Below are 72089 nucleotides of genomic sequence, written 5' to 3'. Positions count from 1 at the left end.
CTTAAACAATTTTTCAATCAATTAGTTTGATTTTCGTTTTTAATAATCAAACGATATTAGAAAATGAAAGATTGGAACTTAAACCTTCAAACATATGAATAGACTTCAACTAGAGTTGCAAAACCTACGTATAGTTGTACAATATGTACTAGTTAGATTAATTTCTCATAGTACGATTCACCCATGCATGCTATGCAAGTCCCATCCACCATGTAAAATGGTGCATGCGGTATGGGGTAATTTTGCCAACTGGTTAAGTTCCTGCACGAACTTAATTAAAGCTATAGGCAAATTTTCACTGAGTTTTAGTTTTAATACTTTGCAACTTTTAAGCACTATATATAATCGATCAATTAAGTGAGGTTTGGGGAATTCCAGCACTTTGTAATCCATGTAATTATTTGTTGAATTGACAAGTGTATATGTATGGTTCACATTTTATCCATTTGTTATTTACATAATGCGTTACGAATTTTGGTATATTATCTATTCGGCTCATTTGATGCTCACAATTTCTTAATTATTAGTACAATTGTTGTGGAACACGTTTGACATCCACAAGTTAAATTAAGAAAAAGTAACGAGAAGAAATATGAGACAGACAAGATCAAATCAATGCAAAAATTTCTGGAAATAAAACTAAAAATGTGCATATCAATTTTATGGACTTTTCTGCCTTCTTTATCTCTAAAATCAAGCATAGTTCGATCTCTTTGATTAAATTACTACACATGTTTTTAGTTTTAATTCTGTAACGAATTGTGCTTAATTTTCTGAAATTGGTGATGTTCTTTCCTAAACCCATTGTTTAATTGTGCTTAATTTTCTGAAATTGGTGGTGTTCTTTCCTGAACCCATTGTTTTCTCCATGTGATTTTCTTCGGAAAAGTTTAGTGAGACCCTAGCCCTTTTTCTTGGAATAAGTTAATGGAATTATCATTTGTTCTCAAGAAAAACATTAGTGATCAAATTGAAAATCCTAAGAACCTGGTTTTATGATTCTTAAACCTAGTGAAGCTAAAGATAATAGCAAGATATATGGAAGCTCTTTTACCACAATACGGAAGGAAATTGGGGTAATGAGCACAAAAACTAGTGATGACTCTCATGATTTATGATTGCGGCAGGTAAGGATTCCCCAAACCTTTGCCACCAACAGCTCCATCATAACTTCTATGTTTCAAAAGTGCACGAGATAGTAACACAATGATGAAACAGTGTGTGTTAGCAGATTCCAACGGTAAGAATTAGTTAGTAATAAAAGGTTACTAACAAAGCCAGCTAAAAGGAAAGAAACGTACAAAAACCCATAACTCGCTCAGCAAACAATCAATTAGACATCATACATTAAACCTATTCACTTAATATTCATAGACAAATAATCTAACATCGAGCTTGTAGCTTGTAATACGTAATATGTTTTAACTCAACGGCAGGAAAATCTCCAGGCAAATATCTCCCATCCGTCCATCCGCAGAGCATCGACTTTTCTAATTATTCTTATACTGTCTGTTTATTTTTATTCCATATGTGTATATATTCTCTTTGCAGTAGTAACCAAAGCACATTTTTTTAAGACTTAAAAAGTGATTATCAATGGCGAAAATACGATAGGAATGAATATATACTTTGTAAGTTGTAATACAATAAAAGAAAGAAAGAAAAAACTGGTACTGTAAATACATACCCTACAAATAAATCCCAGCTACATATAATAAATTAAGAAGGTATGGTACCTAGCTAGCTATATACAACTGTATATAATTGAACTACCGTTGATGCGTCATATTAAGTATTGTCACGGTATCATAATTGGTTAAGTCATTTTTCGTCACTTACCTCGATTTTTTTCTCACTGCAAAATGATTGAATGGTGAATGATAAAAAGAACAGCAGCTATCTATGTAGGTTCTTCGTTATCACCACCACCACCACCGCGACCAATGGCTCTCTTTCAAGCAGTAGTACTAGTACCAGCAGCTAGATTTAACATTATCTAGTGATCTGAATTAGGAGAAATCCACGAGTCCACCGCACCTTCACCTCTAGTAGTAGAATTAACATTGCCCATCTCCAAACACTTGTCCAAACTAGGCCTCAAATGGTGATCATGTGATGATAATCCCCCATCCCTTGATCCAAGTACTCCATGATCCCTCCAGCCGCCATTCCCATCTGAAGCTGCTACATGACTGTCGTCTATTGATCCAACACCATCACCACCGAGCTGGTTTGTGTTAACATATGGTGATGATCCATGACGGTTCGGACCCAATTGGTCCTCAAGTGATGAATGCATGGCCAAATTATCAATTACTCCCCGGGGGGTAGGTCTTGACCCAAAATTAGGCACATTGATTGAAGAATGGAATGGAGGAGGCTGCTGTGGTAGGGATTGGAATGTGAGAATAGGGTTTTGCATGCTTTGGAAGAGGCCTTGATTTTGATGATGATCAGATAGTAATTGGTAATTAGTTGAACTGAAATTAACATTGCTATTATTACTAGTAGTAGCAATATTAGTAGCATCAACCATAGTACTAATACTATTGCTCATCATCATCAACAATGAAGAATTAGAATTAGAAGAAGGAGAGAGAAATGGGGCTGGCTGATGGACCTTTTGAGCCGAAGGACGTAAAGGGTAGAGAGGTGACCTTATTCCGGAGCCAAACATTTCGAGTCTTCGAGCGTATGGTGATGAGGATGAAGCTGAAAATGGGGGTGCTGGGATACCAGTGAACTCCTGCACCATTGCCCGAAAATTAGACGTGTCGGTGGTGAGAACGGTGGTTGGTGCCCTTCTAGAAGCTCTTGTCCTCTTCTTCGTGTTTCGGGTGGCAACGGTGTTGGTCTGTCCTCCTCGTGCTTCGGTAGTAGTTGATGAAGGTTGTGGGTTGGGAATGGGGTTGGTGGAGTTGGGTTGATTGGTTCTTGGGCTGAGGATGAAATTTGGGTTTGATGAGTTTGATTGGGGATGAGACAATGTTGTGTGGAAATGATCATAAGTGTAATTACTAGATGAGAGATGATGATCAAAAAGTGTTGTGGTAGTGGGTGGGTGGTTTTGGTATTGAGAAAGGAGAGATGGGTGTACTGTTGGGTCGGAGGAAGCAAATAAGTGGCCGGTCGGAGAATTCAAGTAAACCGGGATCGAATCGGGTCTAGAGATTTCATGGTCTTGAGCTTCACCACCACTTGAAGATTGCATACTTCCACTATTACCAGAATCCATGGCTACTATGAACAAGAAGATGGAGATGGTCACAAATTATTTGGAGAGAGAGAGAGAGAGAGATTATGAGGGTAGTGGGAAAAAAGGCATGGTGAAGTGAATGGAAGACTGATACAAATATTTCATATCTCCTTGTCTAAGAACAGCTTTTTGAGAGAGGGAGAGAGAAAGAGGAACGTGTCTTTATCATGAAGCCCTGAGATCTGAAATTGGAAGCAAAATCTTTTCCTTGTCTTTCAGTTGGAGAGCCAAAAGTTTCTATTAAAAGAAGAGAGAATATAAAAACTGATGGATGGATGGATGGATCGGAGAGAAGGAGAGGGTCTCCTTTTCTTCTTTCTTTTTGTTTTTTGATTTCTTTGGGAACTACTTTTTTCTGTGATTCTTTTTTCCCTATATGTTTTGGAGGGCTGAACTGCTAGGGTTTCAGAGAAGCAAAAGAGAGATGAAAGAGGAACGAAAGGTTTATTTATTTAGTCTTTCTGCTCTTGAGACAAAGAGAGAGGGGGCTCAATTCTCAAGCCTTAGAAAGATCCTCTATCTCTAGAGAGAGAGAGAGTGCTGGGTGGGGTCGCCATTGGAGTAGGAAAAAGGAGGGTGCCGGTGGCTGGCAGCGGGTCAAATTCAAAGTGAGAGAGAGAGAGAGCGAGAGAGAGAGAGAGAGAGAGAGAGAGAGAGGATGACTGTGAATTGTGAAAGGAAGAAAGCGATATGAAAGTTAAAGGTTGGAAATTCACAAAATTAATTTACCAAAAAATAATTTTTTATAAAGGAATTTGGCAAAAATAATTGAATTATACTGTTTTCTTAAGAAATTAAATTGAATTAAAAGTGAAATGAAGAATTTGCTAGAAACTAGAAAGTAGAAACAAGGAAAGAGGCGGGCTGACAACTAAATTGGGCAGAAGGCTAGAAGGGAACGAAACTGCTACTTTCCCTAGGCTCAATCTATATCGCTATTACTGTTTGTTTGTTTTTTTTTTTTTTTTTTTTTTTTTTGGAAAACTATCGCTATTACTGTTTTGAAACTTCTCCTGTCTTATCTTTTTGCCTATGTCTTTCATGTTTACACTGAAAATAATTATCAAATGAACTAATTTAGGTAACAATGGCAAGCCTTGGGATAATATCATATTCTCTTTGTTCATCATCAAATTAAGTATATTATCCTTTTCTATAATATTTATTTACCAAATCCAAACTTAAAAACAAGAAGTTATCGTGAAGACACTCAAACACATAAGAATTATTTGACGAAGAGACGAGATTATATTATTGGATGAACTTTTGGAGGTCATGTGCAAAAATTATAAATATGGGTATCTTTAATATAGGGCTCTTTAAAAGTACTTTTAAAATGGATGAAAACACTTTTGATGAAAATGTTTTTAGAACTAATCCTTAGTAAAATGCAAGTGAATATTGGAAAAACACTTAAAGTGAACATAGTTGTGCTTTTGGAACCCAAAAACATCTTCTTTAAACGTGCTTTCAGTTATTTTAAAACACTTCTAAATGAACCCATTGTTGTACTTTCATGCGCAAATGGAAGCGAATTCTAACAAAGTATCAAACATTAACGTTGTAGGCCAAAACTAAAACTAACAATCTTAAAATAACACGAGATTTACGTAGTTCGATATAAAAGCCTACGTTCATGCACGAAGCACAACGATGAATTTCACCAAATGGAGATTACAAAAGAGAGTTTAAACTCTCACAACTTGTTGACCCTAAAAACTATTTAGCCAACGTGGCACGCGAGCTAAATAGCTAATGAGCTAACTACGTCATTTCGTTGAATACGGGGTGTGTCAACTCAACGAATGAGCTCAGTTGGTGAGTAAATGAATATGGTGGTGGTGGTGTCGAATGCACTGCTGACTTCTGTGTTTTGTGATTGCGACCGAGGAAGGAACTCATCTCGGCCTCTGGGTTTTAGAGCCTGAAGACAATGTTGCTAGTTTCTTCGAAGTTAACGAATCATCGACACTGGGCTCGATCGCTGTAATTATATTTGTGCAAATACAAGTGCACTAAATCAATACCAGACTATACAGACACAAATACTCAAAAGAGATAAGTATCTTGATGGTAAATGTGGTTCGGCCATCTGAATGCCAAACTCTGAAATGCACTTGTGAATATCCTCATAAAATAAATTCGACTTTCAATGTGCCAAACGATGTCACCTGGTAACACCTGACTTCGTTGAGAAAGCCAATGAAGTGACCTTTTCCAACAAGGGCTTAAAGACTTCTTACTGGCCGAGACTTGGATAAATAACCAGTCGGTCTTGAAACAGTGTTGTTAAGGCTGACTGAAGGTGCTCCTTGGTCGCTTGATTCTATGGCTCCAATGTTGTTATCACCGGTTGTCAACCACAGTGCTATTAAGACCAACTAAAGATGTGCTCGACAAAGTTAAAAAGGTTAGTATTTTCTTAGGATTGAGAGGGTTTCACGTAGAGAGAGAGTTGGCGCAAGACAGACTTGTTAATTTGTGTGTTTGAAAAGGCTTTGAATGTTGCACATCTTCTTCTATTTATAGTAGCAACTTTCCTTGGTGCCAAGGTAGAATCCTATTCGGACTAGTCTTCCTCGGCATATATCATTTTATATGAATTGGACTAGATCACTTTTACCAGACTTAGGATTGTGAACCTATCCATCTTCTAGTATCTAATATGTTTCCTTATTTTAACCAGACTCTTAGAATATTAAGAACACTCTCACACCATCCTAATCTTTGAGGACTCCTAGTTGAATTAAACCTTAGCCGAACCCACCCTTGCAATTCAAGTATCCTTCCTCAATTTGGACTCGTCGAGAGTATTCTGGGCTAGGCTAAGATGTCTAACCATGGGCTAAGCATATGACCATACGTGGCCTCACTATTAATTTGGGCCCAAACATAACCCAAATCCCACAATGACAAACCCTAAACCAAATGAGTAGAGAACCGAGTCTCTCCCAAATTGTTCTCTAACTCACAAATTGACTCTCACCAAATTTCCAAACGAGTATTCTGGGCTGGGTTGAGATGTCTAACCATGGGCTGAGCATATGACCTTACTCGCCCCTAATCTATTAATTTGGGCCCAAACACAACCCAAATCCCACACTGACAAACCCTAAATCAAACGAGTAGAGAACCGATAACAAATGGAGTAGTCTCTCCCAAATTATTCTCTAACACACAAATTAACTCTCACCAAATTTCCAAACGAATGAGCATAAGTTTACCACGCACTATGACTCCAAACGGTGACCTCCACCCAAAACCCAATTAGAGAACTTAGGTTACAATGAGAATCCTAATACTAATTGGAAGTAAATCCAAATCTTAATCAAATAGGTAATTAACAAAATCTCTCCATCAATCAAGGAATCCAACCAAGAAGTCAAATCCAAACCCAAATAAGACACCAAGAAAATAGGTAGCATAAACCTAATTTCTGAATCATCTTAAATTTGAGCTGTATATCCTAAAAACACCCATAGCCTTCCAAAGAAGATAAGTTAATATTCTTGGACAATATATTGATGCCAAAATGTAACTCTAACTAAATTCTGAATAAAACTTACAAATACAACTCATTATCAATTAACAAAGTTTATCAACCGTTGCAAATAATATTAAAGAAGCAAAGAGACCTACAAATGAAAACCATCAACAATCAATTCAATCGTCACTAACCACATCAGTGAAAACTTCAAAACATATGGGATAATCACTTGTGGCAACATATCAAAGTCTACTAAGAGAAAACTGGAAATTAACATATAATATATTTTTGTAGGTCCCTTTTTAATTAGAATATAGGGTAATGGGAGTTGTATGTGGAACCTTTTAAATTGGGAGCTATGTGTTAAACTTACAACACCTCGTGAAACCCTTCAACTATGGCCCTGCATCTAGATTTGAGACAAAATCGTCGGATCTGCAAAAAGGACAAATCCGGTTGAAACTCTATCGAACCGCAAGCTGATAAAACAAAACCTTAAAATAATAAGGCGAAACACGTTACCAAAAATATGATATTCGTACATTATCTCTTCTCCCACCCCAAAACTCCTCTAGCCCATTCCAATCCATTGGGCTCTTGGGGTGCCCAGTTGCTCACTCATGCCAAAATCGACTGGCCCAGCTTCTCGGCCATGTGACGACTGACATTAGCCACAATTAAAAAACTATAAATATGTAACCATGTTTTTCCACCTTATACCACATTTCAATATTTTCAAATACTTTCAACCAATCTTTTATTATTATCTGAAATTAAAAATAAAATTATCTTTTATTATTTTATATATAAAAAATAATAATGTTTCAATACCAATAGCCTGGGCTATTTAGTTTAGGGATGGAGATGCACTTGGGCAGTTATTGTTCACTAAAGGCAATTCCTATTCATTTAGGGAGAATGAATTCCCTACAGCCCAGGGAGCTTTTTAGGAGTGGAATTGTTCTCATAAAAGTCTAATATTTCAACAAGACTATTGTTACCCGTACTCATTCGGCACACCCTATACTAATTTCTGTCATTAATTCATTCAATATGACGACCGAAAACTTTAGAGGAGTGTGTGGATAGCATCACCCTTTCAATAATATTAATTGTATCTTGTGAAAAATTTGCGCCTTAACAATCCACTTTGTTCTAATTCCGTGAGGGAGTTTCTCTCCAATGTGTGAGTTTTTTCTCCAGTTTTCAAGCTTGGTTCTTCAATTTTTTTACACTTTTGCTGCCGTCGATCCTAGCTTTGGCTTGGGTCTGTGGCAGCCCCAATCCTTCCTTTTTCCTTGGCCTATCTTCTATAGCCCTTATAGATAGCTTGTATATCCAACTTGGATCCTTGTGTAGATCTATTCGATCTTCCAGTTTCAACTCTCGTTCTTAGTCATGTTCTCGATACCCAGTTCAAATATGAAATTTCCTCTGCTGAATTTTCAATTCTGCAAGGGAAGGTGCGCTGCCACAACCGTTCTAATGGGATTGTTCTCCTTGGTGACTGAACTTCAATCTAGAAGCTCCTTAGGTAATGATGCTTTGACTAGAAGTATGGAGTTCATCATGATGACTCGGATTGTGAACAAATTGGGGCGATTTAGGCAACCTTGGGTTTGGATGACTGATTTCCATGGGATTCCAACGGCAACTGTAGATTGTTTTCCAATTAGGATTTTTTTGTTTTTTCTGGCCTTTTGTTATAGGGTTTGTATGGGCCAAAGCTTATGCCTTTTCTTTGGGTCTTTGGAGCAGGAATCTATGTATATTATGGGCTTTGTGTATATTTTAGTTCTTTGAATGAACTTTGCTTTACCCAAAAAAAAAAAAAAAAAAAAAAAAAGTTTCTAAGTTTGAATGTTCCTTCAATATTCATCATATTTTCTCCCTCTATTCATACATATCCAGCAGTTTGAATTTTGAATTTTGCCACTATTTTTTTCATTAGCAGTACAAGGTTGCCCCAAACGTAGCTATAGTGACTTGCTATTTCATTTTTATTTATTTTTGTTTTAGTGTATGTTTTAGTTTTGCAACTTTGATCTTCTTTAATTTTTCTATTTTAGGATTATTATTTTTGTTATTGATGTTCTTTATGTCTTGTAAACATTTTTTTATAGAATATTAAAGTTTATGTAATGAGTAACAATTTTGGGGGTTTGATCGAAAATAAAAAATTTCCTAGGGTAAGAGTAATTTGATTCACCCATGAAATTGAAACTAAAGTAAAAAAATATTCACAGTTTGGTTTGGTTTTAAGTTTTAACCAAATATGCTCAGGAAATTTAAACCAATCCAGATTCCTGCAATTTCAATTCGGTTCGGCTGGCTCTTCATTTTGAAAGATTTAGTACATCGATGCAACGATGACTGGCAATAGAACAGAAACGGCCAACCATATCATATTTGGGCAAATTTGAGTTAGAAAGGAAGTTGGACAGACAGAAGAATGCATGGGGAGTACATTATGTAAGGTAAAAGGAATGGTGATGGACGAAGGAGAAAAGTCAAAAATGCTGGCTTTTAGGTAGAGTGGTGGTTGATGAGAGAGCAGAAGAAGGGAGAAGAAGGAACTCCATTAAAACAACCACCAAGGGGCAAAGGTATACATGCATGGAACATACATGCAAAGATGAAAAAAATCTTACCCAAATAAAAAGACCTAGAAAAAACTTTGGTGCAGAAAAAAAGGGGTAACACAACACATGCCAAATCACAACTTTACTCAACATAACATACTCATCGCTCATGCAATTCATAAGACAAAGTGGACCTGCATACATCTATCCACTTTGAAGACTTTGGTTAGTAAGATGATTAACAACAAAGGTGGCTGCAGCGGGACATAATTCATTGGGATATGATATGTTTGGGACATAATTCACCAGGATCTAATTTCTTTTAAAAAATAAGATTGCAATTGGTTTGAGTTCAAATTTTCTGCACCTAAAAAGGGTTGTAGCCTCTACGTGGCCTCCCTAATTTTGTGACACCTGTCCACTCACTTAGCGTAATTTAATAGTGTCCTCTCTCTCTGTTATCTTTTTTTTTTTTTTTTTGTAAAAACAGCCAAGCATCTTGCCTTCGTTATCACAGGAACTGACCAACACCCACATTTAAATCCTCAAATGCCTAGTCACACACTGAACAATCCTTTCCTTCCTCTCCATAGCTTTGCTGACATTGGGCACATAACCATTGTTCCACCATTCTCAATTGAAACTTGTCCACCATTCTCCATAGCTTTGCTGCTAGTGGGCACTCCAGGGAATGGATTGGGATGAACTGCTTTGCACAATTCTAAGTTCTTGTGGAACTTTGCCAAAATCTAGTCCTGGAGTTATGTTTTGTGCCTAAAGTAATAAGACAAGCTTGAACTATTCCATGTTATAGCTTAAAACTCCAGCAACACGCACATACCATACAAATATTTTACACAAAAATGATATATATATATATAGAAGATGCCGCGCACACTGTAGCAAAAACAAAATAGAATAGCACTCGTGTTTTTCTCATATATCACGTGTTCAAAGCTAAGAGTTGTAGGCCCAAAATTTATGGGTAGTACATAGGTAACATACTGCTCGCACGCGTGGAACACACACAGATAGGATAAGAGATGTAATGTATATGGCAACATGATTTTTTACTATTTGGACCTCTAATTGTCCATTAATTGAAGATTTTTTTAGTCAACTTTGTAGAAATATGACTTACATGTCAATCGAATTACGAGTTCCACGCTCACCATATCATTAATTTAATGAAGATTTAAATAAATCGTTAGATAATTCATAAATGGAACAGTTTTAAAATCTCATGGTGTTATGTGAAAAGTTAAACTTCATGACCTAATTTGAAAATCACCCTATACCTAAATAGTGTAAAATATAGTTAGCCTAAATATGTGTATGTGTGTGTGTGTGTAACGGCACAACATAAGCCGCCATACCTCCGGAGGCTCCGCTTTACCGCGAATCCACTCAGGTTTCATCCCGAACATCTCATTGACCTATCTTCTTTGATTTTGATTGTGAGGCATTCAATGTACTTGATGTAGACTAGAAATAAGAGGCCTCCCGTGGGCTGGGGGTAACCCATCATTGTTGGTGTGGAAGGTCGTAACTTAAGCATTCAGGTCCATCGCATGGATTTAGCTCGTTGATTTGATTGTCATTATGTAATTACAAGCTGTTAACTTAAGTTTGAGTGGTCATTCACATCAATTTCAGCATGCATGAAGGGCGCGGAAGCTACTATTTCTAGAATGTAAGCAAGGTAGTGAGTTGTGGTTGGTTGTTAACCAACGGAAAGCATGGGAGTCTTTGGACCCTAGTATGCCAATCCAAGTCAGAAGACTTAGATCAGCCCAACAAGGGCTGCAACTCAATAGAGTGAGTGGGAAACCTTGTAAATACGAGTAGGAGAATAGAGATCGATCTGTTTTGTCTTAAACCAGCCCTACTCCGCCCATCTTGACTATCTTAAGCTTATTCATAAGCTTAGGGCTACTTTTAATTTTATGCTTACAAAAAAGGCTTCCAGCACTAATTCCTACGCTTAATCGGATCTCATAGCCCCTGTGACCTTTACTTCACAGCCTGATTAATGCACTAAGCGCACACTTCTATGGCCCTTCGTCGAGCTAGAGTTTCTTTCTCAGGATGTGCCTTTATCTTCATCAGTGGATTGGCTAACTTATTATGAACTTTTGTATGCGATTCCTGCTATTCGTTACTAGTGAGTGTAGCATTGATTAGTTATATTGTCTTGAGAATGGTTGAGCATCTTGTATAATAATATTACACACACACACACACACACACACACACACACACACATACACACACACACACACACACACAAAATAATGGCAATAGATGTCAGAGTCGTCTAATCTTGTTTAAATTTGTAAATTGGAAGTGTGAAGTCTTGTTTTAGTTATTTGGCTTTCCTTGTCAAAAGTTGTAAATGACACCACACATGCTCTTAGATTGTCTTTTGTTTTACAACTCCAGTATTGGTTCATCTTGCTGGATATTGTGTCCAAATGTATTTGTTGAAGGCAATCATCATCACAAAAGGTTTGTTCATACATGTGCATTCATGCATAAACCTGAGTTCATTCTGACTAGTGACATTGTCTCATCAGAATTTCTCATTGCTGTCCAGCTAGCTGGGTACACAATTTAAGGTAGCCTATATGGGCTAATTGACACCTTTTATACGGGACTGAACTTTTCACCATTGAACTGCTCAGATTGCTTCTACATTTGACAAGTGTCCTTTATGTCTTTGGCTGTTGAAACAAACATTTTCCTTTATAAGGATTATGTGGGTTTCATTTATTTTTGGTTGAGTGAGATTAACTTTAGAGAGAGGCATTGTTTGTCATCTCCACCTTAAACCTCCTAGGAGCATCAAGCATTTTTCTGGGTAATATTCTTCATGAATATTCGTAAATCTATCTTTGAAATTGCTTGCTTAAATATTTTTATTTGCTCATTTGTTTTGGCTAGGAAGTTTACATTTTCTGAAAATAGGGTTTTTAGCTTTGAGCTACCTCTTGTGTTCTTCACTGAAACCCTAGCCACAAAACCATGTTCATGCATCAAACACCCAATAATTGCATTATGGTAGTATTGTCTTAATTTGGTGGTCAAGTTCTTTAAGTTTCAAATCTTTATACTGGCCTCTTGTTGGATTCATGTCAGTTTCATCTTTCAGGTGTTTGATTGATGAAACTGACTAGATATTTAAATCTAGATTTGTATATCATTGCTATATCATCATAGACATAGTTTGTGTGTTGGTCTTGGTGCCATAATGTGAAGAGTTCAGGAGGAGCTGCCATCTTGTGAAGACTGCAGACAACACCATTTTGGTGCCACAAGGTGAAGAGCTCAGGAAAAGCTGCCCCTTTCGTGAAGACCGGAGGAATCCATCTAGTGTAAGGCAAAGTTGCACAAAGGTAAAGCTGCTTACACTAGTGGATTGAACTCAGTGGTGAGACTAGTTTTTTAACCCAGAGGTGGGTTTTTCCGACCAAAAACTTCTTGCGTTCCTTGTTTCTTAAACTTGTCCACATATCTTATTTACTTGCATATGTTTCATGCATCATATGGATTGTTATTTGATATAGGTTAGAGACTAAGCTTATACTGCATATTATGAGCAATGAGCTCAATTGTTGTTGACTAGGATAACTTGTAGTGAACCAAGTTTGATTCGTATATTTGCGTTTGATTAACTGATGAATCTGTACTTAGTTGACTAGTGAGTTGGATTAGTCAATCCAGCATACTTTAATTCATAATTGATTTGTCATTGCTATTTGCATAATGGACTGATATGCAAACGTGTTCAAGTTTAGGAATTATTGTTGTGAAACTAATTTGGGCAAACTCTGATTAGTTGAACATATTGGTCAATTAGGATTTTTTCTTGCAACTGCACTTTATATCACTGACTAACTTGTAACTAGTTGACTAGCTCATTTGACTAGTCTACTTTGCAAAGTTAAATTTTTATTTGTAGGATATTCCGCTTAGTACCCAACTAGAGGAAGAGAATATATGTATAAACATAATAACAAATGAATAACAATTGAAGTAAACAAATATAAAGTAACAGGAGATTGAATACTAAAAATAAAAGAGATAAAATAAGAAGCATGGATTAAAAGAGATATAAGAAGTATAAAGCAAACTCATATTTATTATAATATCTTCAATAAAAAAGATGCGCACATAGCATAGTTACAACAAAGGCTTAAGAACTCTCACAATTTAGATTAAATTTTTTACAATCTCAAGAAAAGCTTGTAAACAACTGAGCATCAAGGCTTTGTTTATAACAAAACTTAAAAATAAAACGACAAAGTGAAAATCTTCCAGGTGCTGCTGGAGTAGAGGGTCACCATAAAGTAGCCTTGTACAGTGGGTGACATCTTAACTTTATGTAGTGGATCTGACTCAACTTGGCATGGTTGAACTGCAAAAAGAAAGACTCTTAATGAAAGTATCAAACCAACAGACATGACTACAAGAAACGTAGCCAAGTATTCAAACGTAGAATAATTCTTTGCTTGTCTTGATATCAAACAACATTTTAAATATTCTTATCTTCTTTCTTTTCATAGGAAGAGCAAGATCAAATGACTATGGGTCACTATTGGTATCAGAGCCAAAACTTGTTATTTATATGTTTTGTGGTGTAGATTTAATTAAACTTCACTATTAGATCAATATACTCTGCAAGAACTTATCACTAAGGTGGAGGGAAGTCGTCAGTGAGCCATATCGCAGTTTATCCAAGGTTAGGCGTTTCTTAGGCGTAGGCAATGTTGCTGTCCATACATCACCTAGAGAACAAAGAAGTACATAAATTCTCTTCTAATGGCAGGTTTAATTAGATCTTTGAGTAAAAGGACTATAAGTAATAGTAGTTGTTCTCATAATAGTGATAGCTCAAGGACCATAAGGGTAAACAATATTGAAGAAGTAACATATGTAATATAGGAAAAGACTTACAAAAATGGAACATACCTAAAGTCCCGATATATGATATATATTAAAAAATGATCTTTTGAATTTAGAGCAAATTACTCAATTAAGACTGTTGTAAAAACAATCTCTGATACCGATGCCAGTGCAGATTTTCAATTGCTTTTCCAAAATCAATTAGATCAAAGTATGCAAAATGGTCATAACTATTTGCATGTTGGTCTAATTCAAGTAGTGGTAAAACCGTTAACCAGAACAGAGTTAGATACTTCTATTCTTGAGAAATATATGACACATAAACTTTGTCAATTCCATGTTGGTTTAGTAGAGTCATTCCTTAGTGAATGACCAATTTATTTCAATTGTTTCCTAAATTTTTCTATAACGGTATCGAACCCTGGAGTCTTAAAGACTCTAATCCTGAGCGTTGATATGCAAGGGTATGATATGGAATCATGATAACAAAATTTAGCTGTGATTTATAGGATTTCATATAAGGTGATGAACGCCATTTTACCTAAAGCAAATATTATGGATAGTAAGGGGCAAACCACTTTGTTCCAAGCTAAAATAGGAAAAGCCCATATAATGGTACCCAGAATAATAAGGTGAAATGAAGTTACTCTACTAGAAAGATAAAGATTACAGGATGCAGCTCCACCCTAACCAATTCAGAATAGAAAACCTAGTTTTATAAACCAATATGAAGATGAAGAAGTAGAAATACAATTCTCCACTAATAGGTTGGTTAGGTTGAGTGTTGGTTCCCGATTAAGCGTTGATCCTTTAAACGCACCGACACCTCTTCTTTTTAGAACAAATTCATTTATAGGCTAACAATGAGATCCAATTCTTATGAGCAAGACCATGAAAGAGTTCCACTTTATTAAGTTTAAAATGTAGGAGCCACTGCCCCTTTTAGAAATCATTCACTACCAGAACCACTCTGGTCAGATGTTGATTCTAACATCTTTGTCATAACAAAATTCAAACCTAATAAAGAATTTATTGAGTTAGACTATCTTAGTGAAGAAAATACTCTAAAAAGAGAATGGTTAGAAAAAAAAAACGTACAGTCAAGAAAGGCAAGTTTTCTTAAAGAAAACCCATTTTCAGTTTATGAAAGAAAAAGAGTTTAATCCAAGGTTTTTACTAGGTATCGATGGTGTGCAAAAATTGGAAATTCCCTGAATATACGTAGTGTATAAGTGTAATTGAAAGTCTGTTTAGAACTTATAACACTGCGGAAGGAAATGAAGAAAAGGCAATTCACCCCACAAAAGACTATTCAAGTAAATAAAAAAAAAAAATGAAACATTGCTTCCCCATACAAAGAAGTACCTAGTGTGCATAAGGATAGTCAAACGACTTCTTTACATAATGGAGTTTCTGATGTTATACACCAGAATAATTTCACCAACCTTTTTCTCCAATTCTTATGAAGGCAAACATGTACAATTGAGAATTCTTTAAAAAGTAATGATCCTCTTAATTCTAAAAAATGGGAACCTAGGGATCCATGCTTAAGAAGTTCGACTTCTTGTTCTTCTGATGGCAAGAAGAAAGAAAAAGATAAGCCTAGCCAAAACCTGTTTAAACAAACATATCTTTCTGACTTTAAGAATTATAAGTTAGGAAAGACCCTAATTGATGATGGTAGCTTTGTAGATGCTCTGGCTAAAAGATTAATTTCAATAAAGATCTCTAAACAAGACCCTAAAGTTTTTGTGATCACTGAAACCTAATTCTCAGGTTTAGAAGAATAGTTTATTGAGACAAATGCCTAAACCAGGAGTAAATAGGATAAAATTTGGTAGAAAGTTTGAAAGAACAACTTTAACATAAACTATTCTCCTAGGCTAAGTGACATGGGTGATTAAGTTCAGTATGATGAAAAATCAATTGTTGAATGGAACTGTAGACATCGAAATTTCTGTGAAATAAATGATCACCAAACACATTAAATTTTGGCATGTGAAGGCTTACGAGGCATGTTAGGACTTACGTAGCATATGACTTATCAAGACTGGACGAGTCATCAAGGACACATCTCAACGCTTGGAGGAAATTAATATTTGATTTTAATTTAGATTGAACAAATTAATTAATTTAAATTAAAACAAATAGAAATGTCAAATTGGGCAAGATTGATTATTTGATTTTATTTAAATTAAATAATTGGTTTATTGATTGACTGATGGAAACAAACCCCGAGCCAATCCACAAATCAAGTCCTGGTTCTTTTGTGAATTAATCAGGTTCACAATCAAGGTCAAATCCATATGTAGGCAAGGCTTGAGAAGTCTATAAATACAAGGCTCCAAGACAAAGGAAAGGGGGCCAGAAAATCATTTCAAGCCCAAACACTAAAGCTTTGAAAATCTAAAGCTCTCAAGCATCCAAATTCTCAAATTCCTGAAGACTCCCAAGAATTTAGAAAGCACTCTATGTTCTTCGCCAAAACCTTTGGAGAATCAACAAGCACCACCACTTGTGTCGGTTCTTCCTTCGCCACAAGCCAAATCCTTGAGGCAATCATTCATAGAAGATCAAGTCATCGTGACCTTTAGATTAACAACCCTTACGTCACACACCTTACATTTTGGAGATCGAATAAGAGGATCAAATTGTAAAGAGATTGTAACCCTACAAATTCATTAATATAAATCATTTATTTTGTACATGTGTTCTTGTCTTATTTGTCACAGGACATTCATGTTTACAAATTTGGCACGCCCAGTAGGACAATCTCTACCTTTCGTCTCTTTCTCGGTTTAAGAAATCCAAACACACTTCGAAATCGATGGCTTCCAAGAAGGGCCAAATTGCTTTTGTAACCAAGCCTTGCTGGAGGCACCAAAGGTTGCTGTTGTGGCACACGCGAGGGTGTTTAGAAGTGACGAGCAGGGATCTTTCATGTCAAAGAGTTCACAGGATTGCTCATTGTCACCGGCTTCAAACACGGACTCAAGCACATGTGCCTACTAGGGATCACCAAAAAGCATTTGCCGCATGGAGACTTCGCTTGCACCCTCGATGTTCGCTGAAGAGTCGCATATTTCGGTTGCTCAGGTTATAACCACCAGCGCCACCTCCATTGAGGATCAACTTGCACAGATGAAAAATGCGATCACGAAGTTGACTAGGACAGTCGAGGAGAAGGATGTGCAGATTGTTACACTCATGACCAGGTTAGAGTCACAGCATGATGAAGAAGTCGACCTTGACTTAAAGAAGAATTAACATGATGAGGAGTTTAGTGAAAGAAGGCGGGTCATGTTGACAAAGTTGGAGGGAAATAAAAGCCAAGGTCTAAAGCTACATCAATAGGCTCTCCTTCCATCTAACAACTTCAAGACATGATTGCAAATACCATCAAAGCACAGTACAGAGGCACTTCATGGGATGCACTAATGTACTCCAAGCCATACACAAAAATGATTGATGGTTTATGGATGCCAACAGGTTACCAATCTCCTATGTTCATGCAGTTCAAAGGAAAAGGGAACTCGAAGTAGCATGGCGCTCATTTTGTTGAAACTTGCAACAACTTTGGGACGGAATGAGACTACCTCTTGAAGCAGTTTGTTCGTTCCTTGAACTATTTTTATAGCACCCGTCACACCGTCGGCATGATGGAGCTCATGAATACAACTCAATGGAAAGATGAGTCGGTCGTCGACTACATTAACTGATGACGCTCATTGAGCCTCAACTGCAAAGACATGCTTTCAGGCATATCCCCGATCAAAATATGTGTACAAGGCCTACATTGGGGATTGCACTACCTTATTCAAGTCATCAAACTGCAACCATTTGAGGAGTTAGCCACCTGCGTCTACGACGTGGAGTTGAGCATCACCCGTCATGGGAAGAAAGACTTGGTTGTTAACTACAGAAAAGACAAAGTCTGTGGGTAAAAATGGACAAATCTGTGAGAGAGCTTGTCAAGGAAGCAATGGTGGTCAACATAGCTCTCGTTAAAATCTCTGAACAAGACAAGGTGAAGCGGACCAAAGCTCTTCATGACCAAGAAAGGCGCAAACGCACTTTGAAGGAGCTTGAGGAAAAAACTTACCCATTCCTTGACTCTGATATGGCTGCCATGTTGGAGGACTTGCTCGACAAAAAGGTGATCGATTTTCCCGAGTGTAAACGGCCGAAAGAGATGAATCGCACCGACAACCTAAGATACTACAAGTAGCACCATGTCAACAGTCATCTGGTTGAAAAGTGCTTCGTGTTGAAAGATTTTATCATGAAGCTGGGCCAAGAATGAGTCATCGACCTATGCCTTGATGATGTGGTGGAGTCAAACCATACCACCGTTACTTTTGGATCTTTTGACATGACATCTTCACCTCGATCACTAGGGGCATGCTCCAAAACCATGCAAGTCAAGCCAAATGAAGTTTAAAGATGGACCCATGTCACTCTAAGGAAACTGTACAAGAAGTATACACCTCGTCTATAAGTCAACCAATCAAAGATAAGGCAAATAAGCTCTTGTCAACCTCCAAAGCTACATGAAAGTGTTGAAGATGATGAAATTTCAATATGAAGATCGTCCATCCCTATCAAGATCCATAATTTCCTTACCGAAGACTTCTTTAGTTAATCGATCAAGACTCCTTGCTATGAAGTTTACGAGGAACGCTTTTCCAAGATCGTTTAACAAATTCACATCAAATGCTCCTCGCCTACACGAGTTGAAACTACAAGATGACACCAAACTCTTATTGCCTGCATGAATTGAAACTGCACTAAACATAAACACACTCATTGCCTGCACTAGCTGAAACTGCAAAAGGCACCAAATACCTAACAGACGTTCCTCGTCCGCACAAGCTTAAAATGCAACACCAAAACGCTCCTCATTCGCATAAGCCTATAAGGTGACACCAAAACGCTCCTCGTTCGCACGAGCCTAAAAAATGACACCAAAATGCTACTTGTTCGCATGAGCGTAAAAAACGACAAAACATGTTTCTGGCCCGCAAGAACATAAACTGCATACGACACAAAAAAAATGAATAAAAAATTCATTGAGTTAAAAACTCGAAAATGGCAACTCAAGCAAAAGTTAGGACACAAAAAAAAAAAGAAAAAAAAAACACACACACAATTTGAACTAAGTTATGACTTGATCTTTTTTTTCGAAAGGGTACGTAGGCCACACGAATGTCGAGTTCAATCAAATCAAAATGAAAATAAGGGTTCCAACCTTTGAGATGAAGATGCAAGCCTTCAAATGTCTTCAATACATCGGTGTCTTCCACAGACGAGTAAATGGTAAGAGCAATGTGGGGCAGAGAGTCTTGGAAGCAGTGTGGTCATAGAGGCAATCTAGTCGCAAAAGCAATGTGCATTAGAGGCAGTGCAGGCACATAGGCGGCACTTGCAGCAATGGCAGCTAGCAGGGGCATCATAGCTGGTCTTCACAACGGTATCACATCTTATTGTCATAACAATGTGTCATCGCAAGTAGTGGCGTTTTATCCTATTCACAGTGGCATCAAGGCTTGTCATCACAGAGGCATCATAGTTTGTCTTCACATTGGCTCATCTTCGTAGTCAGCTATATATCTTCGTCTTCGAAGATAATGGTAGTGATTGCAATCCAGTGACTCCCTTGCAGTGAGCAGCCTCATTTACAACAAGCAACCTCACTTGCGGCAAGCATCATTCCTTGGGGTAATGCAAGCATCATTCATTGTGGTAGTGCGTGCAATCCTACGTCAAACTCTCTTGTGGCGAGCACACTCCTTTGCAGCAAACAGTCTCTCTAGTGACGCACAATCTCCCTTACGTTGAGCAGCTTCTCTTACGGTGAGTAACCCCTCTTGTAGCAAGAAACCTTCATTGTGGCAATGTGTGTAATCCAGTGAGTCCCTTGCAGCAGTGGCAGTGCGTGCAGTCCATCAAACTCCCTTGCAGCAGCGACAATGGGTGTAGCCTAGCAACAGTGGCAGTGCGTGCAGTCCAGCAATGGCAGTGCATTCCAGCAACTCATTTGCAGCAGGAATGATGATTCTATAATGATGACTTTGCAACGGTAACATAGCAACAGTCCTGCAACAATAGATAACAACAATAATAGAAGGCAACGATAGCGATATAAGATAGTGACTGGTAGTAGTAGGCAGCACAGAACAAATGCCGAAAGCCGTAACAAACCCAAAAAAAAAGGGAGTCGCCACATATAGTTGGAAATTGTGCTCGAAGATGACACCCAGGCTCGAGCGGCAAAACACACTAGAATCCAAGGTGGACGACGTAGAAATCCGAAAAGTGCATTCACCTACAAAGAAAACTAGAATGAGGATCCTCGCCGGATCCTCTTTGTGAGGATCCTGGGGATCTTCCAATGACATTCGTTTATCGTATATCATACGGTCAGAAATCATTGTAAATTTTTTTATTTAAAATTGAATTAAACAGTACTTGACGAAAATTGGCCGCATGATATACGATGAACGAATGTGATTGAAGGATCCCTAGGATCCTCACAAAGAGGATATGGCGAGAATTCTCTCTAAAAAAAAATAATCATAAAAATGGGAGCAAAATGATAGAATATTAAAAAAAAAAGTTCAAAAAAAAAAAAAAAAAAGCAAACAACGAAAAAAGAAAGCAAGGAGAGAAGAATGAGAAATATGCACCAATTTGCAATAAAATATATAATATATATATATGGATGGTGATGTCTAAGTAAGGTAAGGGCCCACTTACAAATTCCATATTCATTTGGCATAGTTGTTCCAAAAGTTGAAGGCACATGATGCAAGGGCTATGCACGGCTAAAGCATGGAAGTGCTGGGTGTGAAAGCATATCAACATTAGAAGGCTGAGTTGCACGCTTTTGCCTTAGAGACATCTTCAGTTTGTCGATGCTGCTTTCTTTTCTTTGTTTGGAATTCCCATCAAACTCTACATTGATGCAGCGGGAAACAGTAGAATTACAGTGTGCAGCAGTTATCAAGCGTGCAGCGGCAGTAGCAGCACCAGCATAGTCATAGTGGGCAGCAGTAGCAAGCAGTGGGGTTGCAGTGAATCGCAGCAACGGACCTAGAACGCAACAAGAAGGAGCAAGCAATAAGAGCAGTCGCTGTTTTGTAGGGAACTCACTTCGCTACAACGATCATTCACCGGGGCATATGTATCGGTTGCAACTAGTAACAAGGTTGCCTCCATTGAATCGTCAAATCATGTCCGCCATCACAGAAGTGTTACTTTAGCTTTGTGCTCACAACCAAACCATGCATTCGTCAGGGCCGGTCTTGAGTTTTTTGGTGCCCAGTGCGAAAGCTCAAAATGTGCCTTTTTTAATACGGAAACATATGTTTAAAAGAAAAAAAAAATTAACGAGGGCTGGAACCCAGTCGAAGCTGGGGGGGGGGGGGGGGCAAGGCCCTAATGCCCAAATTATATTACTTGAGAAAATATACAACGAGGGGGACATAGTACCTAAACCCCAACAATCAAAAGTACAATAATGTACAACCACTCATAGCAAAGCTCCTTGAAATTTCAACCTTTAGGAAATTGTCTTCTGACATGTTTTGAAGCAAAATCATCAATTATATCATCATACTCCAAGTCTTCAATCTCATCATTTTCAATGTATAAGATTGTTAATCTATCTACCCTATCTTGAGTCATAGTAGTCCGCAAGTAAGATTTTAATAATTTCAATTTTGAAAAACTTCTTTCTGCAAATGCCATGGTCACAGGTACAATTAACAGTACACGACAAGCAATCAAGACATTAGGACACATGTCAGTTTCTTTTACAAAATTTGCTATTTCCATGGATATCCAAGGATTATTCAAGAGAAATGCTTCTTCAGGTAACATCATTTGCAAAACCTGTAATTCAGAACATAAATCGACTCATCTACATCCATGGTATTTCCATGTTTCAAATGTGCTTCAAGATTTATACAATTTTCTTTTAGCTCTTGATCATCCAATGAAATTAACTTCGGTGCATCAAACAAGAAGTTAAAAATATATTCAAAAGCCTTTAACTGTTCAAACCTGTGTTTCAGTTGAGAAAGAACAATATCCACTATAACAAGAAAATAATATGTTCTAAATGATTCTTCAGCAAACTGTTGTTCCCTCTCATTACCATCAACTTCATCATGATGTCTTTTTCTAGGTTTATGGCATTTAGCTTGAAAAATAAGGTCAATTTCCGAATCATGTGGAATTTCTTTAGCATCACTCATGGAAAAAGCAAAACCAGTTTCTCTGTAGTTTTCAAAAAACGTAACAAGTGCTTCCAATGCCTTTATAGCAACATCAAGATGCAAGTCTTCAGATTGTAATTTTGTGCTCACCATGTTAATCTTCAACAAAATGTCATACCAAATAACCAAACTTAATACAAAATCAAAACTTGAAAGCTCTCCTGATGCTAAACATCCTGCATCCCTACTCAATTGGGGATTCTCAGTAATTTCCACCAACTTAAACAAAACATTTTTGACCTACGCTACTTGGGATTTAATTGCTTTAACACTTTCAATGTGACTTTCCCATCAAGTAGTTGACAATGACTTTAAAGTTAAACCATCAATATGTTCAAGCAAAATATTCTTACACTTTGTAGAGTTGGAAAACATCGTATATATATGCATTGACATGCTCCAAAATAAGATTTTTCTTTAAGACATGAACTAGCCATATCACAAACTATTAAATTAAGACAATGAGAACTACATGACATGTAAAAGGCTCTGGGATTTATGTCTAGCAATTTTTTCTGGACACCTTGGTGTTTCTCTCTCATGTTAGATCCATTATCATAACCTTGTCCCCTCATATTATCAATATCAATCAAGAGACTTTAGGACATCTTGCAACTCATTAAAAAGTCCTTGTCCTGATGTATCTTCCACACTTAAAAAACCCCAAGAAATACTCCCTTATATTTATTGACCTACTTGACAAGTCAATACATCTCAAACTTAAAGTCATTTGTTCCACATGACTTGCATCAGGAGTACAATCAAGCATGACAAAATAAAAATTTGGGTTCTTTTACCTTTTTAATGATTGCAGTTTGGACTTTTGAAGCTGAAGTAGCTATCAACTCATTTTGGATTTTATGGCTCAAATAGTGATGATGAATCTCTTTATTCTCAATGAGTCGAAAATGCTTTTGCATTATTGGATCAAACTCCGCAATCATTTCAAGTAAACCTAAGAAGTTGCCATTAGTCTTCATAAGGTCTTTCATTTGTTCCATGAAATGCTAAATTATGTGTGGCAAAACATTTCACAACAACAATAATTCTAAGCATCACTTGTTTCCAATGATTTGTCTCTTTCTTGATTCGTATTTGAAATTCTTTGTTAATTGTCTAATTTTCTGTCAATCTACTTTTCAACCCAACCCAAGTTTTCAAATTAGTGAGATGCTCCTTACTCTTTTCATGTTGGTCAAGCTTCTCACCAAGATGTCTCCAATCACTAATTCCATCTTTTGCTAACTCACTTTTTGAGGCAATTGTTTTAAACAATTTACAGCAAAAGCAAAAGACTTTGTCCAACTCTTTTGAGTACATGAGCCATTTCCTGTCATAAATTTCACTCGTTCGTAATTTTCGATCATAGTAGTGTGAGGAAAATTTTCTAGATAGTTTGTCCTTAGGATAAATGAGATTAGTTTCTCGAATTAGTCCATTTTCTACAAGTAAGTCTATCATTTCTGCATTAAGACCATCCCAAACTCTTGGATCATAAATGTTTAAATGGAAAATAGGTTCAGGAGATTCAATATTTTCCTCTACACCATTATGACCATCATCAACATTTAAATCCACACCACCATTTTCATGGTCTTGAGAATCATCACCAACATTTTCCTCTAAATCACCACCATTTTCACGGTCTTGAGACTCGTCATTAACATCTTTCTCCACATAACCACCAATTTCATGATCATGAGACTCCCCAACAACATTTTGTGACTTTTCAGCAACATCATTTTCTCTTAAATTTTCAACCGACTCATTCTTTATAGAATTTTTTTTAAATTTTTTATTAAGAGATCCTTTTAAACTTTCGGCAATTTCGTTATGCTTTGCCTTTTTTTTCCTTTTCATATTACCAGAGAGTTGTTTCCTAAAAGACATGGCTTTGATAATTTGTTTGCAAAAATTACCTACACATGATATAACAAAAATTTCCTATCAAAATTATCATTCCAACACATATTATATATTATAAAAACACTAACATCTATTATATATTATAAAAGCACTAACACATAGTCTAACATATTATAAAAATTGATAAAATTTAACCTAAAATTTGGGTTTGAAATGAAATAAAATAATGCAATTAATCAAGAATTCAATTCATCAACAACAACAATTCTATACATCAATTATCATATAATTCTATGTCACTTGCAAAATTTTATATTAAATTATGAATTGATAATTCAAATTTTAAAAATTAGTTTACCTCAAAACTCAAAAGGGTTGGTGAATGCACTTACAGCCAATGGTGAATGGCGTTGAGTTGAGAAGGAGGGGCCTGTCTAGCTGAGCAGCAGCTTGCAGTTGCCAACTCAGGAAATAATAAATCACTCACTTGCAGCTAATGGAATTGGGAGAAAAGAAAAGGGAGTCAGGGATGGCAGGCCAGTAGGGGAATTGGGGTGGGGAATCGGGAAAAGGGTGTATGTATTACGAAGTTAGGGTTAATTAGGGACTGAGTGGTCCTTCTTATGTTTGTTTGCATTTTTTTTTTTTAGGTGTTATGCCCAAAACCTGGGTCTTTTTTCATCTTTTGTCAAACTTGGGCTCTTGCCCTCCAGACCCTTATTTGGGCTCTGGACTTGGATTTTTTTTTTTGTTTTTGTGTGTCCCTTTCAAATTTGGGCCCTGGACAACCGTCCTGGTGGCACTGGGCCTCGGCCGAGCCTGACATTCCTGTCGTGGGGTAACCTGCAACATAAAAAGATTAAAAAAAAAAAAAAAGTGTTGGAAAATTTTATATTATTTTTATATATTTAATTAAGGGAATTGTTATTGACACTCCAAAAATCTCATTTTGCACTCTAAACTTTCTATAATTAGAAAGAAAAATACACTTGTGAGGAATGTAGAATTAGATTTTAAGAGTGCTAATAACACTTCCCTTAATTAAGTAATTAATGAAAATTAGAAGTGATACATTTTGGTTCCAACAGAAAGAAAATAGTTCGGCGTTGCCGCATGGCTTAGCATGGAACCGATGGAATGGCATGATTGATCTTCTTCGGGACAGTGGGCTCGTGACAATGGAGATGAACGCGGTCGTACTTGCACCTTCGTACCTACATCCATCGATAAAGCAGACCAATTGGAGAAGACCACCGTGATCGTGTCAAGACGGGCTCGGTGAGCATTGTCGAGGCTCATGGAGGAAGCACAACAGCTGACGGCGATGGTGACTCCAGTCCGTGCAGAGATAAAGGAAGAAAATTGACAATCGCATTGATTATTAGATCCATTCTTGCTAATTTGGATATGGAAAATCAAAGCCAAATACCACCAGTCATGGGGATACTCTGCTTGTTTGATCATTCATGATCAGAGGATTATTGGAAATTTTTTTTTTTTGTAGAGAATAATCACATTGGTTATGTAGTCATTCTTAGTTACTCGTTTGGAGTGCAGGCCACACAAGGGAAAAGTTAATAATTCCCAAATTTAGTACCCATTTTGTCTCAAATTAGTCAAAGCAATACAAGCTGCACAAATAGTTACTTGCCTGCATAGGCTATATGATCACAAAATCAGATGCTTAATACTTGCGTGGCTTCTTACCAAAAGAGATTACAAGAGTGGACCTAGCTCGCTGATTTGGTTGAAGGCATATTAAGGGAAATATGGGATTTCTTGCCATATAAAATGTTATTGGAGAAGCTGTCTAATGCTCAATTGGTCTTCCAAAAATATGCACTAATAGTCATGGTGAAGAAAGAAAGAAAGAAAATGCACTGATTGGTACTAAGATTGGTATCAACGTTTAGCATGGTATAAAAAAAATACATTTGCCATACAAGTTTTCAAGTCGCACCACCTACATGTGCTGGTTCCTCCATCATCACGCGTCAATACTAAGGAATCCAACGACATGATAGAGGCACACCGATCCAAGGGGTTCAAAATAAAAGACCAAGGTGAGCCTAATGCTCCAATTGGGTATTTCAAATCAAGCCTAATTCTTTGCCTATATATACTAGGCACTCCTTCATAAGTGGGGAGAGGAAAAGGAAGTCGAAGCCCTGTACATCCAGAAATCTCTCAAACACCCAAACAATCGTGTTCTTCATCAAGCTTGTGGAGAATCAACAAGCACAACAAATACGTGCCGATTCATCTCACAAAGTCGAAGATCACCAACCACGTGACATTACTCGTGGCCCCGATTTGTTCAAGATCAAGCCTTGACAGCCCTTGATCATAAGTCTAATTCAAGGACAAGTATGCGCCACCCTTGAATCAAATTTGACTCTAGAAAGCTCTATGGCCAAAACAAACACTTGTGTTCTTCATTGAGCTCGTGGAGAGTCAACAAGCACAACAAGTACACGTACCGATTCATCCACCACCAAAGTCGAAGACCACCCACCACATGAAACCATGTGTGGTCCAATTGCATTCAAGATCAAGCCTCGACGGCCCGGTGAAGAAATCACAAGTCCGATTCAAGAACAAGTGTCCACCACCCTTGGATCAAGTGTGGCCTCGAAGAAAAGCAAAGCCAAAGCTTTGGAGGAAACCATAAAGCTCTTTGGCCAAAGCAAACACTCGTGTTCTTCATCAAGCTCATGGAGAATCAACAAGCACAACAAGCATGTGCCAACTCATCCACTACTAAAGCCGAAGATTACCAGCCACGTGAAACTCCTTGTGGTCCCGTTTCATTCAAGACCAAGCCTTGACAGCCCTTGAAGAAACTTTTAGCCTAATTCAAGATCAAGTCTCGACGGCCCTTGAATCGACATCTACGTTGAGGGAAGTTAAAGGACTTCAAAGCATAATGGTCAAATACATTCACTATGCGAGGGACTTCAAAACACATTCTACATGTGACATGCACATGCATACAACGCGCCTTAAAGTGGGGGAATTTGTAGATATCGAAATTTCGGTGAAATAAATGATCACCAAACACATCAAATTTTGGTATGCGAGGGCTTACATGGCATATAACTCATCAAGACCGGAAGAGTCATCAAGGGCACATGTCAATGATTGGCGGAAATTAATATTTGATTTTAATTTAGATTAAACATATTAATTAATTTAAATTAAAACAAATAGAAATGTCAAATTGGGCAAGATTGATTATTTGATTTTATTTAAATTAAATAATTGGTTTATTAATTGACTGATGGAAACAAACCACTAGCCAAGCCACAAATCAAGTCATGGTTCTTTCGTCAACTAATCAAGCTCACAATCAAGGTCAAATCCGTCTATAGGCAAGGATTGGGAAGTCTATAAATACAAGGCTCCAAGACAAAATAAAGGGAGCCAGAAAATCATTTCAAACCCAAACGCTAAAGCTTTGAAAATCTAAAGCTCTCAAGCATCCAAATTCTCAAATTCCCAAAGACTCCTAAGAATTTAGAAAGCACTCTATGTTCTTCGTTGAAGCCTTTGAAGAATCAACAAGCACCACCACACGTGCCAATTCTTCCTTCGCTACAAGTCAAATCCTTGAGGCAATTGTTTATCCAAGATCAAGTCATCGTGACCCTTAGATCAACAACCCTTACATCACACATCTTACATTTCGGAGATCTAATCGGAGGATCAAGTTGTAAAGAGATTGTAACCCTACAAATTCATTAATACAAATCATTTATTTTGTACACGTGTTCTTGTCTCATTTGTCATAGGAAATTCGTGTTTACAGGAGCATTGATGGACAAACAAAATATCAGATAGTTAATACCATGAGGCATGTGATGATGTTCTCACCTGCGACTAAGTTGAATGAAAATTCTAATAGAGGGATTGCTCAGGCTATAGTTGTAGGCCTCGAGGTATAACTTTTGGAATTACCAAAAAGCGTGGGATATTGTATTATGTTTTCAAATTATCTGATATTCCCACACATGGTTTATTCAGCTTTGCCTTCATACTCTAAAAGAGTTACCAAATTGGTTTAGGGTCTGTTTTCGTCTCTTGGGACCAATGCAGAATATCTTTATCAGCCAATCCATGAATCATTTTTAGAAAGGTTCAGGGAATCCAATGATGATTATCCTGATAAAATGAAACTATTTTTGTGGTTCATGATGATCTATGAATTCCCTTGAATCCTGATGTCTTTGGGTCATTATTAGTATATCACTAGACTATGTTAGGCTTATATAGCTTGAGATTAACCCAAACTTGAACTCAAGCCTTAATCAAGATAAACTAAAATTAGCTCAGCATAGTCAAATAAAACTCCATCAAGGAAAATTGAGCTAAACATGTTCAATTATTTATTTTGCTAAAACAATTGAGCTGAATTCATGATATTTGAGTTAACAATACTATAGTTTAATGGTATTTCTTAATTGTATATATGTGGAAAATCTTAGATTCGACTAAAGCTTTAATAATAATAAAGACCTTTTAATATTTGTGTTGAGTTTAATACTAATTATGATGGATCCATTATGTAAACCTATATTATCCCCTTTCTTTAAAGGAAAAATATCAATATTGTAATGTATAAAGACCCAATTGACAGTACTCATGTATGATATTCAACATATGATCTTTTCTGAGGTAGTTAATAAACCATAAACTCATAAACTCTTATAAGCTACCTATCCATATGAAAGAAAACTAACTTGTAAAAATTGTGTTGGAGAATAGAATTTTACATCGGGTATATAATAAAATAATACACAACATATATATGGAAGATTTAACTCCTAATATCATCAAGGCTCATTAAGATAAAACCTAACACCTAGTAATAGGTAGTTAAGTTGCGTCAATATCAGTGATATTGTTAGTGTACATGATGGGCCTATAACATTTATTATGTTATCAGAGCAAGCTATTCTCTCTACACGTTAGAAGCTTGAGTTACTGGACTCGAATGTGCTTCCTTTAAGTTGGGCCTTTGAAAACATTGGCGTTGGCTCTAGCGACTAACTATTGACTGATTGGACTCTAAAAAAGATTGGCATTAGCTCAAGTATAATGATTTGACCAGTTCATTATGTGGGAATAGGTTTCCTGTATGATCCCGTGTGAGGTGACTCGTGAAGAGGCGTGTTGCGAATAGAATCCCACGTTGAGCATATGACAAAATAATATACAACTCAAGGAGATTCCACCCCTAATATCACTAATGCATTTTGTGATAAAAATCAAAACCTAGTAATAGGTGATTTAGGACAATTTGGTAATATTGGTAGTAGACCATGTTGGGCCTATAAAGTTTATCAATTTGATTTGATGATGACGATGTATGATCAAATACAATCCCGTTCCTTCTCCTCTCTGACAAAAGCTTAATGCTTAACCAATAATAGGCTCTCGGGTTAGAAATTAAGTGTATCTTTATAGAAGCAGAGACCTCTACACACACACACACACACACACACACACATACATATAAATCTATATATTATATTTATTACCAACACTCATGTAATTCTCCTATTAGAATTCATATACAAACCAACTATGTTTCTTTGTTCAATACTAAGTGTTCAAGCCAACATTCATACTTCAAAATAATCCGCACATCTGTAAGATTAGTACCCCTCTCTTGAGACTTTTCTGTACCAACTAAATCCTAATAGCCGGCCTAACGATTTTGGTTTTATGATCATACTCTAACAAGTCCTACATGTGCCCGAACACAGTTCGTATTAATGTAGACAAATACAAAAGACTATACAATATGAAACCACTATTATAAGCACTTCTATAAGAATTTTTTCCTTTATATTTTTACAGCTCTAAAAAAGTATTGTTATTAAATTGTATCACACATAATTACATGCATATACTCTCTCTTTCTCTCTCTCTCTAAAGAAAAAGAAGCAGAAGAAAAGGAAACATGATAAGAGTGTGTAAAGTTCAATGCATGACATATTTTATCTGACAATGAATTGAACCATATAAAATAAAGATCTGGCTTGAGTTTATGAAATGGAAAGAATAACTGAATAAGTGATGTAAGTTACAAAATATATGCATTGCAATATAAAAATACATGGAATAAGTACACAATTTTCAAACAAAGAATAAAGAAAAAGTATGATCTCACACAGATGTAACAACCACATTTTTTACACCCACTGGTTTGGTTCGTTTTTAATAAATTACAATCTATGTCATTGTTATTAACTATCATGCCTATAGGGCTTACCACTTTGCGAGAGTTGGGAGATTAACTATCATGCCAAATTTCAAAATTTTAAGAGCATTGGGGGGAAGCTGTATGCATGGGAACTGCTAATTAGAATGTTTTGTTGAGGCTGATCCCCATGCCATGTGAACCAGAGCCACAACTGGCTAGGGTTCTGGTTACAAAGACATTAGTTATGTTATGGCACCTTCCTCCACAAACGGGTCCCCGTGGGTATAACTGTGCTGCTCTTCTCAGATGAAATGGCAGCATTTGAAGCCTGCCCTGGCTCCGTTGAAGGCGAAAGAGGTTGTGTTGTTTGCTTAGTCGACTTCTCTTTTTTTTTTTTTTTTTCCTTATTTAATATGTAGGCGAATCGAGAAAGGTTTCGAAGTAAAGATAAGCGAACTTGACTTCCAATGGGTCTCCCAGTAGCAGATTTTTAGCATTTATCCAAGCCTCTAAGAAGTCCAATATAACTGGAAGGTGAGAAATAAGGAAGTTACTGTCAAATACCCTACTACATCTCCGCTTCCAAATAAACCAACACACAGTAATGCAGACACTACTCCGACGAAGTTTACTAGATGACAAACATGCTTAAAGCTCAAGGCTTGGCCTGCTTTCGATGGCATTGGATCACGTGACCAGCTGTTGTCGTCTTTACTTAAAGTGCACAAGCCTCCCTTTCCGGACACCCTAATATACGTATCATCAACTTTCTCTCAGCCTTGATTCCCAAGCAGCATGTAGCTGGCCATGGCCTCTCATCGATCTGCATCTTGCCAAACGCCAATATTACAATCTCAGAAAATCTCTCAGGGCCTCTCATCAGCTGCCTCGTTTTTCACACCTTATACGTATCGCTTTCCCCTGATCCAGCTTAAGCCTTGCATTCCAAGCCTGCCTTCTTCTTTTTTACGTTCTTTTTAAGGTTCCAACTTGGAGAAGAAGTTTATTGGATAATAATTTCATGCATTTAGCCTTTACCAATGCCTCAAAGTAGAAAAAGATTTATCCTCTGTTTTACCGTGTCTTTATTCGTGCAGTTTATTCTGTTTTATGTGGTGTATATCTTTATTCAATAATGCACCTTTTTTTTTTCTTTCTAAATATCCCTCTAAATATGAAAATTTGTGATAGTTAAACATAGATGAGGGTTCAAGGCGAAACTTTACCAAATCAATTGGGAATGTTCTTTTATTATGTGACACATAGGAAATGTTCTTTTATTGTCTTATGTCTTCAAACACATGTGTATAATTCTAAATTCAGTCTGATAATAAAAACATCTGTTTCACAAAAGAATGTTGTTCATCCTTATATTTTGTATTGGTATGGCCAATTGTTTACATACATAAAATGCTGTGTGTGTTGATTTACATGCATGCCAATGGCACAATTTTGTTTGAAAAGTCCAGCTGGGTAAAGTTGGACTGCAACCAGCAAAAGTGTTGCTCTCCTAGGCCTACCCAGAGTACCCGCCTTTACTTTAATTATAAATGTTATCCTCATCTAACTTTTGTGGCATGAACGTTTATTAGATTAGCAACCCTAACTACTCTTACTGCTTAATTTTCGCTTAGGGACTTAATAGGTTAGAGAAACCATTTATGAACTTGAGGTATACTATTATAGATAGATACATGTATCATGACTAAATTAGTTGGACATAATACCTCATGCCCGTATTACAATCATACTAAAATATTTCTCAATGTTATAACAAAAGTTTCTGACACAAGTTAGCTGAGTTCTTTCAGAAACACTTTTTTTTGTTTCATATATAAACAATTTCAGTCATCATTTTCTGCTTGCAATAATATACATGAAGAATTGGTTAAATGTAACAGAAAGACTGATGAGGATATGCATAGAATAAAGTTATAGTGTTTGCTTGTGATTTAGGACATCTCACAGGAGCATATGGCGCTCTTCGCTTATTTATCTAGTCAACTATTCACGTGTGATTTTTAGATTGTGTGACATAGAAGGCATACATTATTTGCAGACAATCATAACACGTGTATTTGCTTTCAACCTCATCCAGCAATAATCATCATAGATATTCTGCTCCTTCATGCATATTAATATTTAGCCTACGATACCAAATTCTTTGAAGTTGTAACCATACGTTTGTTCAAAGTTTCTTGAGCATAAAGACAAATGTACAAGAGAGGGATATTGAAATCAGATCAAAGAGTGGGGTTCGTCGATCATTTGGAATTATGTATAGTTGTAAACTTTGACTAGATTATTCTTAGCTTTTAGTGAGCTCAGAATTCACAAAGTGTGTGATTCTCTACGGATTTAATGCCCCTTTGTCACCTTTGAGTCCACCCCTGTTAAGTCATATCTTGAAGAGAATGACACAAATGCCTACTAGGACTGTCGGCAAGTAAAGTCTAATATGTACATGGATTTTGGCTTAAGAACCACATCAAAAAAGTGTTGCAACATGGCTTCATTACCCCATCCTCTATAATCTTGTAAACATTACAAGAGATGAGTAATATTCTCTTGCCAAATAAATATTACTGTATGAATTTGGGTTGCACATATAGACAAGAATCAACATAATTCACTGTTGAGTAACATAACCATAGAAAATTTGGCAAGGGAAAACTTTCCTATTAATAAGTTTGGTATATATGTTATGTCTTTGGTTTATCCAAGGACTATGGGAAGAGAAGCGAATACAAGACTCAGGTGCATGAATTTATACTTTTAACAACTTGAGCAACAAGCCTATTATTTGAAATGTAAGGTCGACATACTATTGTTATATAAAATCTTAGTATTTGAAGGTATAGTGTATACTTCATCTCAACTAGTAGTTAGTAGACCTGGCAAAAGAGTCGTATTTGTCGTTTTCGTGTCATACTTATTATCTTAAAGAATTGTATCGTACCAAACCCGTCATCTTGGCGCATTCTTATAGTGACTCGACAACAACCTGACCCGTTAACATGTTAATCTGAAACTTGTTGGTTTTGTATTATTTCATATCGGATTAACGAGTCATGTAAGCAATTGTCAGATTTAGTCGTCAATTTAATAACTTAATGACACATTGCCTTACAGAACAACGTTACCATTGCACGAACAAATAACCTCTATCCTCCTGTTAAATAAATGACCTCTAATTCATCATCAGATCGGTGTTTAAGATTTGGTAACCTTTCAAAAGCACAGGCCTAACCTAAGTTCTGATTGCTTGACCTCGTATAAGATGGTAAGTTTTAGGAATCTCATTGCATATACCGAACCAAATTACTGTGCTAGCTAGTTGAAGTGGCACGTCGATCGATCATATATTAATCATATGAGATTATGTGGTATACCTTCCAAATTCCAACTATTAATAATTGATGGAATTATATTCGTCAGCCAAATTGTTTGAGAATTTGTGAGGCTGCTGCTAGGGTTTATAAGCCGGCACCGACTAGATATGTCACCACCAGACATGATGGGGGCAAATTCAGGACAAATATTCTCACAAACTTTCCAAATCAATTGCATATTTTTAGGTCCTACAACATCGCAGACCAAAACACATTCAAATACCATGGACTTAGTCGCTTTTCTGTATAGAAAAAGTTTGGTCGACAGTCCCATCTATTTATGCATAAAGAACAACAATTGCAATTAACAAAAGTAACGCATTACACTAGCCGACAACGACAAGAAATATAATGTAACAACCAATTAGTCTTTGTGATAAACAACGATTAATATGTTCACCTAATACGGGATTTATCAAATCGATAAAGGAATTTCAGCAAGGGAAATTGTTGTAATTGATTTAATTTGGCTATGTATTTTTCAACTCAGTACAATCTTTTTTTTTTTTTAAATTTATTATTATTAAGAGAGGGGAGAGAGTTCGAGATTATTACAATAGTTTAGGGGGAAGTATTGAATGCGAGAGGTATGTGTGGAAACTCAACACCCTATCCACTATGATATTGGATCACATGCGAATTAATGCAATCTTTTTGTTTGTGAAGACTATCTCAAATAAGGGTAGTAAAAGTTCCAATAGTTTATATATCTAATGTCATTCCATATTCGAATTTTCAATTCTCAGATTCGAGGTCATTTCTTTATTTTGGTAAATAAATTCAGTTTATAAGTAGTTTGAAATTCGATTCCAATATTATTTAAATTTTCATTTCTCAGGTTCGAAGCCAATTGTCCTTGTCATGCTAAATTTTTGTAAAAAGTAATTTTAGGAAGACCAACTTTTAAAATCAAATAATTGTTGTAGTCTATTTTATCTGACAAGGTGAGTGAGGGCCGGCGACAAGAAGAGAGAGAGAGAGATGTGTCTGTAGAATTGTAAGGGAATGTGTGTTGTTATCCCTCCTACATTGTGCCCTTATTTCTAGTAGTAAAAGGAGAGAAGATATTCCTTCTTCCCCAAGTAATACAAGTTGTAATAGGAAAGGATAACTAGAATCAAATCTAATTTAGGATTTACACAATCACAATTAAACCAGGAATGTTTACAACACTCTCCCTTGAGTGTGTAAATACTCAAGGTAGATTCAGCGTCATGCAGAAGTTGAGGAAGTCGACTCGTAGGCACTGATTTAAGGAACAACGCTTATTCTCAATAAGGTAGGAACTTGCATAAGTAGTAAGTCTCACTAAAAAACCCTAAGGCTATGGCAAAAACCTAAGGAGGGATAAAATCCATAGTCTAAGGAAAAATGAGTGAGAAATGCAAAGTCAAAAGAAACGTCTATGGGACGTCATTAGGGATATCGCCAGCCCAAGGTGGGTACCTCGTTAAAACCTAGTTAGGTAGCAAAAATCCAGTGGGAAAAATGCTCCTAATCGTAGGGAAAAAGAGTATATTAAGATCAAGCAAGTATCTTCAGGATACTCCCCCTGAGTTTGACATAATTCCAAAGAGAAACAACAATGTTACAACTCAAAAAGTTTACGTATACCAATTCCATGAACAAGCTTCTGAAACGTTGTCTTCAGTAGTGGTTTGGTGAAGAGGTCGGCCAAATTGTCTTGTGAACGGATTTGCGTCACTTTAATCTTCTGATGCTCTTGTTGTTGATGTAAAAATAAGAACGTCGGCACAATGTGCTTGGTGTTGTCTCATTTGATATAACCTTTCTTGAGTTGTTCGATGCATGTTGTGTTGTCTTCAAAGATCGTCATTGGGACATCAATGGCGAGATAAAGATTGCAGGAGCTTCAAATATGGCCCACTACTGCTCTCAACCAAAAGCATTCCCGAGTTGCTTCATGCAAGGCAAGAATTTCAGCATGGTTAGACAAAGTGGCAACTAAGGTCTGCTTAGTTGACCTCCAAGAGATTGCGGTGCCTCCAACAGTAAAGACATAACCCATTTGAGAACGCACCTTATGTGGATCAGATAAGTATCCTGCATCGACATAACCAACAAGGAGAAAATCGACTTGAGAAGCAGAGGGTGCGGCATTACTCGAGGATCCATAAGGATAGAACAAGCCGAAATTCGTAGTACCCTTAAGGTAACGGAAGATGTCTTTCACACCAGTCCAATGTCTGCGTGTTAGTTTACTATATCTTGCCAAAAGATTAACATCAAAGGAGATGTCCGGTCTAGCGCATTAAGCTAAGTACAATAAAGCGCCTATCACACTTAGATAAGGAACTTCAGACTCAAAAATCTCTTCATCATCCTCATTCGGACGGAAGGGATCTAGTTTTGCATCTAGCGATCGAACGACCATAAGAGTACTCGAAGGGTTCGCTTTATCCTTATTAAAGTGGCGCAACACTTTCTTAGTGTAGTTCGATTGATGTACTAGAATTCCATCCGAACAATGCTCTATCTCGAAACCGAGGTAGTATTGAGTCTTACATAGATCTTTCATCTCAAATTCCGACTTTAGGTGCGCGGTAGTTCTCGCGAGCTCTTCTGGAGTTCCTATGAGATTCATGTCATCGACATATACTGCAACATTCGTAAATCCGGAATGTGACTTCTTAATGAACACACAAGGGCATGGTTTGTTGTTCACATATTCCTCACTAGTCAAATAATCACTTAGACGGTTATACCACATTCTTCCAGATTGTTTCAAACCGTAGAGTGAACGCCTCAACCGAATTGAGAGCGTGTTCCGGGGTTTAGAAATATTTGAACCAGTCAATGTAAGTCATTCGGGAATTTTCATATAGATTTCCGTATCAAGATCCCCATAGAGATGCGAGGTTATTACGTCCATCAGATGCATATCCAGTTTTTCAAAAACTACCAAACTGATAAGATAGAGAAAAGTAATCACGTCCATAACGAGTGAATAAGTTTCGTCATAGTCAATCCCGAGACGTTGTGAAAAGCCTTGTGCAACAAGACGAGCTTTGTAATGCACAATTTTGTTCTTCTCATTACACATCCGAACGAAAACCCATTTGTAGCCAATGGGCTTCATATGTGGAGAAGTATGAGCCACAGGTCCAAACACCTTATGTTTCGAAAGCGAATTGAGTTTGACTTAGATTGCTTGTTTCCAGTTTGACCAATCAGTTCTACATCAACATTCATCAACAGAATGTGGTTCAATGTCACTGCTCAACATGATCTCAGTAGCTACTGAAAATGCTAATGCATCTTCCACAATCATCTCATTTCTACGCCACACATTATCTAAGCTAGCATAATAGACCGAAATCTCACGATTCTCTGGAGGAAGATCCGTCTCTTCAAAGACACTCTGTAATCTAGAATTTCCTCATGAGTTGGATAGAATGAGTAAGCGATAGTCGGATTCACGGTAGGCTCTTCGGGACCTTATGTTGTGGGTTTCCTCTTCTGGGGGTGTGAATCCTTTAAACTAAAGGCTCTGCCACGTTTTTGTGTAAGGGAAGATGATTGGCTAGCCTTTAATGTACGTGGATCACCAATATTAGCATCCCGAGCCTCCGGGAGGGAAATCCATCGTACATTTGGTACATCCATCTTTGCAAGCGTATTCACAGCTTGAATATGTGATCTTGTCACGCGCAATAGATCGGTGAAAGCATCTGGTATGCTCTGAGCTATGCTTTGGAGATCTAATATGCGCTGCACTTTAGTTTTAGACTGAGCGATGCAGGGATCTAAATGAGACAAAGTGGGAGTCGTCCACGATAATTCAAGTCGTTCTTCATAAACGTTGACGTTCTTATCTTCCCCTGACGACAGGAAGACTGTCTTATAAAAGTGACAATCCACAAAACTAGTAGTAAATAGATCGCTTGTCAAAGGTTCTAAGTAACAAATAATTGAAGGAAAATCATATCCGACATAGATTCCCATCCTTTGTTGAGGCCCTATTTTTGTACGTAAGGGCGGCGAATCGGCACATATACCACACAACCAAAAACGCGTAGATGTGATATGTTGGGTTTGTATCCGGTAACCAACTGAATGGCACTAAATGGTTATGTCATAACAGGCCTCAGGCGGATAACCTTTGCTGCGTGCAATATTGCATGACCCCAAGCAACGATCGGGAGCTTGGTACGTATAACCAACGATTGAGCAATCATTTGTAAGCGCTTAATGAAAGCCTTTGTCAGGCCATTATGTCACATCCCGACCCGAGCTCCACCATATCCCGGGCCCTACCTCCACCATTGCACGATATTGTCCGCTTTGGGCCCCGACACACCCTCATAATTTTGTTTCTGGGAACTCACATAAGAACTTCCCAGTAGGTCGCCCATCCTGGAACCGCTCTTGCCCGAACTCGCTTAACTTCGGAGTTCCGATGAAACCCAAAGCCAATGAGTTCCCAAAAGGTCTTATGCTATATGGATGTGGGTAAGTACATTTAAGGCATAAAGGATCCATTCCCCTGGACGATGTGGGATCTAACAATCTACTCTCCTTAGGGGCCCGACGTCCTCGTCGGCACACTTCTGACCAGGGATTAGCTCTGATACCAAATTGTCACATCCTGACCCAGGCTCAAACACATCCCAGGCCCCGTCTCTGCCGTAGCACGATATTGTCATCTTTGGGCCCCGACCACGCCCTCACAGTTTTGTTTCTGGCAACTCACACGAGAACTTCCTAGTAGGTCACCCATCTTGGGACTGCTCTTGCCCAAACTCACTTAACTTTGGAGTTCCGATAGAACCCAAAGCCAATGAGTTTCCAAAAGGCCTCGTGCTATATGGAGGTGGGTATATACATTTAAGGCATAGATGATCCACTCCCCTGGGTGATGTGTGATCTAACTTGTTCTGGGTGTGAACATGGGGTACATGATGTTCAACTTCAACCCCAACCGACATGCAATAGCCATCAAAAATTTTAGATGTGAATTCTCCAGCATTATTCAATCGAATAGATTTGATCGGATAATCAGGGTGATGAGCCCTGAGCTTGAAAACCTGAGCCAACAGTTTGGAGAATGCAGCGTTCCTTGTGGACAACAAGCACAGGTGTCACCAACGTGTGGAAGCGTCAACCAAAACCATAAAATATCTAAATGGTCCGCAGGGAGGGCGAATTGGTTCACAAATGTCCCCCTGAATCTGTTGTAGAAAAATAGGAGGATTTGAACGAATCTTGTCATAAGAAGGCTTAGTAATAAGCTTTCCTATAAAACATGTTTGACATGCGATTCCTTGGATCGAACCTGTACTTCAGGTTAGTGGATGCTCGTGTGAAGATTTGAATACAACACATTGTTATTCATCCAGGATGTCCCAAACGATCATGCCAAAGTGTAATTTCATGCTCGGTCCCAGTAGTAAAGCCAGTCACATAGTGGCATTCTATGGGGTGTATGGTCCTAGTATATAGACCACTCGGGATACGCTCCATCTTCTCTAGAATACGCTTTTGACCATATTCGTAGGAAGTTATGCACAAAAATTCAACTCCGTTTTCTACGTGGGTTTCAACGTGGTAATTGTTATTTCTAATGTCCTTGAAACTTAACAATGTTCTTCCGGAATGTGGAGAATAGAGTGCCTCAACAATGGTCAAGATTGTACCATTGGACAACATTATACATGCCTTACCGTATCCTTTTATTAGGTTGGATGGGCCTGAAAGGGTTGTCAGAAGTAAAATTAATTTGAATCGGTCACATGCATAAAAGTTCATAAAAACAAATATCAATTCAAAATAATTTCATTTATTCAGGGATGGTAATGAATTAAAACTTAATATCAAAATAAAAATAAAAATTAATTAAAAAATAAAACAAATCACCTACAAATAATCCAAACATAAAGGAAAAATTGTTCAAAAAACAAGAGGGGGGTTCGGCCACTAGGTGGAATTTGGCCCCAATGTGCAATTTTAACTAACTAAAATTGTTTATGTCTAAGATTCCAATCTTCCATAGGGGTGGTATCCTCCTAAAAATCAGAAACCTTCATCTTTATAGTCTCCAAGTCGTCCATTTGCACAAAGTTTGATTAAAACTTCTTACGACGAGAATGATATTCATCTACAACCTTCTTGGGAGCTCGGCAAACATAGGACCAATGGTCCTTTGAACCACAGTGATAACATATATCCGCGTTCATGGTTTCAGGTGCTTTGCCCTTATTCTTGAAGGTCAGGGCCTTGGGAGCGAGGTTTGGGCGATTCTGGGCTTTGTTTACTCCCTTGGATGGGCCTTGACTCTAGTGACCTTGGTGGGATGGCTTCTGGCCGCCCTTACCACGCCTCTTTTGGCATTTTGGGTGTTGGTTTGTGCTATAATGTGCTTCAGGCATAGCAATAACCCCAGTCGGTCAAGCTTGATGATTCTTCATCAACAGTTGGTTCTGCTTTTCAACGAGAAGTAAAACAAATATCAAATCCGAGAACTTAGTGAACTTCTGAGCTCTATATTATTGCTGCAAAACAATATTAAAAGTAGAGAAGGTCGAATAAGTCTTCTCTAGAAGATCCTCTTCAGTCAAAGTTTCATTACAAAACTTGAGAAGTGATCGGATTCGAAAAACTTCATAATTATATTCATTCACAGACTTAAAGTCTTGGAAGCACAAATGCTGCCAGTCATATCTTGCTTCAGGCAAGAATAAGTCCTTTTGGTGATCAAAACGATCAGCTAAAACGACCCATAGTGCACGTGGATCCTCCTCAGCAAAATATTCAGTTTGCAAAGCATCATGGATATGTTTACGGATAAAGATCATAGCAATGGCTTTTTTCATATTCACCAACAGGGTTGTCCGTCTCTTCTTCAATAGTGGGACGTAAGTTCTTGGTAGTGAGGTGGAGCTTCACATCTTGGACCCACTTGAGGTAGTGCCTTTCAGAGACCTCCAAAGAGGTGAAGTTGAGTTTGTTCAAATTCGACATGTTGCTATCATAAAAGAGATGAAAAAGATGTGGTTAGTGTAGTGGAGAAAAAATCAATTCATTCACATAAGAGTAGAACATACAGGTTCTATTAGACATGTATTGGTTTCATTTTGCATGAAAAAACTTCGGGTTTTCATGGCTAATGTTTTTAAAGGAAAACTTCAGGTTTTCAAACAAGGCATGTTTATAAGAAACTTCAGGTTTCAAATTAATTATGAACTTCATGTTCATATATTCCTACAGGCAAACACAAATATATACAGAAATATGTAACAAGAATATGCAAAATATAACTTTTAGGTTTACAATTATAATTGAATTAATTATTTAGACTTCGGGGCAAATTAAAGTGTGGGTGAAAAAATATAAAACCCATTGGTCCTAAAATAATTAGGCGAATAAAACTCGGGGCCCAAGAGAAAAAATAAGCCCCCGGGTGGCTTAAAAAAAAAATGGTCCGTGAGACCTAAGCTGAAAAAAATTGGGTTGTGGGTCTCAAGTGGGATTGCAGGCTGAAGGGAAGATTGGGCAAGGGAATGGGCTACTGCAGGCAAGCCCAAAGGTTTTTTAAAAAAAAATTCAGCAGGCCACTTCAGGCGAGCCCAAAAAACAACTTTTTCTTTCACACACGAGCTGAGAGAAACAATTTGGGCCGGGGAAGATCCAAAGTCCAACGGACTGGAGCAAGATGTCAGCAGAGGGCCAAGCCCTAGTGGCTTGGGGTCAGGTCAGTAGCCAAAAAGAAAAAAGTGAAACAGGTCGAGTAATAGAGCCCAACAGGGCTCGGGTTTTGGAATCAAACACCCCAGTGTGTGCTGGGTGTGTTTCGCCGGAGAAGAACGTCTGCCCTGTCGCTCTTGGCGGTGGTTTAGGGTTGGTTAGGACTCAGGTTGAGTCATGGTGGTCTTTGATGACCACGGTGGTGAACGGAGATGATGTAATCTTAACAATATACAAACCAAACCCTAGAAAATTTAAATCGGATTTTCGACAAAATTTCGACAAGATTCAAGTGAATCTCATTCCAATTTCTGACGTGGGACGACTTCTAGTCGTCGGAGACATGAACCAAAGGTTCAGGGTAGTGGCTGCAGGCCATGCCATGGTTGATGTGGACGGGGACACCATGAAAGGTGTCAGGTTTTCTAGGTTTGAGAAGTTTGGAGCTTCTAGCTCCGTGGGTCTCGGCTTGGCGTGGGAAGCCTGTCTTCATGGTGATGGTCACAAGTTCGAAAGAACCCTAGGTTTCCCCTTTTTTTTTTTCAATTCAATTCAATTATTTGCATATTCAAAACAATAATATGTTAATTTAATTCAAATTGATGCATATACAAATATATTTGATTCAATTCATAGTTTATAACAAATTCACATAATTTAATAATTATGAATATAATGCATACACAATTTATGTAGAATCTAAAATTTGAAAAACGTAAAGTTGGGCCATGCATTATGGTGAATGTTCAGGCTATGAGGGTTGCAAAAATATCGAGATAAAAACCGTTGTTTTAAAAGAACCCGATTGCGTGATGATATGGATGAACTGGTTTGATGCAGAAATAAATTCTTCAACGTCAGATTCCTAAGCGCAGCGGTATGAGTGTGCTGATGACGTGTTGTGGTCTATTTTATCTGACAAAGAGAGTGAGGGCCGGCGACAAGGAGAAGAGAGAGAGAGAGATGTGTTTGTAGAATTGTAGGGGAATGTGTGTTGTTATCCCTCCTACATTGTGCCTATATTTATAGTAGTAAAAGGAGGGAAGATATTCCTTCTTCCCCAAGTAATACAAGTTGTAATAGGAAAGGATAACTAGAATCAAATCTAATATAGGATTTACACAATCACACTTAAACTAGGAATGTTTACAACAATAATGTGAGTATTGATGATTGAATTACTACTTAAATATTGATTACCGTGTTTAAACTAATACATTATTTAATTTGCAAATTTGATCTACATGGCATCTACAAAGCTCCTTTCCTATGTAATCATTACTGATAACTCTAGGTTCTTGAAGAAGTTGGGTAATATTATAAGTTAGGGTAGTTTGTAAATTTAGTTTCTAAATTTAATCTCCCATGCATTACCCTATAAGTTATTCAATTTTGGAACTACAAGCACTTAATATTATTTCAACCTACCAAATTTCGAATGTGAGTTGAGCTTCCCTTTTCCTTTTCGTAGTGGGTGATGACTTTTAAAATTGAAGTGTGGGATTTAAAATTGGTCTCTTGCTTTTAGGATATATCTAAAAAATAATTTGATTATTGTATTTAAAAAGAAAATATACCAAACACTATTTTTCTCTCCCAGCACATTCTTACTTAAAATTATATTCATTGTTTTCGTATGATTCATTCTATTTATTGTTTTCGTATGATTTATTCTATTATTATGATTCATTCTATTTAATTGGGAAAGCTTATTTTAGAAGACTTGCAGCTATTCCCTATCAGGTGTATGCATTGGTCAACTTCTCAGTTTCTAACCAAAAGTTTAACAAAGACAACTGAATATTAATAAGGATTTAACAAGCCACTTGTCATAGTTTTTTAAACTCACATCCTCCAAATTTGTCTAACAGTAGTGCAACACACACAACTATTTATATTTTTCACTCCTTTTAATTTTCAATCGTTAAAAATTAATAAAGATGCATGTGAAGTAAAAATGTATAGCGAATAACATTATCCTTGTCTAATTATCTCACATCCCAGCGGTATACGTCTCGTGCTTCGTCAAAAACATGAGCCTCGGCCACCAGAAGAGGTTGAGAAGTCCCTTTTTCAATAATCTTATTTATTTTCTAATCATATCACCTTTAGCTGAAATTTTTTGAATAGTTGTGCCCTGTCTTCATTCTATATTTATTTAAATTTAATTTTTTATATTTCACATCAATTGGTCATTAGAATAACGATTTTGGGAACCCTAATAACAAAAAGTCTTATACTGGGGCTAATCCTTTTTCTTGAAGACGCTAATTAAGTTTATGGTTTTGACCCTACACACAGCCTCTACCAAAATAAACCTCACAAAAAAAACAAAAAAAAAAAAAAAAAAAAAAAGAAAAAAGAAGATAAAGTTGGCTTCTTGGAAGCCACTCTAAGGAGGCTGTGAGTTTATTTAAACACCCTCTGGATAATATTCTGTTTCAAAAAAATCCTTCAGGGGTGAAGCCATCTCTTCAAAAAAATATTTCCCATATATTTTAAGCAAGTCTTTCTTTTTTCCTTGTTCATTTAATTGTTTTCTGCTATTATACAGATCCTAATTCTACATGTTATATTAGTTTTTAACGTGAGTTTTAATACACCTGTCTTCTATAAGTAGCTTCTGCTGTAGGTACCAAAAACTAGAAGAAAAAAAATGGCAGATATGGCAAAGTACAAGGTGGGAAATGAATTGGGTTGTGGTTTTATGGGTGGGATTTTCCAGTGCAGTAGCTACTGGCCTAGAAAATCATCTGTTCATTCACTACCCTCAAATACTAGCACAAATGATTTGAATGCACCAATCAGTGAATATTGTTCTTCAAAGTACGATGAATCCAAGAACCAACAAACCGAATCCACAGAGGGTAGTGCTACTGTAATTTCCTTGAATTCAGGTAAACCTTCTCCGAATTTGGACTCAAAACATGCCGGGAAGCCTAGCTTGAATCATCCAGGGCCTTCAGCTTGCCACCAAAAGGTTCAACCAAGAAGACATTCAGATGCTGCAAGAAGCTCAATTTTTTCATCCAATGGAGCAGGGCAAATTAAGGTGTCACAGCACCCTGACTTGGCTAAAGAGATGAAGCTACGAAGAGCGTTCACTGCTAGCTCTGCAGAGCTCAGTAGGAAGATCAGTGATCACCAGCAAGCCAATGAAACCGAAGCCCCAGTCCAAGCCACTTCAAGTAGTTTAATTTTTACAGGACAGTCTAGGAACTTGAGGAAGCCCGGCTTTACCAATCAGATAGCAAGCAATAGTCCCAGTGCCATCTCAACCAAGACTCTGGCTTATCATCCTAGAAACCTCGAAGACTCGAATTCCACACCTAGCCGAAAAAATGGCTTTGGAAAACTAGGAGGCAATGGTGTGATGGGCAACATTGTGAGGAGAAACAGCGATGACCCTGAGGTTTTGAAGTCCATGGGAAATGAGGCATACAAGGAGGACAGATTCGAAGAAGCCTTGGGTTTGTATGATCGCGCAATTGCGTTGGATTCAAACAAGGCAGCCTACTATAGCAACAAAGCAGCAGCTTTGATTGGTTTAGGTCGTCTCATTGATGCGGTTTTCGAGTGCAAAGAAGCAATCCAAATTGAACCCTCTTACCACAAAGCTCATCATCGGTTGGCAACAACATATCTCAGGTAACATATTTTCCTACATGACAAAAATTCTCAGGTAACATATTTAATTCTTTTAAGACATTTGCTTACACAAGAACATTAATCTGTCATTTAGATTGGGAGAAGCAGAGAAAGCATTGGATCACTACAAGCACTCGGGTCCATACGCTTACTCGAAAGACGTTGACCAATGTCAGGCTCTTCAAAAATGCCTCAGCAGATGCATTGAAGCTCAGAAATTACAAGAGTGGAATGTTCTGCTAAACGAAACCCAACTGGCAATTTCCTCAGGTGCCAATTCAGCTCCACAGGTAATTAGCTTTTTTCTTTAGTCAACCCCTAGCTATGCCAAAAGTTAATTAATCTAATCTGTTAATCAGAATAATTAATCTAATATTGTTTAATCATGGTTAGGTGTTTGCTTTACAAGCTGAGGCCTTGCTGAAGCTTCAAAGACATCAAGAAGCCTATGCCACCTACCAAAATCGACCCAGTTTTGGCACTGATATTTGCACCAAATTTTTTGGCGTGGCAAATAGTGCTTACCTGTTAATGATAGGAGCTCAGGTTTACTTGGCTGCTGGCAGGTTAGTTAGTTAATTAATTAATTAATTAGTACTAATTAATATAATATAGGATTTTAAATATGTCGTGTATTGCATCACAAGTTAGGTTGGTCCCTATAATTTATTTGCAGCCAACTTAAGTACACTTAGCGTCCTGATCATTAGTAATTTAGTAGTAATTTATCTTAGGTCAGGTAAGATGTTATGTCAAGATTTTAACATCTTAGAGCTACGGGGTTGGCAGGTTTGAGGACGCCATAGGTGCAGCTCAAAATGCAGAACGGCTAAATCCATGTGACAAGAATGTCGGTATGGTGGTGAAGAGGGCTAGAGCTGTTGCGTCAGCCCGAGTAAGTGGTAACCTTCTCTTCAAGGTATCAAAGTTTTCGGAAGCGTGTGTAGTATATAGCCAAGGACTACAGCACGATCCACACAATTCTATTTTACTATGCAATCGAGCAGCTTGTCGTTCTAAGCTCGGTCAATTCGAAAAGGCCATTGAAGATTGCAATGCAGCACTTGATTTGCAGCCTTCTTATAGCAAGGCCAGGCTACGCCGCGCGGATTGCAATGCCAAGGTGAATTGTTGTTACTTGAAAGCCAAGCACACTTTCTGCACAAAAAAATTGAGTCTGTAATAACCCTTTACTAATTAGTACACTTCTATTTCTCAGTTGGAAAGGTGGAGAGCTGCAATTCAAGATTATGAGATGCTGATACGGGAAACTCCTGGAGACGAGGAAGTTGGAAAGGCTCTGTTTGAAGCCAAGATCCAGCTTAAAAAACAACATGACGAAGATGTTGAAGACGCGAAATTAGGATCAAATTTGGTTCTTGTTACCAGCAATGAGCATTTTAGACACTTTGTGACATCCCCAGGTAGCTGAATATTCTTACGTATATTCCAACTGCTGAATGTTCTAATTTCTGCTTAAGTAGATTAGAAAGAAGTCAACAAAACTAACACTTTATTGTCTCAACAACAGGGATGTCTGTGGTGCTGTTTTGTTACAAAACTAAACAAAGGGAAGTGTTTCAAGCCCTGCACCAAGTCTGCAAAAGATTCCCATCTGTCAATTTTCTCAAGGTTAGTTATTACTAAGATTATACGGCCAACAGGAAATATTCACAAACAGAACTTGTTGTAAACTTTTAATAAAAAGTAGAACGAGAGACACTAAACAAACAATAAGTTGTCTATAAATCACGGTTTAATGTAAAGGTGCGCATAGTCTAGTTTTGGCCGGGACCAAAAATCGCACTGATGTCAGTATGAGATTTTCTCTGGACTGAAACCAAAACATCGACCCCACCAACCAACCCGGTCTACTTTTGAATACAAGTTTGTAAACTTTGGTTCCCCTCCAATTTTACTTTTACTACAAGTTTGTTACCAGTTCTATTTCTACATTTTTTTTTTTTTAATGAAAGTTCTATTTCTACATATTTAATGAGATTATATTAGTATTGTTTTTTTAACTTTCAGAGTAATTGTTTAAATTAGGTGGAGGTTGAAGACCACCCCTACTTGCCCAAAATGGAGGATGTGAGCACAATCCCAGCTTTCAAGATATACAAAAATGGATCAATGGTCAAAGAAATTCCAGGCAAAAACCATGAATTATTAGAAAGCTCAGTCAAATTGTATAGCAGCTGATCGGGATAGTTAAATTAAACAGAAGATAAACAAAAATTACAGTTTATATAAGGTGACTGGCAGCAGAAACTTCACATCTTGCAAAAGAAGGCCACATGAAAAAATTGATTGGGCCAATCATATCTGCTTGATAACTTTGCCTGCACTGCACATAAAGCGAAAAGGATGGGATGAGAATCGGTGTGATCATAGATGAAATTTAGAATAAGGGAATTTGAGTGGACTTGAATTTGTATACCTTCATGATTGTTTTTTTTTTTTTTTTTTTTTCTTTTTTCTTTCACTTTGGTTTTTGTTCTCCCATATGTTGCACACCAACATGTGCCCTGGGAAAAGTGAATTGTGATTGATTAGAATTTAGAGGAAGTTTTAAATATTATACTGTCTGTTAACTCTGTTATTTTTGTTATTTTCCTACAAGTGATAGTAGGTAGAGAAATCGAACAAGAACTTTATTATTTTGATGATTATATATATATATATATATATATATAGTAGGTAGAGAAATCGAACAAGAACTTTATTATTTTGATGATTATATATATATATATATATATATATATATATATTCATTGCAGAAAAATCGAAACTAGGACATCAGGTTGAAGGTTAAATGCACTTAATTAACCACTTGAGCTACAACTTCTTTTTGTTTGATCAGAGCTTAGGGAATTTATTTTATTTTTTTCTTTTTCACAAACAATATTATCTACACTAATAGGATGGGATGTGGGTTAAGTCTACAAATCGCCTTTGGCAAGATCGAATTTAAGACTTCTTACTTTCACTAAACTGTAGTACTAAGCGGTAGAGCTTAGGGAATGTTTGATGACCATTTCATTTTACATTTCACCTTTTAAGACCAAACCTAACCTTGGGCTAAATGCTATTTTTTAGGTTTTATTCCCCTCCCCACCACCACACCACTCCCCCCCCCCCCCCCCCCCCGGAAACCGAACCCAACATGTGTGGACTAACAGCTAAAAACCAAACAAAAGTCAATTCCCCCCATAATTTAGCCCAGAAAATGGTGTCGGCACCACCAACGGAACCCCACCCACATGGGCATCTCTCCTAGGATTTATTGAATCCAATGACTGAGATCGAATATAATCAAATATAACGGTAAAAAAAAGATCTAACGACCCAAATTTAAATTCAACAGCTCAAATAATTAAAAAAAATATTTAACTCAAAATTCACCCAAATTTAGTGATTTTTCAATATTTATCGGAATTTAAATATTTTTAAGTTAAAATGTTCAAAAATTAAATTATGATAGTTTACATATATTTTTTTTTTAAATTACTTTAAAAAAATTAATCGAAATTTATTCTTTAATAATCTTAGACTAAAAAATTTAGATCATAAGACTTGGAGCAAAAAAGCTACCTAAATTTTAGGTTTTAGCCCAAGAGTTGAAAATGGTCTAAGGACCTATTGATAACTATTTCATTTTTTTCTTTTTCTTTAAACAAAAATTAAAAACTTGTCTCGTTAATACTTTCAGTTTTTTGTTTAAAAAAAAAAAAAGAATAATGAAAACTTGTTTAGTAACAACTTTTAAATAAATCAACAGCTCCTATTAGCAATGATTGAACAACAAATTATGAATTGCCTGAATGATGTGTTGGGAGCTAAAAGTCCAATAGTTTGGCATAAGAGATATATCGTTGATGGTTGTTGATTTTGAAGTGGCGAATTAAGGTTTCTACTGGGTTGGTAATTTTGAGGGATAAAGGAGGCTTATGGAAAATATCAGAATAAAAGAAATGCTAAGGCTCAAATTAGGGTTTTACAGCACTTAGAGTTCACTTGCTCTGCTTGGTGCGTTATATGCCTTCCAAGCGCGCTAATGGCTTGAATTTATAGGCGCAGGAGTTCCTCAAAGTCCCAGCTAGAGAATCCTTGGTTTTCTTTCTTTTTCGTGTGTTGTTAAGCATTCCTTTCTTCTTTTTTTTCCATTGTTGCAGCCACATAATGCCTCTTTTGATTTGTATTGTAGAGTGTTGGTAGCCTCGTGCGTTCTGCTCATAATCCCTCCTTTCGTGCACCAAATCTCATAGCAAAACTCAATCTTTGGCTACGCTCCTTCTCCATTTTCTCTCTTGGTTTCCTATGCGAGCTTAAATTGGTAAGTTTCTTCTTGCACGTTAAAACGGGGTGTAAGGTTCAAGGTTGGATTATGTCAACGCATGAATCCAGGGAAAGTGGGTTTTGAATATGGTTGGGTTTGAAGTCTTTTAGTAGGTTTGTAAGGAAAAAGTAAGAAATTATGTCTCACATCCTTCTTAAAGTTGTGGGTTTGGACTTTGGTGCTCTCAAGCAGCCCAAAACCTTCACAATCTTTAATTCCATACAGACCCAATGGACATTCATAACTTGTCTACACTACAACCCACTTGGCAAGTCCCATTATGTGGATTGGGCCTAGTTAAGCGTGTTGGGTGAAGAGTAACTTGGCGTGATTAGAATTAAAATGTTAATGTATTAATATTATAAACTTGTTTCGATATAGCCTGACATGATGAATACACGTGGTTTTGTATGGGTTTAGCGCAAATTTATTGACTGTCCGTATTATGAATTATCATTTTTTTTTTTGGCATGGCATGATTGTGAATTTGCATACCCTTTGCACTTTACGCTTGAATTTGAGTTTGGTTTGCTATGAAAATATAATGACTAGGCTTCCGAATATAATTAGGCTTTTAGGTGAAATTTTTGAGTCGTAACAGTGATTATAGTTGATCAATCATATGATTGCTCTTATACAACTGAAAAAATGTGTGTTCTTTGGAATATTTTATTTTGTCAAGGGTTTCACAAATGTGGTTCTTTGAAGAATGTAAAGTCCATGACACAATTACATACAACTTACGTTGTTGCACTACTGATTGCACCAAGTTACGCTATGCCCTCCAATTGGGCTCGTGGTCCAACCGTTTCTTTGAATTTCACTTTTGGGTCTTCATTGCGATCTGGACCTGATACATAGAGATTTAGCCACAAATTTCGGCTTCGTCCCAATATAGGCAACATTTTGACTGAGTTTTATTTTTGGGGCTTATTGTACAAGTTAAAAACATGAAAAAAGTGGATAATATGCATGCAGCAAGAGAGTTCAAATCTTCTGCACTCAAATTTTTCTTCAAACTTTTTTTGTAGTCTCTTTGTGATATATCTTATTTGTTAACACATGATCATTCATTAATATATTAAAGATAAACTAAACGAAAATGACATGTGTCACTTAATGATACAAGTTACAAAAGATTTTGCGTGTAGGAGATTTGAACTTGTAGCAGGAGTGACAAAAATGTAATCATTTAGGTAAAATTTTATTAAGTTTGAAATCACTTATACTAAAGATGAGATCTAAGAGTAAATAACACCTGATAAATGGATAATACGCATTTGTGAAGATTGGCAAACAAGTAATCGTGAAGACAAATTTGGGGCAAATGGAAAACATGCATATAGAAAGATTGGAACAATTACATTATAGAATGCTTATCTATTAAGATATGACTTAGTTTTACTAAAGAAAAGGCCTATAAGGTAATAACAATTTTTTATTTAAAAAAAAAAAATACTAAGGGGAGGGGATAGGATTCGAAATTATTACACTACTTTAGGAGAGGGAGAATTTCAAACCCAGAACGCATAGATAAAAACTCAACGCCTCATCCATTAGAATATTAGAGCACATGCAAATATAAGGTAATAACAATAAAACAAAAAACAATATGCATTTAAGAAGAGTGATAAAAACATAGCAATTGTGACAAACTGTAGGACAGATGGATAACATGCACGTAATCGTCAAAAGATAACAATGTAGACAAACTTATTAATCACATTGTAGACCCATTTATGTTTAGATAGAACTTACTTGCATGCATAGAAAAAGTGACAAAATGACATTAATTCTCACTCTAAATGAGCAGTTAGGAATCCATTTGAAGATTATCTTTTTGTTCATACTACGTTTGGAGTTTTGGTAGACTGATCATACTCCACATGAGGAAGGTGCTGCTCTGAGAATCCCTCTAGGGTTACTCAGAGTTGCTTGTCATGTTTCTTGGTCCTACAATTCTGACTAAATGTCAGTCCTTTTTCTACTTGGAACATTCTCCTTGGTTCAACACTCACCTGTATGTCTAAAACACAAACACACACACACATGTTTTGCACTTAATTCCCTGAAAGTCTAAATTTTACAGTGCATCGATATTTGAGCTGATTAATTTAACGGATACATTTTGATAATATTAATCTAGCCGTTTAAATTGGAGGCACTACATTCCTGTTTAGGTGTCATTTTCATCTTTTTTTTATTTGTGCGATTACGGTTAAACCACTTTAACATTTTATATTCTTATTGGTTTTTGTCTTATTATCTCTATAAAAAAAATCAATATAAAATGTTGACGTGACTTAACCGTGATCGTACAAAATAGAAAAGTATGAGAATGACACCCAAATAGGAGGGCAGACAACCTGCCTCCGTTTAAATTGCAGTGTATCCCTGCACCAGCGTGTATTGTAATAAATAGCAGTTAGCAGACAAAAATTAAAAATCACAAATAGTTTCTATTTCTAATTTCTGAAGCAAAAGATATACATGACGAAAATGTAAAATGCTGGCAAAACCCCTTTGCAGCAAAAAAGAAAGAGAAAAGCTGTACATGTACTAATCTAGAACAACAAGAATGAAGCAAAAGTAATACTAAAGGAGCTTTGGATTGACCAGTTTCCCACTGAATAATTCAGTGGACAAAACAGCTCGCAAAAAAAAAAAATAAAAAAAAATAAAAAGCAAATCAAAGCAGGAGATTAAAAATTAAAATAAAATAAAATAAAATCATCTCTTCCAACTTCGACTCCTGGAAATTGCTTCCTTCAATCCACCAACAACCCACGTCTCCTTTGCAATGTCTGATGAAATGTTGTAGAAATCAGAATCATATGCCATCGCCACCAAGTTCTCCAATTTTTTGTTCTGCTTGTCTTCCTCCATTAAACTCCTCAGTGTAACTTTTGCTTTTTTCTCCTCTTTCTCCATTCCATTTTCTCCTTCTTTTTCTTCATCTTCGTCGTCGTCCTCCTCCTCCTCCTCATCTTTGTCTTCTTTCTCTTCCAGCCATGTTTTTGCAGGGGCGGACCTGCACCTCATTAGCAACAGAGCATTCGGCGGTGGAACGGCCGCTGCCGGAGCTTCAGAAGTTGATCCAATTCCGACATCATCATCGAAATTTGGCGTACAGTTTCTCTTTTTCTTGTCCTCTTTACAAAACCCATTACTCTGATTTTCCTGTAAAATCATGAACCACTTAGAAAACACAGTGCTTGAGCTACTCTGGTCACCACCGTCACTAATTCCCTCACCACCCACATGGTTTTCTCGACGGTCTCTGTTCTCTTCTTCCTCTTCTTCGTCTTCTTCGTCCTCAGAAGTAATACCGGATTCGTGAGGAAAAGAACCGAAACACCGAAAATCGAACCTAATGCTTCGCAAGCAAGTCAAGAATTGCATGACTTCTTTCTTGAACCCAAGAGCCTCAGCCCAATTGGGCCTCTTCTGTTTCCTCTGTTTTTTGTTGTGAATTCTCTCTATCTCTTCCATCACTGTTTGCCAGCTTTTGCATGAGCCAGACCTGTGCCGGACTTTGATTTGTCCGGCACAGGTGACTTTTGGGGAGGTGGGCTCGGAGTTCTCTGAGTCCGCATGCTTAGTCTTGGTCCACAGCAGAGGACTGGCGTGGCCAAGACCACTTTTCCCAATGCTCGTTTTCTTCACGAGCTGTTGGTGGTGGTGGGGATGGTGGTGGTGGCGGTTGTTGGGCTCCGAAGGCCTCGCTGGACTGCAAATTGGCTTTGGCATGAGTTTTAGATTGGTTCTTGAAGGAAAACATACCAAGAGATCAGCTGAGAGCGCTCCTTTGGCTTCCCTTCCCTTCATCTTTTGATTGTTTGTTGCTTAGATCATGTGCTCTGCTCTGCTTTCTTGCTGAAATTGTGTGTTTTTGGGCTTTTGATGTGTGTTTTGGATTGGCTTTTAAAAGAAAGGTGAGAGACTTTGACAGCTTTCCTCTGCTTTTGCCTTTATTTGATGTATTTAGCTTCTCTGTCCTTCTCTTTTTTTTTTCCTTTCCCTACTCTTTTTTTTCCGCAGTAATTGACTGATATCGACTAATAATTTACAATATTTAATACATTAATAATATTTGAGAGATTAGTCGTCCATATTACCAAACACTGGCCAAATATCAATTCACTTGTAATAAGTATTGACAAAGTATTAAAAGACTGTATAAAATACTATAAACTGATATCCCATAACAATTAATATTTTTTCTTTCAACACTCTTTAATAAATATAAATAAAGTATCGGAAATGTATCAAGTCTTGTAAATTGATACTAGACAGTCGTCAAAATTTTCCCTTGGCACTAAGCCTGGGCATGGTACGGTTCGATAATAAACATAGGACAGATACCGAACCGATTTATATAGAACAAGTTCTATTTTTTGCACCTGTACCGAAATCAGCAAAAAAAGAATCGAACCGAAAGGTTTTTTTCCGATTCAGTCCGAGTTCGGTTTCGATCCTTGGGAGAAAAGGAGATGGATTGTATGCCCTTCCATTTTCATGTTTTTTCATGCCCTCCGGTGATGTGTGGTCACGTTAAACCGCGTCGACATTTTATATGTGGCTTAACCATGACCACACAAATAAGAGAGCATGAAGAGAGTATGGAAATAGGAGGGCAAACAATCCACCTCCGGGAGAAATGCCCACCCCTACTTGGCACTCTTCAACATGTGTTTGACATTTGTTGTGACACTACTTTTTGCACCCTTTGAAATGGGGTCACAGGGTCACAAGACATTGCTTCTTTCGTAGCCTTTACTTTTCTCTATGCTTCCAAAACATGTTTAAGTTTTTTAGAAGAAAGGTGCACGGGAAAGTAAAAGGCCACGAGCCTTGTTTGATGATTGCTAGTGCCCACAAAGCAAGTGAACAACTACCAAACCACTTCTCTTCAATTGAATTGAACCCCACAAGAATTTTGGAGGTCTTCTTAAGTCATTCCTAGTGATTTTACACCCCTTCATCTTGATGGGATTTATAAATAATTGCTTAGTGATTCAGGTTGCATATCATTTCATACAAATCACTTGGTGTAACTACCATTAGGCATAATAACGAACATTGCTTCGTGGTTCGTTTGATATGTTCACCTGCAAATCACAATTTGACACATCTATAAAGATATCTCAAGACAAATATAATGCGAAAATTTATACTGTTTTAAACGATAAGTGACAAAGAAAGAGATTGATTCCTTTGAGAAATTCCAAGAGATAATAGGCAAGTGATAGAAATGAAAATAAAATATCAATCAAATTTAGATAACCATTTGCAAAATGTAGTCAATTTAGCTAAAAACAGTATGCTACACTTTTTACCTATCAAATAGTGCGTGAATAAGAAAAATTAAATATCATTTATAAGTTAAAAGATTGCTTCTTAATCTTCCAAATATGTGAGAGAAATTACCAAACTTACATTTTAAATTCTAATTTTCTATCCTTTCTCTCTCTTTCCAACTCTCTATAGCCAAACACAAGATGTAGTGGCGGCTGGTGAGTTGTTAGAATATGAGCAATGCATTGGTTAACTGAATTTGCTTAGACTAATAAACCCAAGAGGGTTGTGAAAAGCAGATCGAAAGCCTAGAAAATAAGGGATGGGATCCGCAGAGTTCATCATAAAAAAAGAGGAATGGGATTAAGCAAAGTGTGGATGTCATGATGAAGTGAGAGAGAAATGTACTTGAGAGCTTGGAAAAAGTATGACCCCTCTAACCACAACTTGCCTTAGGAATTAGGATTAGACTTTACTTTTATTTGGGGCCTTCCATGCATGTCTAAGCCGAAAAAATTCTCACTCTATCTCATGATGAAAAGAGTACAAAATCTTACATGATACATCATTAATCCCAAGGCCTTGAACAATTATATAAAAAGTTTGAAAATGAGACTCTCTATGGGCTCTACATCACCTCATCTTTTTGGGATTCAAGTCAACATCATAAATATTGTGCCAAAATGATGAAGTGGCGGAGAGTCTTCTTAGCCTTTCTCACCTCTCTATTGATTTGATATTAGTTGATTTTGAGTTGGATGTTCGAGTCTTAACATAGGTTCGTAGAGAAAAACAAAACCAAATATACTTTAAGTCACCCACCATAACTAGTCCACACACATATTTATTTTTTATTTTTATTTTTTTACAAACAAATAGTGTTAATAGGTTAAATTGTTAGTTATTAGGAGGGAAAATAATTGATGGAGTTCAAAGCACCAGAATGCATAGACATTATCCACACCGTATTTGACTTAACTGATCACACATGAGGGATAACAAACCGAATGTAAATTTTAATTATTTTTTTTTACGAACAATACTGTTAATATGTTAAATTGTTAGTTGTTAAGAGAAAAAATAATTAATGGAGTTCAAACCTGCACTAGAATGCATAGACATTATTCACACCGTATTTGACTTAATTGATCACACATGAAATATCACAAACCGAATGTAAATTTTATAATCAGGATGCAAGGCAAGAGTAGTATGAAAATGTTGCACCACCTTCCATACATAGAAGCAGATCAATTGGCTTTTGGGGAATTAATATTTGTCTCCACTTGATTGGAGTAAGTTTCGAAGTTTGACTTCTATAGATAATAAAGACAATATATATTTATGATGAGTTTAATACCAAGTTACGGTCACTTAGTACAACGGTATAATGCTATTTCTCTTCATTTACAAGTGAGAGATCTTATGTTCGATTTCAACCTAAGGAGAATTTGAACCACATTATTGCTAGCTCATTATGAGATTTAGCCTAACCCGTCATCCTTAGTGTAGATAATATTATTTGTTCAATTAAAAAAAAAAAACACCAAGTTGCAAATAGTCCATTTGTGACACTGTAAATGAATTTTTAAAATCTTTGTAAATATCTTATTGTTGGTATAACATAAACTACTTAGGGCTAGTTTGGTATTGTTGTGTTTTTTTTTAAAAAACTGTTTTTGTTGTGCTGTGAGAATAAAAAGCTGTAAAATAAAGTGGGTGTTTGGTAAACTTTTTTTTTTTGTAAAAATGCTTTTAATAATAATAATAATAAATAAATAAATAAAAAAGCAGTGTTTGAATGTGGTAAACTTTTAAGTTAATTGTTTTGAATATGTTAAATGACTAAAAAAAGATATAGTACTTAATGTGATATAATAATTGTTAAAGACAATAATATAGGTGCAAATATTGTAATTTTATAAAACATGTAGTGGTATACTTGCTATTTTGAAAATTTCATTAAATGAGAATTGATTACTATGCTTTGGATAAAAAATTAAAAAAAAAAAAAAAAAAAACTTTTTCTTAGAAGCATGGTAAACCCTGTTTCTGCTTTTCTACTTTCATTGACAGTAGTTTAAAAAAAAACACATTTTACCAAACAAATTTAAGTTCTAACTTTTTTAATAAGTTGTTTTTTTTTTAAAGCACCACAATCTCAAACCAACCCTTAAACCATCTCCAAAGGAAATGTCAAATTATAACAGTCCAATTCAAATTGATAACTGATGTGGCAATCTGAAGTCTTATATCAAATTTTGTATTTCTCCTACCGAATTGTCAAATGTTATTTTCTTATTAAAATAGAGTTTAAAATGCTTGTAATTATTTAAAAAATGTTGAAACAAAATTTTTATATGTTGAAATATTAGTGAAATAAGGGATCCACCATTAAAATTAATTAAAAATAAATTTGACATTGATATCAAATTAGACTCCTAATCACAAAGCTTTTAAATCTAGTTGGCAAATAACACTTCGTTTAGAAAGATTTTTGAGATCAAATATGCACGGTGATATTACACCTAGAATTTTGACATTTCTTTTTGAGGTGCTCTTATGAAAAAGTACATCGTCTGTATCTCCTCACTTAACCTGCTAAGCACTGCTTCTCTTGTTTAAATTGCAAGCCACAAACACTAAAATTTGAAATGCAGTCAAAGCCATTGCAACTCCCTTAAATGATACAGTGAGTTATGGTCGTTAAATTATTGTTCATTGGACCCTTGACCACGCATTTAATCATTCATTATTCCAGTGCATGTCATACAATAAAACATAGTATAAACTTCCCAATGTATACTCCTCAACAAGCAAGGAATTGGATTTCATAATACCATGCTAACATGGATTTTCATAATATTGTATTATCCTGCGATATTCTTAACCACTCTAATCTATGAACAAGTTCAAACTGGAGTACAAGGGAGCGAGCAGTGTCTGTCCAATCGACTAACCCACATGTACTATTAATACCGTGCTCACTTAACTAATTCATAGTCTTCTGTTCATTTAATACATAAGTTGAGATAAAAAATATAAAAAAAAAAAAGTTCAACAAACATGGCGGGCAAGCAAGCTAGCCCAAGTCTAAAGTTAGCGAAAAATAATGGAGAAATCGAAGGGCACCATCTATGTTTGTTGACCTTGCTTATCTTATGCATCATTGAGAATTTGAGACATGTACGGTGAAGTGAACATGGACGGAGAAGTTGAATTTCAAAAAGTGTGTGAGGTGAGAGACGGATGATGTCACAGACCCATAAACACAATGATTCCTCCTATATCTCTATCATTCTCAAACACACTGTAAACAACATTAATACCCTAACATCGTCCCTTCATAAAATATTGAAACATAGGTGAAACCGTGAAAGTTGAATGAAACAGTGAGAAGGATTTGAACTCAGGTGCATATGATGAACACATCCACTTTAGATAACTTTGACGTATGAAGTTTAATTTACATAAAAATGTTTCAGGTATGGAAATAGTTTGAATTATTATGATGGCCTATGAGCTTAAAAGAGGGGTTCGACTTTGAAGTAGTAAAGATGGATACGTTAGGCCATATTGGTAAAAATAAAAGCAATTAGGACTCAAAAAGCTAGTACTTGAATGGTCCAATCTAACTAAAAGTTGAGTTTCACAAGTCCATGTATTGGTATCAGAACAGGAACATCCGAAAATCTCCTCTTCAGAGGAACTGCCCTTTTTTCGGTTATACACCGGAGGAGTCAAACTCATGACTCATCTTAATCCTAGTTCATTAATCTACCCTCCCTCACCACTTGGCTACCCTCAAGGGATTAAAAAATTGGGCCTTTCCTTGGCATCCCTTACCACTTTGCCTTTTGAGTACAGAAGTATACAAGCTTTGACATTCATTCCCAAGTGTCAAACAGAGTTTTCTGTGGCTCTGCAATATGTTATCACCTGAGGAATTAACAGCAGCATTGCATAGAACTACAACTACAACTGCAATCAAGTCGATTTTTCCATAGAAGTGAAAATGAGGCAAACAACAGGCCCAAATGGTCCTAAATAGAGATATACAATTAACCCCTAATCATCAGTTTTCTATCAGCATCACAGGTATTATAAAAAGAAACTCTATAGTGAAATTTAATATTCACTCTCGGATAGATGAACTCAATGAAACTACATGTACTTCGATTAGAGATCATACTGTTGAACAATAAGTTTGCAGACTGCAATGCAATAAAGAGTTAATATCTCGCTCACCATCTGGGAAGCAAACTTATCTTTATTTAAATCATGATCACTAATATACAAACAAGGAAGACCAAAGTAAAAACATATGCAACCGTAAGAGTCAAAACACACAGCAGAAACTAATAACCTTAGGTCAAGATATTGGTAACCTAGAGCCTAAAAGGGCCTAAGCATAACTTTCAGCAGCAAATATCGTTACTTGTTCGATGGTCACCCCTTTATATAGCATTCAAATTTTAAAAAACTTCAGAAATGTTAGTCACTCCTCCCATCGAATTCAAAGTTCAAAGAATTTCATAAACGAAGCAGTTAGGACATTGATCGAAGATCACATTAATGTGAAAGTTACATCCTTACAAAGAATGAAAGAAAGAAACAGAAGTGCACAAAAGAAAATACCTCAGCAATAATCAGGAGATCTTGATTTCCACTCCATGCACTCTTCCTTCAAGTTCATTTGTATAAGGAACAACATATAATTCAGCAAACTTCTGTTCAGAGTACTTGCAGATTGTGGTCAAAGTAGGTGTTTTCCCAAGTAGTTTTTTCTTTTCAAGGATCTCCATAACTTGTAGTCGTGGTTTCAGCCTGTGCTTGACACTATAAATAAGCAATTCTGGATGATTAACTATAAACGAGATATCATACTTGCCAGTGCTGAGAAGCACCTCTATAACCTCCTCAATCTTCTTCTCAGATACTCCAAACACCTGGGGTACCCTCCTAAACACCGCTGAGATATCATCTTCTGAAAGCCCCAAACTCTTGAAAAGCTTCACCTTCCGTTCCCATGTCTCGACAGTGAGCGAAGTCATGATCCGAATTGCTGAGAGGAACCTCTTGGACTTCATATCGAAACCCATCTCGTCAACCCTTTTAATAACATCCACAATGCTCTCCGGCTTATGCACAAAAAATCTCGGAAAATGAAAAATGTATTTGATAATTTGTGACGATTTTATACCATAACTCTGTAAGACCTCAACATTGGACATCAATGTCTTCTCCAAGTCATATTTAAGAACACCCCCAGACAACTTTAAAACCTTGAGCACACTAGCATTCGATCCGAGAATGTTCTTCAGCACCAACAGAGCAGGGCCAAGCTGATTAGCGGCACTTCGCAACAGAATCCAGGGGTCAGAGGACACAATATCAACAATGTCGGAATCCGAAAAGCCCGAGTCCTGGAAAACCTTGAATTTGGGTTTGAGGACAATGTCAGGATTGGCAGTAAGAATCCTGGGGACCCTTTTAACCACATTTTCCAGATGGGTTTTCGAGAAGCCGCTTTCCCTGAGAAACGAAATCACCGAACTGGATTCAGCAGGGCTTTTCAGATAAGCGACTGTTGATGCGGCTTTCAGAGCGGCTTCTGGGGAAAACTGGTGCTGGCTGATTAAGTATTCAGCTACTGCAATTTTGGGCTTTGATTTCCACTTTTTGGGTCGGGACGAAGAGTAGAAAAAGAGAGAGATTGAGTTGCAGAGAGGGGATTTGTGAAGCCCGACAGAGGTTAGTGAGAGTGAGATTAGCTTTTTGTTAATTAGGGTTATCATGTTTTGGGGGGTTTACAGTGAGGTTTTAGCAGTGATTTGCATATGAAAGACAGAAAAATTGGATTTGAAATATAAACTTGCCTGTGATGCCTAGCAGTATGCTTTGTCGCCAACTCCGCTTGTGTTAGGGTTCTTCAAACCCTGCCCCTTTTTCTGTCCCTTCCTGTCTGTATTTGGCCAAAACCTTTTTCTTCTTGATTTTCCTTTTTCTGTTTTCAAACTTGCTCTATGGGCTTATTAATTGAAATGCTCATAAATCTGTCATTCAATCTCAATTTACCTTCTGAAATTGATTTTTTCTTATTTTTTTTCGTCTCACTTCTAGGTAACCATTTTTCACTTTGTTATTAACGTTCTCTCAACCGTGATTGTGATGTTTATGATGCTGGAAAGTATTTGGATGAAGTGATTAATCAAGGACGCAATATGAAGTCCATCAATGAAGTTCTGATAAGCTCATATTTATGTATATTTTACATCAAATTTACTTGTCTTTTTTTAGTTAGTTTCTTATATTTTTGAGCTATTTACTTTGTTTTTGTGTTTTGTAGGATTTGTCAATCAAAGAAAAGAAAAATAGCACAAGCAAGATTTTAAGTAACAAATTCACCAAAACTGCCTATGCAAGTCAATTGATTTTGGAAGCAAATGTCGGACAGCCTTATATGCTTGGAAAGCTATGGATATCTATTTTCAGGAGCATTTTACAGATTGTTAATATCATTTTTCTAGAAGAAGTTATGGCCGTTTTAACACTGAAAGATTCCCAAAAGGCTGAGCAGTTTGTAACTGACAAGAAGACATTAAAAACAATAAATCCAATAAAACTAGCAGCCAAAACTGATGCAGCCAATAACAACCCAGCTGACACCTATTTAAATATCAGAGGAAATGGAAAATTAAGTGGGAGTAATGGGCATAAAGGCTGCCCAAAGAGTTACAATTGTTTTAGTATTTCCTCTCACTTATTGTCATCACTAAATGACTGTTAGTGGGGTGAGTTATGGAGAAAAAACTGTGCCAGCAGAAAAGAAGAAAAGGGCTGCAGGTTGTAGCGGCAAAGGGTGGAAAAAAAGGTGGAAAAAAAAAGATAGAAAAAAAGGAAGGAAATCAAGGAAAAAAGGTAAGGCTGCTGCGTTGGGGAACGAAGGAAAGAGGAAGCCTCAGTCGATTTCTTTCGGTTCTATTTTCTCAAACTCATGTCTATCTTTTGTTTTAATTTAAGAATTGTGTAACTAAATTTTTAGTAGTTAGGGGCTGTTTGAAGCACCGAATATGATTGCAAGTTTATTATGACATTTCGTTTGAATTACTTTTATGAATGGATGAAAATTGGTTCATTACTTGTCTCATTGATGAATTATTTATGTGTTTTCTATGGATTCATACTTAGTAAGCATATCTAGGATTCTAATACTATGAATATGTGTGTGTCTGCCCTTGTCGAATGAGGACCTACATATGTTCTAGAGTAGTACTTGTTAATTGCGATTAACATGTGAACCAATTTCTAGGATAACTAAAACAATGCCAGTACTTACGATGCCTTGTGATGACTCAAACTCTTTCCATTCTTAATGATTTCTATTTGTTAAATCTATGAAAACGCCATTCTAGATTACATGCTAGGGACTAAGTTAAGTTGAAAAAAGCCATTCTCTTAACATACTACATAAGAAAGAGTAATAGGTTGAGTTCTAACATTGAGCCAACTTGAGTATCTACATCTAGAAATAGAAGGAATTTGAATGAAACATAACATGTTTGTATGATTATTTGGTGGTGGATAAAAATTCCCCTAACTCGTTTTTCTTAATTTGTGAACTACTTAAAAATTTGTTTATGTTCTGTTTTTGTTCGATTTAATTTAAATAGCAAATTAACTCCAAAAATCCCAAAGATTTGTGCGAATGTAACTCTGTGTGTCTAGTATTTGCATATAAAATTTCGTAGACTTTAGATAAGTATAAGTCGGTCTATTAATTATTTTTTGGTGGCTGGCCAGTAGGAATAGCAGCCAAGTTTTTGTGACATTTTAAGTAGTTATATAAAACAATCTTCTGCGGGAAAGACCCTTATTTTCATATGCTACAATTGACAAATCTTAGTGTTAACAAAGAAAATCAATAGGACATTTGTGTGCTACTTTGTGGTGTGTTTTTAATCCTATCAAGTTCACGATGGTAAAAATTTGAAGACGACATTCAAATTTGGACACACAAGACGATAAATCATCACCAACGTATGGACAAAGGTAGCACAAACTTTTGCCGAGTTTCAATTCCATAACACAATTTGGTGGGATTTTATACATACTTTCATCAAGAGGTTGAGTGGAAGGAATGAATTGTTTAAGTGTTTTAACTTTTAATACATTTTATGGGTATCCTAATAACATATTCGAGCTCAAGAGATGACCAACCTCCTTACATTCTATGCAACATATATGTTTGTAAGTTAGAAGAAGAAAACAAAGCATTGCAGGAAAGAATGGTTGCTACACTTCGCAATTTGGCTTGAAGTTTACTCAAATAAAACTTGAGAACGAGTTTTCTTCGACAAGAGGAAATGATGCGGGAGCCAAGGCTTAAGGAAAACAAATTGAAAACCTCTCATTGCCATTGAAAATTAAAGTAAAGGTTTTTATCACAAATGGTCTCTAAAATTGACATAAATCCTCATTTTGGTCATTGAATTTGAAAATCAATCAATGTCCTCCCTAAAATTTGTTTTAAAAAATCAATGTAATCATTATGTTAGAATTCTGTCAGAATTCCGTTAGTGCACTGACATGGCACACATGTAAGACCCACAAGTCCAATGAGATGTTGCCACCTGGACAAAAAAAGAAAAGAAAAATAATTATATTTTTTGAGAAAAAAACATCTTTATTTTTCAAATTTTAAAAATCATAACTAAATAAAAAATAAACTAAACATTAACCTAATTACCCAGCCACCAACCCCAACCTCAGCCGTCATCTTTACCACCCCAACCATCATTTCCCCCACATACTAACTCGAATCTTACCTCCATTTTTAGAATTACTAGCCCCCCTCTCCACATATCTAGCATCTATCATCCCCCATATTACACGACACGACCTGTTAAGATATCAAGTATGTCACCAAAACGACATGAACAAGGAAAAGACAACATGAATGCCAGGTTTACTATCATTAACCCCCTTTTTCAGCTCCGAATAATTATTAGTAGTTTAATTAAATTAATTAATAAAGTTAAAACTAATAAATTATTAAAGGGCTACCTATTTGGTTAGAGATGATATATGAATATGACGTGACACTATTCATTAAAAATGATTTCTTGCAAGGCCATAATTCTAGAGGATTATCTTTTGCCTTTTTGGTTGGAGACAACCTTAGTGGTGGGTTTACGCTCGGGGCTTTATGTGAAGCCAAATTACAAAAATGGGTCTTGTAGTTTGACCAAGAGTCTAAACTGGTCAATGAAACTTAAACAACGTGAAACTTAAAACAACATTTAGCGATAAGTGACAGTCAAAATATGTCTAGAAATATTATTTTAATATGGTAGTTTAATTCAATTAACCAATAAAATTTGTTTGTACCATAATTGACCAATCCCAAAATTACCAAGCACCGCTTAACTTCATACCTTCAAGGACCCACTGAAGAGTTCATGCTGAGGCACCCCTGTCGAAGCACAAGAGTTTCTCTCCACTCAGGAGATCAATCATAATACGACACATGTCAACGTCAAAATAAAGCTCCTAGAGTCCCACATCGACCGTGGATGAAAGCTAAAGACTCTCCTCAACTATAAAAGAAGACCATTTGCCTCGAATTAAGGGGGAATGTCATTATTATACTTAAACTAGTCATTAGAATCTACTAATGATGATTATGCTTGAACCTATGTATTTGTGTAAACCCTTCACTATTAATGAAAACTCTTCTACTCCGTGGACGTAGCCAAACTTAGGGTGAACCACGTATATTTTGTGTTTGATTCCCTATCTCTATCTCTTTACATATCATCCTCACTAGATGACTGAAGCAATCGAGCGAAGGTCGCAAACTTGACACTTTACGTTGTTCCAAAGTCTTCACTGATTTTGTGCATCAAAATTTGGCATCGTTTGTGGGAACGAAACTTATTAATACTCTCTCCATCTTTGTCAAGCTGGTTTCCATTGTTTGTACACTCTCATTTGATCAGGCATCCGTCTCCAACATGGGGAGCGAAGGGAGCCACAACATGCAGAATGACACCCCCTCATGCCTAGTGTGAGGAAGTGAAGGAAGGAAAGAAAAAATTTTGCTCTTCCAGCCAAGGTCGAAGATCTAGAGGCTCATAACAACAAGATAATGATCAGAAATGAGATCATCCAAGAACAATATGAAAAGCTCTTCGAAATGCTCCACGAGGCTAGACAGACTCAGTCTTACGAGCTTATCACCCCTGTAACTGTGAATCACCACAAGAGTACTCACCAACGCAAGAGTTTACAAGTTTTCAACATGGGTGTTCTTAGTGAGGAACGACCTTCTTGCCATAATGTCGATCAATATGGGACTTCTCTCAACACAGCTTCTTTATATCGAAGCAAAATATGTGGAGGAAGATATCTTTTTACAAAATAAATGGAATGATCAAGAGCTGTTTACTTTGACTGTTGACACTTCTTAAGACAGTGTCGAGAAAATTCTATCTATATAAGCTCAAAGATCAAAGACCCAAGGGTTACTGAAGGGTTCAGTCCTCCACCACAACATAGGTTAACCCTCAATCCAGGAAAGAAACAACAAACCTTCGGGCAACAAAAAGGCGTAGGAGACTCGGGGGACTTTCAACGAGCACATTTTGACAGCCAATATGTTGAGTCTAAGGAAAGGCCACATGTCCTTAACCGATCTTCCCTACTTTCAAGAAATGATGGAAACCTACAAAAGAAAGCTTTAATGGCGTCTGACTCCACTTAGGACCCTTTTATCCTGCAGTTCTTTGAGGAAGTGAACAAGTTAAAGGCCGAGCGTCATGCTAGGATACTTGACTGGAATCAGCCAAGGCCAGGCCCTTTGACAAGGAGGATCCTTTGCACCCTTCTACGAGGAGAAATAAAACATAAGCTTGGCTTATAATCGTATGTAGGGGGAGAAAATCCAATTAAACATATCCACCTTTTTGAATCCACCATGACTTACAGAAAATATAGTGATGAGGAACGATGTTTCATTTTTCCTTCCGCTCTCTCTAGTGGAGCTCTTAATTGGTATTGTTGTCTTCAAGCTGATACAGTAGATTCTTTTGCTGAGCTAAGAAGACTCTTTGTGGCTCAACACATCTTCCAAGATGATCGCTTACACTTCGATGATGAGTTATACACCATTTGTAAAAAATCAAACGATTTATTGCATGAATATGTCGGTCGTTTTAACCACGAGTACTTTCGTTGCGCTGAGGCAGATGACAAAATAGTACTCAGGGCCTTCGTGGTAGGCATGCATGAATGCTTCTTCAAGTACATGATCAATGCTGACACTTGGAAGACTTACTTTGAGGTGATGACGTAAGCTTACAATCATGCCTTTGCTGAGGCAAGGACGTACCAAGGGAACCCTCATAAGGTAAACTTCTATCAATAAGTGGGGAGCGAATGTCAAGTTCTACCAAGTGATAAGGTTTTGGCCATCCAAATACTCATTGCATCTCTTCCTGCCCCCACTTAGCAACCTGCCAGATGACCAGGCTTACTCGCCTTTTGGCAAGAGGAAGAATTTTTATTCTCAGTAAGCTTATTACAACAAAAGGAATAAAGGTTTGTATCTAGACAATCAGGGGTGAACCTACCTTCAACTGTTATGACCATGGGGTCAAGCATCGCTGTTTCAAAGTGGAAGACTGGGTACTGACGAAAAGGCTATTATAGAAAGGCATAAGCATTACAAATGTTTCAACCTTCAACTGTTTAACATTGTTTGTAACATAAGCCATTTGGAAAATATTTAATGAAGAGGCAATTCAGACAACTTCGTCTAAGTCTTCTGCATTCCTAACACTGGAACACTTGGTCTAACTCTGACCTACCTCTATACTCCAACTTAGAGCTTCAGCATAAGTACTTTAACACCAAGTAAGTGAAACTAAGTGGTATAACCAACCCGGTTCACATCCAAACAATGGATTCCTTCATGCATAGCAAAACATTCATAAACAACATGCATGTCATGAACATCACTTATGTCAAAACATTCATACATAAGCCAACTGAGTTACGAAAGGGTGTTAACATACATGTTTTCCTTTTTGCATGTGCTACAATGTACCTCGGCAACTTGCCATTCTTTCCATCAACCAAGTGATGAAAATCAACAATGTACCTCGGCAACTTGCCATTCTTGCCATTCTTTCCATCAACCAAGAAATAACTACAACATGTAGATTGCCTTCCACACTCTTGCTCAAGAGTGTGGAAGTAAAATAATTTATAGAGTCCTATAAAATGCTTCCCACACTTCGAAGGGAGGAAACTTCCCACACTTTGAAGGATAGAGCTTCCTATACTTTGAAGGGAGGAAGCTTCCCACACTTTGAAGGGTTGAGCTTTCCACACACCTTTGAAGGGAGAGAGCTTCCCATACCCTAGGGAAAGATCTTCCAACACCCTTGAAGGGAAAAAACCTTCACACACTTTGAGGGAGGAAGCCTCCCACACCTTGAAAGGAGGAAGCTTCACACTTTGCCTAACTACAAAAAATTCAAAAACCTCCCATACTCTTGCTCAAGAGTGTGGAAGCAAAATCTATTTATGTGGTTCAAAAAAGCTTCAACCGAAAGCTTTAACAAAAAATTCAAAAAGCCTTCCACATTCTTGCTAAAAAGTGTGGAAGTAAAATCTATTTATATGGTTCAAAAAAGTCTTAACCAAAAAGCTTCAACCAAAAAGCTTTACCTACAAAACTTCAACCAAAAGGCTTCACCTACAAAGTTTCAACCAAAAAGCATCACCTACAAAGCTTCAACCAAAAAGCCTCACCTACAAAGTTTCAAACACTCGAGCTATGTGCCCAAAGGAAAAAGTTTCACCTACAAAGCTTCACCACCCAAGCTATGTGCCCAAAAGAAAAGCTTCAACCATTCAAGGTATGTACACAAAGGAAAAGGCTTCAACCACATTTTCTTTTCTCACCAAAAAGAAAGAAGGAATTGGGTTTCAGAAAAAATATATATATGCTTGGGCTACATTCAAATAAAAAAAAAAAAAAAGAAAGAAAAAAACAAGGATGAGAGAATTTTTGAAGTTTTCTTTCTAATGACTCAAGAATATCAAGCCACCTCCTTTGACTATCCTCTTCACTTGGAAACTTGGGGGACTCCCATTATATTTTACTACACTTCGGTACTTAAAAGTTTCGTGATTACTCAATGACTTGGATTTTTCAAGTCCCCAACCAAGAAGTTTTCCTCACTCGGGAACTTAGGGGAGCTATGTTTGTACCATACTTAACCAATCCCAAAACTACCAAGCACCAGTTAACTTCATATCTTCAAGGACTCACTGAAGAGTTCATGCTGAGGCATCCCTGCTGAAGCACAAGAGTTTCTCTCCACCCATGAGGTAAATCACAATACGACACGTCAGAATAAAGCTCCTAGAGTCCCACATCGACCGCGAATGAAAGCCGAAGACTGTCCTCAACTATAAAAGAACACCGTTCTCCTCCAATTGAGGGGGAATGTCATTATTGTACTTAAACTAGTCATTAGAATCCACTAATGATGATTGTGGAGCTAAAAATAATAGAGAAAAATATGGAGGTGACACGTGGATTCTTGAGTTAAAAAGACAAAATTACCCTCAAGGCGCACTGGAACTCCCACGTGCGAGCAGCGGACATTCACAACTCAATCAAGGTTAAAAGTGATCAAAATAGGTATCTATTCAAAACCTATTTCATCTATCTTCATCAAATCCTCCCCACAAGGTAACATCTAAAATATTTATTCAAAATAGGATTAATTACCTAAACTAATTGATTAATTTCCTAATTGATTGCAAGGTATTATTTTGACATAATATCTTGCAATTACACCCAAAACCACCAAATGTGGCCGGTTCACATCTCTCCCAAAGGGGCCGACCACATCCCTATAAATACAACCTCATTTCTCCAGAAATCCAAGTCCAACTCTCTTGCTAAATTCTTCAAATTTCTCTAAACACTTTTCCCTCAAATTCTAACTTTGGCATTGGAGGTTCTTTGGCTAAAGCACCCCCCCCCCCCCCCCGAATTCATCGTGGGCGCGTGAGGCTCTTGGCCTTGACCTAAGGTGTTAATTGTTTTATAGGTGCAATTTTGTCCAAGAAGAAGAAGGCGGAAATTTGCATCCAAAAATTGGTGCTGTCATTGAGAGATTGAGTCACACACTCGTAGAAGACCCTCGCATTCAAGGTTTTTCATTTTATTGTTCATTTGTAGATTTTGTTTGTACGTTCTTATTCTTGGAAATGTAAAAGAAAAGTACAACGATAAGAGATTCGGAAACCTCAACGAAGGGAAATTCCAACGTTTAAGAAATAAGACCACGGCGATCAATAAGACTTAATACGACAATGAGTGGAGCGACACCACCCCCACGGGGCACAACCGTGGCAACCACCACGGAAGCCACCCTCGGCAAAGTCCACGACGACACAACCACGGCCCAAGCCCATGGCGAGCTGGCTCAAGCCACTCAAGCCCAACGCGAGCCCAACACGTTGCCAAACAGAGCCCTAGCCTCGAACACACATGCGTTGCACACCTAGCAGCCCACACCAATTGCCCAACCCACTCTCATGGCCTTTCAAGTGGCCCAAGTTGATCGAAGATTAGTTCAACCATCCCGACTTCAAATTTCTAAGCTGACAATTGAATCAAGGGTATTTTCACCATATTTCTCCACGGATTTGACATTCCCCAACTCAAATCTCGCGCTCGGAGTCTACCATACTTCTATTGCTCAAGGAGAGACATTCATTCCAAGCTCTTCCAACACAAATGGAGAATAATACTTGTCTCGACAAGTTATAGAATTGACGAGCGCCCTCGCACAGTAGACGACCTTGGTTGATCAGCTTTTATAGCGCACCGAGATGCAACATGCCTCAGACAATGTGTCCTGAAGTACGATAAGGACAGATGCAGAACCTCTCCAGCAACCACTCGACCAGCCATGAATCTAGCGTTCGGACAGTGTACACTCCCGATTGGGCCCCCAAAATAGCGTATACTCTCATCTTAGAGTGCAGAAAAGCGTGCATTATTGACTAGGCCCACGGACAAGCATACATTCACGGTTGGGGCCACACTCTGATAGTCAACATAAGCAACCTTCCAGGCAAAGTGTTCATTCGCGGTTAGGCCTGCAAGGAGCATTCTCCACCTCACATCGGAATAGGCAGCATGACGGAGAGAAGTAGTCATTCAATCCGACTCAAGTTCAACCAGCAGCCTGCGAAGAATTCCCTCGGCTACTAGGAACGAACAACATGCACCATTGTTGCGGCATAGACTAGCCAAACATGTAGAATAGCAGCCTAGACCAGCAAGTCAAGACCAGGGGCAACCGAGAACTCCGCTACCCCAATAAAGGCAGATTCAGGAAGAGGTAAAGAGGCTTTTAAATGAGCGATTACGTGATTTCCAATGCAACGAAGTTGCCGACGAAGCGCTACAACGGGACATAACCAATATAAGCAGGTCACCATTCACGGACGAGATCGAGTAAGTAGGCCCTCAACACAAGTTTAACAGCCTACCCTTCACATCTTTCAAAGGAGATGAAGATCCGGAAAGACACTTGAAGCATTACCAAAGCACGGTGGTTATTTATCGGAATAACGATTGATAGGATTAAAAGCACACCACAAAGTAGCACACAAATGTCCTATTAATTTTCCTTATTAACAATAATATTTGTCAATTGTAGCATATGAAAATAAGGGTCTTTCCCGTAGAAGATTGTTTTATCTAACTACTTAAAATGTCACAAAAACTGGGTTGCTTTCCCTACTGACCAGCCACCGAAAAATAATTATTAGACCAACTTACACTTATCTAAAGTCTACAAAATTTTATATGCAGATACTAGACACACAGAGCTACACTCACACAAAGTTTTGGGATTTTTGGAGTTGATTTGCTATTTAAATTAAATCGAAAAAAAACAAGACAAAAACAGATTTTTAAGTAGTTCACAAATTAAGAAAAACGAGTTAGGGGAATTGTTATCCACCACCAAATAATCATACAAACATGTTATGTTTAATTCAAATTCCTTTTATTTCCGGATGAAGATGCTCAAGTTGGCTCAATGTTAGAACTCAACCTATTACTCTTTCTTATGTAGTATGTTAAGAGAATGGCGTTTTCAACTTAACTTAGTCCCTAGCATGCAATCTAGAATGGTGTGTTCATAGATTTAACAAGTAGAAATCGTTAAGAATGAAAAGAGTTTGAGTCATCACAAGGCATCGTAAGTACTGGCGTTGTCTTACTTATCCTAGAAATTGGTTAACATGTTAATCGCAATTAACAAGTACTACTCTAGAACATATGTAGGTCCTCATTCAACAAGGGTAGGCACACACATATTCATAGCATTAGATCCTAGATATGCTTACTAAGTATGCATCCATAGAAAACACATAAAGAATTCATCAATGAGACAAGTAGTGAACCAATTTTCATCCATTATAAAAGTAATTCAAACGAAATGTCATAACAAACTTGCAATCATATTCGGGGCTTCAAACAGCCCCTAACTACTAAAAATTTAGTTACACAATCCTTAAGTTAAAACAAAAAATAGACATGAGTTTGAGAAAATAGAACCGAAAGAAATCGACTAAGGCTCTCCCTCTTTCCTTCCTTCCCCAACGCTACTTTTAAACCAATTTTTGCTGCATCATTTTCTTCTCCTTAACTCACCCACTAATAGCCATTTAGTGATGACAATAAGTGAGAGGAAATGTAAAACAATTGTAACTCCTTGGGTAGCCTTTATGCCAATTACTCCCTCTTAATCCTCATCTTTAATTCCATTTCCTGTCAGCTGGTTTGTTCTTGATTGCATCAGTTTTGGCTGCTAGATTTATTGGATTTATTGCTTTCAATGCTTTCTTGTCAGTTACAAACTGCTCAGCCTCTTGGGAACCCTTCAGTGTTAAACGGCCATAACTTCTTCTAGAAAAATGATATTAACAATCCGCGAAATGCTCCAGAAAATAGACATCCGTAGCTTTCCAAGCATGTAAGGCTCATTCTCTAATTCATTCTGAGCTGTCCGCAATTTGCTTC

General features: G+C 37.1%; 5 protein-coding genes across 5 annotated transcripts; 1 reads left to right on the top strand and 4 right to left on the bottom strand.

The window, feature by feature from the left end:
• Positions 1-1178: 1178 nt before the first annotated feature.
• On the bottom strand, positions 1179-3764 carry LOC137718661 (uncharacterized). The gene has a single exon (XM_068458212.1). It carries the CDS (start codon positions 3233-3235, stop codon positions 1997-1999), a length of 1239 nt encoding a protein of 412 aa, XP_068314313.1. The 5' UTR covers positions 3236-3764; the 3' UTR covers positions 1179-1996.
• Positions 3765-23625: 19861 nt separating this feature from the next.
• LOC137717128 (uncharacterized) lies at positions 23626-24399 on the bottom strand. The gene has a single exon (XM_068456433.1). The coding sequence runs from the start codon at positions 24397-24399 to the stop codon at positions 23626-23628; it is 774 nt and encodes a 257-aa protein (XP_068312534.1).
• A 19722-nt stretch (positions 24400-44121) lies between these two features.
• On the top strand, positions 44122-47987 carry LOC137717626 (inactive TPR repeat-containing thioredoxin TTL3-like). The gene is made up of 7 exons (XM_068457044.1): positions 44122-45327; positions 45422-45617; positions 45721-45893; positions 46117-46450; positions 46547-46751; positions 46859-46959; positions 47377-47987. Exons 1-7 carry the CDS (start codon positions 44336-44338, stop codon positions 47527-47529), a joined length of 2154 nt encoding a protein of 717 aa, XP_068313145.1. The 5' UTR covers positions 44122-44335; the 3' UTR covers positions 47530-47987.
• Positions 47988-52343: 4356 nt separating this feature from the next.
• Positions 52344-53539, bottom strand: LOC137716731 (uncharacterized). The gene has a single exon (XM_068456110.1). It carries the CDS (start codon positions 53492-53494, stop codon positions 52397-52399), a length of 1098 nt encoding a protein of 365 aa, XP_068312211.1. The 5' UTR covers positions 53495-53539; the 3' UTR covers positions 52344-52396.
• A 6074-nt stretch (positions 53540-59613) lies between these two features.
• Positions 59614-60762, bottom strand: LOC137717127 (transcription termination factor MTERF8, chloroplastic-like). Its single transcript, XM_068456432.1, has one exon. The coding sequence runs from the start codon at positions 60760-60762 to the stop codon at positions 59614-59616; it is 1149 nt and encodes a 382-aa protein (XP_068312533.1).
• Between the last annotated feature and the right edge of the window lie 11327 nt (positions 60763-72089).

The sequence above is a fragment of the Pyrus communis genome, chromosome 15 (assembly GCF_963583255.1).
Source record: "Pyrus communis chromosome 15, drPyrComm1.1, whole genome shotgun sequence".
Classification (NCBI taxonomy): Eukaryota; Viridiplantae; Streptophyta; class Magnoliopsida; order Rosales; family Rosaceae; genus Pyrus; species Pyrus communis.
Note: the sequence above shows the minus strand (reverse complement) of the source record. Positions and strands in the feature narration are given on the sequence as shown.

Bases quoted from the DNA above. Each gene is read 5' to 3' on its own strand.
- LOC137718661 (XM_068458212.1), bottom strand. From the start codon at position 3,235: ATGGATTCTGGTAATAGTGGAAGTATGCAATCTTCAAGTGGTGGTGAA.
- LOC137717128 (XM_068456433.1), bottom strand. From the start codon at position 24,399: ATGTCTTTTAGGAAACAACTCTCTGGTAATATGAAAAGGAAAAAAAAG.
- LOC137717626 (XM_068457044.1), top strand. From the start codon at position 44,336: ATGGCAGATATGGCAAAGTACAAGGTGGGAAATGAATTGGGTTGTGGT. The intron at 46,752-46,858 runs GTAGCTGAATAT...TCTCAACAACAG, and splicing joins ACACTTTGTGACATCCCCAG to GGATGTCTGTGGTGCTGTTT. The intron at 46,960-47,376 runs GTTAGTTATTAC...TGTTTAAATTAG, and splicing joins CATCTGTCAATTTTCTCAAG to GTGGAGGTTGAAGACCACCC.
- LOC137716731 (XM_068456110.1), bottom strand. From the start codon at position 53,494: ATGAAGGGAAGGGAAGCCAAAGGAGCGCTCTCAGCTGATCTCTTGGTA.
- LOC137717127 (XM_068456432.1), bottom strand. From the start codon at position 60,762: ATGATAACCCTAATTAACAAAAAGCTAATCTCACTCTCACTAACCTCT.